The following is a 72089-nucleotide window of genomic DNA, read 5'->3' on the forward strand; positions in this document are numbered from 1 at the left end:
ACTATCAACAGAACAGTGCAGAACCACCTTACATTTACGGAACAAAATATTCTCTTGAATTATATACCCAGCACATGGAAACTTACAAAAGGACAATACGAATGGACTCTCCATGCCCTTACTACAGCAAAAAGACTGATACTGATGAACTGGGAAAATAAAAATGCGGCTCCCTTCGACTGTTGGATTGACGACTTATACAAACTCGCAACATATGAACAACTTGCATATAAATGCAGACTTGCCATGGACAAATTCAATGGTATTTGGAATCCATTCTTACAAATACAATGGTACCTCGGGTTAAGAACTTAATTCGTTCTGGAGGTCCGTTCTTAACCTGAAACTGTTCTTAACCTGAAGCACCACTTTAGCTAATGGGGCCTCCCGCTGCCGCTGCGCCGCCACCATGTGATTTCTGTTCTTATCCTGAAGCAAAGCACTTAACCTGAGGTACTATTTCTGGGTTAGCAGAGTCTGTAACCTGAAGCGTCTGTAACATGAAGCATCTGTAACCCAAGGTACCACTGTACTGTAATAGGTTAAGATCTGGTGAAGTACGATAACAACCTTGTAAAATATACAGTTTTGGGTTTTCCTCCCTCCCTCTTTATTTTCCCTTATATACGGGTGCTGTTCCTTTCCCCCCTTTTTCTCTCTTTTATTTACATCTCACCATGTTTAATGCACATATAACTATGTACTTTTTGAACTTTCAATAAAGATGGGGGGTGGATACAAGATAAGCACAGTGATTATTTCTTTCCAGCAAATGTTGGACTATGGAAGCACTTAAGAACCTTTAACTCTCTAAGGTGTGAGTCCACAATCTTTACATGTTATTGGTGTTCCCCAAAGAGGGTACACTTTATATTTTTTCGTTGCTGGTTTGTGCCATATTAAAAACTGAGAAGATGATAGAATGCTGACTTAGTTCTTCGAATACAGCCTTATTGTGAAAGCGAGAGAATATTATATCAAGAGAAAGAGAGATGCAGTTTTCCAAACCTCTCTCTAATAGGAGGCAGTTTCACCTTCGGACTTCAGACTTTGTGCAATTGCTTCTTTCTGGACTGATGAAAATGGCCGGTGGGTTTTCAACAATGTTGAATGGATCTTGGTAATACTGGCCATAAAGAGATGCTTGACTGAGCGACACACTAGCCCTATTGACACCTTCAAACCACGCTCATCAAACACATCAGGGCAGGGATCCATCATGCTTCTTGGCCCACCTTTGCATATCTAGCAGGAGGAATGAAGGACTTCTCTGTGCATGTAAAAAGTGCACAGCAATACAGAGTTTCCTTGGCGCTTTCTGTGAGCACAGAGAGATTTGAGGTAGATCTAGCAGGCAAAATCCCACTCTGTTATCCATGTGTTCAGTGAATGGTGTTTGCAGGTCCTCATGAACAGAGCTCCCATTTTGTAGGTTACATGCTTTGGTCAGTGAGCACAACTTAAGAATCTGACGGCAATTATATTGATGTAAAATGCATTCCTTAAACACATAGATGTGGCTCTGTCTAAAGCAGTTCAAACTGACCGTTAAAAGGAGCCAAGGAATCACTCCCTCAAAGGGTTTTACTGATATTATTTTGTTTTGCAAGGAAATGTATGCAGTGAGGCTGCAATGATACTGATGTGATGCACCTGCTGCCATTCTGGTGCCGTTTCAGCGAGACAAAAGCAAATGGTTTGTTTCCAGGAAATTATTATTACTTCATGCTGTCATCAGCTTCAGAAAGCAGCCATAGCATCTAGCACAGCTAAATTCATCTTTTGAGCCGTTTCTTTGGAAATAGGAGTCTTGGGTGGGTTGTGGGTTTTTTTAATATGACATCAAGTACAGTAATGACCTTGTGTAAAAATGATGGCAGATGCCAAGCTGTCATACACTGATTTCTGTATGTTGCAGAGAGGAATGTGTTTGGGTTCTGAAAACCTAAATGGGAAACAACAATGGATTTTACTCCAGGGGCTCAAATGAAACCGCAACATGAATAGACCACAATAAAAAGAGATTCTTAAGATGACCAAGAGTTATTACCACAACGTATGTTAAGCACTCAAGTAAAGGAGCAGCTTTTACAGGATGATTTGATAATTACTTTGCTGGCACCGACTACGGAAAGCCTTTTAAAACAAACACAGCAGCCAACGTACTTGGACAATCTCTGGCACAAAGGTATGTAAAAGATAATCCCTGCCTCACTGGATTAGTCAGAAGTGTTTTGATTATATTGCTAATAGTAGCCAGCCAACCTAGACAGTGTCTTAAAAAGTAGAGACATCACCTTGCCAACGAAGGTCCGTATAGTAAAAGCTATGGTTTTCCCAGTAGTGATATATGGAAGTGAGAGCTGGACCATAAAGAAGGCTGATCGCCGAAGAATTGATGCTTTTGAATTATAGTGCTGGAGGAGACTCTTGAGAGTCCCATGGACTGCAAGAAGATCAAACCTATCCATTCTTAAGGAATGGATCTGTCCTGAGTGCTCACTGGAAGGACAGATTGTGAAGCTGAGGCTCCAATACTTTGGCCACCTCATGAGAAGAGAAGACTCCCTGGAAAAGACCCTGATGTTGGGAAATAGAGGGCACAAGGAGAAGGGGACGACAGAGGACGAGATGGTTGGACAGTGTTCTTGAAGCTACCAACATGAGTTTGACCAAATTGCGGGAGGCAGTGGAAGACAGAAGTGCCTGGCGTGCTCTGGTCCATGGGGTCACAAAGAGTCGGACACGACTAAATGACTAAACAACAACAGTAGCCAGCTGTTAGCTTATAATACTTAAGCTAATGGCCACCACATCTCATATTTGCTTAAATTCCATCAGTTATTTCTATGCTGTGCGGAGAAAAATATATATCTCCTTTTGTTGTCTTGAACCTACTGCCAATCCCCTTTATTGCATAATTCCAAATTCTAGTCAATATTATAACCGAAGAAGTATTTAGCTCTCTGTGCCTTTGTTTCCATCTCCAGTGATTGCATTTTTTTTCCACGTTCAAGTCTCTGTCCTTGCAAGTCAGCAGAAATAAAACTTTCAATTTCTACAATTGAAGCAAAAATTAAGCAGTGTGTAGTTTTATTAAGACTGTGGCAAGTCATCGTCCCCCCCCCCCAGCCCCTTAAAGAGCTGGAATTTAGTAACATGATTTGACTCGTCATCTGGACATAACACTTAATTATGTAACCTAACTAACGGCAAGAATTGACATAAATGATCACTTTATAGGTTACAATTGGTTAGTTCTGTACTAGAAAGAGCTTGAGGGCAATCCCCAGATTGCTTCAACAAAGACAGTACAGTTAATCCATCTCAACATTTGGTATTAAGAGCAGGATTTCCCTTTGGGTATTAATGACATCACAGTGCCATTGATGGAAGCAGAGAAAAAGCAACAGCAGTGCAGTTGCTCTGTCAGTCCCAGTTAAGAAATAGCTCTGGGTTCTCAAAGGAATCATTTTTAGATTTCTCTCCCACCAAGCAAATACATTGTGATGTACTTAGACCTGGGAGACCCAGGCATTAAGCCCTGCTCAGCCAAAGAGCCAGTCACTATTGCTTTGTGAGGATAAAATTGTGTAGTACAGGGACAAGGAATCTGCAACCCTTTCAGGGTTGTTAGACTGCCATTCCCATCAGCTGCAGCCTTCCTGGCCAGGGCTGATGGGAGTTGGAGTCTAGCACCATCTAGAAAGCTGCAGGTCCCCTATCTTGAATAAGGGCATGTGGCAAGTGCAAGCCATGGTCCAACTGTCTAGTGATCCAGGAAGAGTGTTGGACAACCAAACGAACACTGAAGGTAAACCACGTTACAGAAATAAGCAACTCCTCTTCAATACATGGTAACCTCAAAATCCCATCTTTCTTCCAAGACAATGTGTTGTCGCTTCAGTTCTCTGTGTTAATGGGGTCCTGCATGGTGCCACAATGATGTGACACTCCCATGATGCTGCTCTGCATTGGAGCGTGCTGGGTTTGCCTTGTTCCTCACAGCCATTCTGTCCTTTAGAAAGCTACTCCCATTCAGAGCAGGAAGTATCAAACTAGATGGACCGACAGCATATGGCAGTTTCATACGCCAAATACCTTAAGATCACTGCTCAACACCAGGTGTTACACGTACAATGAGTAATATTTTATTTCATTAAAATATATTGGAAACATCTCTTGCAAAAGAGGTGGCTTCTCAATAATTTATTACTATTTACATTAGCAAATTTTGTTTTACAATCATTATACAAAAGAATACTGAAAGGTTCACAGGAGAAAGGGGCAATGTACCATATTCTTCGGAGCTTGGGGGGAAACAAATGGAGTAAGGAACTTGGAATGTATTCTATTCTTCATTTCCTACACACAACTTCTGGCAATTCCACTAAACACCTCTATCACTTTTATCTCAGTTTAACCACCATTTCCCCTTCCTCTGGGAACTATAATTTTCAGTGGGTGTTGATAATACTCTGCTAGAGCATGGCTCACAGAAATACAGTTCTTCATATTCCCCCTGAGCAGAAGGAATGGCAATTAAACCAGTTGAGGCCTATAGTTTAGATGTGCCTTTATAAAGCAGCTTCATCACAGTATGTGGTTGAATAAGCTGCGAGAACAGGTGCTTTGCCACCCTATGAGCTGGAGCCAAAACCAAGCTTAACACAGCACCATCCTGTAGTTAAAAGGCTTTGAGGCCTGCTTCTGCTGTTACCTCATATGCTTCATGTTAACAGAGCCCACTACTATCACCACAGAACCAGTTCCCCCTCCTCATCCATGCCATTCAGGCCTACAGAACTTGTCTCTGTGCCATGTCCTCCTTCAGGGAATGCAAGAGTTGTTTACACTTTCCCCCAAGCCAGTGGCAAGCAGAAGGGACAATGTGGCTGTCACTTTCAAGGACCTCCAGAATTGCACTTGTTTTCTTAATAGCTGTGCATGGAAGCTCTTTCAGGGCCAAAACTCTGCCTGCTGTAGAGCTATTTTGGTCAAGCTTCCAACCCCAGAAGGCAAACAGAGGGGGAGGGCTAGAGTCAACGTGGGCTAGTGGATTTTTATAAGGGTGCACCTGTTGCTGTAGCACAGCTTTAAAATGTCCACATGTAGATGGATGAAGCTTATTTCTGAATGCATGAGAAGTAAGAATAATGGGGGCCATAAAGGAACATCTGACTCCCATCAGTCCCAGTTGGCATGGACACTGGTCAGGGATGATGGATAGAAGTTGTAGTCCACAAATATATGGTGGGCCACAAGATCCTCATTCATGCCCTAGAGAGCCAGCTGACAATTCTAGTGGAAACCCTGTAATAGTGAGAACGGCAAAGATTTCCTGGTTCCAAGACGGGAGAAATCCTAACAGCATTTCCAGCAGACCCATCCAAAATTCAGGTACAGTTAAAAATTTTTTTTAAAAAAATTGTGCATTTCTTTCCCTTTCCCCCAACTTGGGATGCAACTTGCTTGTTTCCTTTATAATTATTTTTATTATTAATTATTATTTCAAGTGAAAAAGACAGGCCCTCGGATGATTAAATAAAACCACAGGCTTAGAATAAGTTAAATTAAGCAATCCATTTATGTGCTTATTTCCTGCAGGCACGCATGACATAAGGCATCTTTCAATGAATGAACTACCATGACACTTGTTAGAAGTTGTCACTCTGAGGAATGAAAACTGAACACAGGAGGTCTTTCATTGGAAAAGGTTAAGAATGTACTTCTGGTAAGAGGGAGCTCGAGGGAGGAGAAATGTGGATGGTCTTTGCAAGTTCTACCGTATATCAGTAAGAACTGGCGCCACTGATTTTTGCACATTCACCAATGATTTGTCAACAGCGTGGTTGCTGCTGATTTTGCTGCATGGCATAGTTCCTTGGCCTATGATGCTCCAGGTGTCTTTGCTTCATTCCCTTTGGCAAAACTAATGTCTCTTTGTCCATTAGAATAGAACGGCATCTTCACAAGCTGCCTCCAGGAACCACGCAGAGGTTCCAGCATCAAGGCAGATGTAGCGAGCCCCTTTCTGCCTTGCATCTCAAGACAAATGCAAAACTATGGGACGGTGAACGCCATGCTTAAAGACGCCCCTCTCCTCTGATGTCAGCCACAAAGTTTGTTTGGCACTCTTAGTCCAAAATATCGGTTTCAAACGGAACCAGATGGTAGTACGACAAGTTGGTGACATATGCTGCTGGGTCATCGCTGCCCTCGAGCTCAGAGGTAAATTCGCCAACATTTTCAAACCTAGAATGAGACAAAACAAGGAGTTCACATCATTCCTGCTTGGTCATGCTACTGTATTAAAAAGGGGAAATGTGACTTGGGATGGAATGCACATAAGGAAACAGAAATTAAGCTCCTGAGAAGCAGCAGATGCCCCTGACAGAAAGCACCATGGGCCTCCAACCAGGGATAATATATGGCATGGGTAGGCAAACTAAGGCCCAGGGACCAGATCCAGCCCAATTGCCTTCTAAATCCGGCCCCGTGTTTTTACATGAGTAGAATGTGTCCTTTTATTTAAAATGCATCTCTGGGTTATTTGTGGGGCATAGGAATTCGTTCACCCCCCCCCAATACATATAGTGCGGCCCCCCACAAGGTCTGAGGGACAGTGTACCGGCCCCCTGCTGAAAAAGTTTGCTGACCCTTCATATATGGTTTTGTTTTCCTAATCACAGTGCTCAAAAGCCATCAACTCGTTCACAACAATACCAATGGCGCTAAAAGCCTTTCACAGGGGAGATACTGATTGGGACATGCCGAGTTTTCTTTGTTGTCCCCAGACATTCTTTGTTCGGGCTCCATATTCTTTTGCTCAAGCAAAACAATGGTTTGAATTGACTGGCATGCAGATCTAGTAGCTGAAAAGGCTTGAAGGGCTACCAGAAGTTCTAGCACAACTTGGTATGCAAATTATGCTCAAGTCATACCTCTTGGTTATGGCAAGCCCACTAGGCTTCAGAGTCTACACTCAAAACGTCCACAGGCCACCATTTTCCATGTCATTGAAAGCTTCCTAATATAACCAACAGACCAAAATCCTGCACCCCGATTGAAAACAAGCATTTTTCTCTCTGGGTCACCAAATAGGGTCATGTCAAATAGTCATGATGCTTCATTTTATTATAACTTGGATTGGAGGATGAAGAAAGGAAGTTAACTGGAAAGTGCTATGGCCATGGTTTTTGCAACGAATGCCCACATCTTCACTCTGAGAGCCTTTGACAGCTTCTCCAAAGGCCTTTTTACTTAGCACATACCAAGTAGTGCAGAAAGAAATCCAAACTGATATTCAATGCTAGCCCTACTCAAAGAAGGCCCATTGACATTAATTGGCACAGCAAAATAAGGTTCGTTACTTTCAATGGGTCAACTCTTGACCAGAACTCGGTTGAATACAGTCCCTCCTCTTAGCTACAGCTAAGATGGTAAAAATCTCCTGTTTCTTCCATTTTGATTCCTGTGAGGTCACCCACTGACAGTTAACATGACTAAAAATTAATGGGGATGGAAAATGTTGATAGGATCTGGGCTGAGCTTGGCATCTGACGAAGCATGTGGCTGGCCACCTACTGGGGGCTTGTAACTCACCCACCTTCTACTTTAAACAACTGCATAGCTACCCAAAGTGGCTTGATGGGAGTGTAGTAAGCTGAGTTGGCATATTTGGAAGCAGACACTTCATTCCTGGTGTAGTTCCATTCTGTGCACTATACGAACTGGCCTTCATTTCAGGCTGAGTTCAAGCAACCACAGACATTGTTGACAGTCACGTGGTATCCTGAATTGAAGTTCACTTGTTCCGAATAGATCATGTGAAAACTCCACTAAATGCCCAGGTTAATATTGGCTGCAACGCCACACATTTCTCCTAAGCTGGTGAGAGGACAGAATGTTCAGTTGTGCTTCAGGCCTGTTGTTGGTGGCCTTACATGATCTCTTCCTCGTGAATTTGCAACATTTGTGGGCATTATTTGAGAAAAATAACTGCCACAGAAAACATGACCTTGTATTCAGTCTCTAGGAAACTACCCCTCATTTTAGTCATGAACAAATGAGCTTTAAAAGGTAAAGGTAAAGGGACCCCTGACCTAGGTCCAGTCATGGCCGACTCTGGGGTTGCGGCGATCATCTCGCTTTATTGGCCGAGGGAGCCGGCATACAGCTTCCGGGTCATGTGGCCAGCATGACTAAGCTGCTTCTGGCAAACCAAAGCAGCGCACGGAAACGCTGTTTACCTTCCCACCAGAGCAGTACCTATTTATCTACTTGCACTTTGACGTGCTTTTGAACTGCTAGGTTGGCAGGAGCTGGGACTGAGCAACGGGAGCTCACCCAGTGGCGGGGATTTGAACCTCAGACCTCCTTCTGATTGGCAAGCCCAAAAGGCTCTGTGGTTTAACCCACAGCGCCACCCACGTCCCATGAAATGAGCTTTACATTTTAGCTAAACTAGATAAAAGATGTTTGCATTCTCTGCCTCTCTCTTGCTAAGTCATTTGCCATCGCAGTGTCATGGTCCTTGCAATCTAAGACTTGCTTCTTTGAGGCTAACAAGTTACTCTTAGAACATCTTGCTAGGCATGAGAAGGGGCTGAGCTATAAATACTTTATAGTATGGCTGGGTCACTTCAGCCGTTCTGAACTAATATAACTGCAGCGATTAAAACACCCGGAAGGCTGCAACAATCAAGCCAATCTAATGTTCCACATGCATGAAAACTCGAGAGGAGAGACTGCCACCTACTGAATCAGAAACACCTCCTTCTGAAGGATGTTGGAAATATTTGTCTGCTTCCTGTTTAATTGAAATTTAAACCAATCCCCCCTGCTGCCTCAATCATCTTGCAAGACTATATAGGTAAGGTTAAGGTAAAGGGACCCCTGACCATTAGGTCCAGTCGTGACCGACTCTGGGGTTGCGGCGCTCATCTCGCTTTATTGGCTGAGGGAGCCGGCGTACAGCTTCTGGGTCATGTGGCCAGCATGACTAAGCCGCTTCTGACGAACCAGAGCAGTGCACGAAAACGCCATTTACCTTCCCGCCAGAGTGAAGTATTTATCTACTTGCACTTTGACGTGCTTTCAAACTGCTAGGTTGGCAGGAGCAGGGACCAAGCAACAGGAGCTCACTCCATTGCATGGATTCGAACCGCTGACCTTTTGATTGGCAAGTCCTAGGCTCTGTGGTTTAACCCACAGCGTCACCTGTGTCCCAAAAGGAAAAGGACCCCTGGGCGGTGAAGTCCAGTCAAAGGCGACTATGGGGTTGCAGCGCTCATCTCACTTTCAGGCCGAGGGAGCCGGCGTTTGTCCACAGACAGCTTTCCGGGTCATGTGGCCAGCAGGACTAAACTGCTTCTGGCACAAAAGGACACTGTGATGGAAACCAGAGCTCACGGAAACACCGTGGGGATTTGAACTGCCAAGCTTCTGGCCAGCAAGCCTAAGAGGCTCAGTGGTTTAGACCACAGTGCCACCCGCGTCCCTACTATATATTCTATGTGCATAAGCAAGCCCCCACTGAAGCTCATCCAGTGTGACTTCTGCTTCTGCTCCTGACATTCATTAGTATGAGCAAGAGAACCAGTGGAGGATTTAGCTGTGTGGGGTATGATTGCACAAGTGTTGCAAGATCCCTATGGAATAGCCGGCCACTCAGATTAGGGTATGTACACAACAAGATCCTTGCATGCTGTTAAGACAAAACAGGCCACTGCTGTGTGCAAGGATCTGAAGACTGGAACAACTAGATCTAGTCCAAAAATGCTGCAAACCAACTGTCGATCCATTTTATTGTAATCGTTTTGGTTTTCAATCTTTTCTTTCCTCCTCCTTTCTCTTCTGTCTTGACGTATGAAGAGTTCAGTTTTTACACTGCAAATATTTAAGTTCTTGAAGATACTGTTATCTGAAGCTAATTAACACTACTTGAGGTGACTCATCAGTTACCTGCCAGAACAGAATTTCCCAGGGATCTTCTGCAGTGAAGATTGTCAACATAGCTGCCTATGAAGACAGCATTTAAAAGTTTGGTTTGGTTGCTATCTGTAAACTCTTCTCCTATCATTAAAGCAACATAGAAAACAATATTTGCAGTGGAGGGGAGAAAGAAAAGAAAGAGAGTGTTTTCAGTACTATACTAATGCCAACTGTGATTCAGCATTAGTAATATAATAACCACCTGCCTGACTCAAAGTAGCTGTATTAAGAGTGTGTGTTGTTTGTTTGTTTGTTTGTTTGTGTGTGTGTGTGTGTGTGTACAGCCCATTCACCAGCATGATTGGGCTGGGTTTTTCTTAAGGTTCAATCCACAATCCCAAGCAATTGAAGGGAAGTTCACAACATAAATATATATATATATATATATATTCAAAGAAAAGACAACATAAAATTGATCACACAATTGGAATCTGTTGCTGCAAGGGAGCAGTTGTGCTGATATAAAAGCTAAAGGAGTGTTCTTGTGCTGGACTGGTACATTCAATCCGTAATGACTCTCTGCCACACATTATAATGGAAAACGCTAAGTCAAAGGAGTCCCACTTTGTATGTTAATTTATACAGGAGATTAAGATCTACAAGCAACTCATTGCTTGTAGATCTAAATTTCTTATGAATGCCCAAATAAATTCAAGTCTTCAGATGCTCAGCCTCATCATGTTACCGTGGTAATGGGATAAAGACTGGTGTTTCAGAGCTCTGCCGCTGGGATGGTTGTCCAAATTATATTCAACTAGGTAAAGGTGTATGGAATTTCATGGAATTTCATTCCTTGATTCATGCTGTCTCCTCTCACTACCTGCCCTAGCTCTGCTTCGATTCTCCCCTCCAATGTCTGCCCCCATTCAATTCCTCCCTCACCTTTTACATTCAACCCAATCTTGGTAGAATGGAAAAACATATTGCCTAACAGTGGGCGATACCTGCTTTTCAATATTGCACTATAGCACCAGCTAAACATCGCTATATATAGATATATCACAATGTCTGAAACAAGGATGGAACTATGTAGAGGCAAACAGCAGGGCTGGGTGATGCCTGGTTTTCAACATGGTGCTATATCGCCAGCTAAACATCACGATATACTGATATATCACAATGTCTGAAATAAGGATGGAGCTGGTTTTCAAGATTGTGTTATATCATCAGCTAAACATTGCTATATACTGATGTACAGTGCTTTTTTCCTAGAAAAATAGGTGCCGGAACTCACCATGAAGTTGTTACAGTAAGTCCCACACTTTTTAGCAACAACAAAAAAGAGGTGCCAGTACTGTGTACCCTTGCATACCCCGTGGGGGAAAAAGCACTGCCAATATATCACAATGTCTGAAATAAGAATGGAGTTTTTCCCACCTTGTGATTTTTGCATAGCACACAGACACACACATCATGATTCGCAATATATGGGCAGGTCAAAATTTATGAAACCGCTATCACAATAGGGACTTCAAATGAGTTTTGGACGATATATCGTCTAGCCCTAATATTGTTCCCTCCCTGTCATCTTCCACCTCAATATTAGTTCTCAGACTTGTATCTCCAGTCTACTTTTCTTCCAGATTATGCTGCTCTTGGTAGTATGGGAGGCATTGGTCCACGGTTAACTCTCACCCCAAACTTAGATCCTGTTTGGGGTGGGGCATGGAAAAGAGGCGATATATTTCATCAAACAGCTTCGTCTAACATTTTGGTTCTTGATCAACCCTGGGATGACACAAAATGATGTTGAGAATGGGCATTTATGTTTACGGGTGGAAATATTCATTCAAATACCATGTATACTTACAAATGTTCTGCTGAATCGACATCTAAGTGCTTTTCTTTCCCATTTGGTATACTGTGATCAATGACTATTGTTTCAGTGTTGGCTAAACAAAACCCATTAGATCGCATGATTTCTATGGAAGAAGAAAGAAAAAGGGGAAACATCAATATATGAGGACTAATCCCAGAAAGAAACGTGTGCCTACCTAACAAATGAGATCACAAATCAAACATTATTTGAGGAAAAGGAGACATAAATATTTCCCCCCACAAAGGAACACACCGATACAAATTTACTGTAAGCATCTCTGCTTTATGGATTAAGCCTTAGCGAAAGGAAATTTATGGGCCATCTCTTGGATAAACAGCCTCTTTAGAAATCACTAGCAAATTCCAATTGTTCTCAGACTGAAAGCGTCTTATGGTCTTTCTAGCTGTAAGATGTCAGTGATGTAAACATCCTTGAAGAGTCTGCAAGGGAAAAAATTGAGGGGGTGTATGACCACAGTTAAAATAAGTGAAGCAATTGGTATTTAAATAACCCTACCTCCCAATAAGATCCTTTAAGCCCATGGTCTAAAATTACCAATTGGGCCAAACTGAATCATGGGACATGCCCAATCAGACACCCAAAACTGAACTTGGAGAGCTGAAAGCATATTTTAGGGTACAGTGCCACCCTCCCACCCCACCCCGAGAAATTGAATTGATAAGTGGGATCTATTGAAGCGTTAATGTTGTGAACCTTTCACTTATTTCCACATACAGCTCTGGTGGCAGCGACCCAAAAGTGCTTTATTTGCTAAGCAGAATCAACAAGGGCAAAAGGTTGGATGGGCGACTACATGAGAACACTGACTCCTGCTGGCTATATGTGGCATTTCATTCTTCTTTGGGTCAGCCTGGATAGCTTAGTTGGTTAGAGCATGGTGCTGATAATGCCAAGGTTGCAAGTTTGATCCCCGTAAGGGACAGCTGCATATTCCTGCATTGCTGGGGGTTGGACTAGATGATCTTTGGGTTCCCTTCCAACTCTACCATCCTACGATTCTATATAATGTGTGTAAATAATGCCAGTGACCTTCTTCCAAACAAACTGACTCCTGCATGAGCATAGTAGCCTTGGAATAGCTCCCCACTTGGAAGTGGGACACATATGCATAACAAGAAACATTTGACCTTTGATTCCTCAACTGTGACAGAAACCATTATGATGGGGATTGTAAACTTCTCAGTATCCAATTAGCGTGGGAGGCTGCAATTCTGTTTGTCTTGAACTGAATTTTGCCAAGAAATGACAGCCTTTGGTAACAGATTTTCAATGGGAGGAAAAGAGAGGGGGGAGGAGAGAGAATGAAAGGGCTCTTGTACCTTACACGCCAGTGTTTTGTGCAAAAATAATGGAGAAATTCTCTAATTAGGTACAGGATTTTAAAGCCAGAAACTTTATTCCGGGAACCCCTAAAAGATTTTGCTCACTTTGTCGCACTAACCTGGCTGTGCAAGATGAAACTAAACCGTCTGTTATTTTTGGTTTTAAGCATATTCTCATTATCTTCACTCAGACACAACACTTGAGCAGAAGGATGATTCTTCTGCCTATTCTGAGCTTAGTAAAAGCACATTTATTGTTAAGTTTTCTATCAGTTCCCTGTCTCTGCTGCCCTCCTTCTCCTAACCCATCAGGAAGTGCACTTAAAGTATGACTCATCTTCTGCAACAAAGGATTGTACTGCAGACTGAGACGTAAACTCCAGACTCAAGCCTCTTACCATCTGGTATGCTTTCCTTCCTCTTTAATCTGGAGAGAGACTGTTTTGGGAACAGGCTTTTCTTTATTGAATACAAAATATGTCCTCCCTTTCCCCTTTCCAATCTTCTTTGGATGATAACAAATGGCCAACAAACAAAACCGCAGCAGATCCAATGTGAAATATGACCAGAATATTATTTTGCTTTGCTTTTCTCCCCACACAGAATGATAGAATTGTAGAATTAGAAGTGACCCTGAGCATCATCCATTCTAACACCCTGCAATGCAGGAATCTCAACCAAAGCGCACCATGCTGGCCATCCAAACTCCGCTTAGAAACCTTCAAGGAAGGAGAGTCCACCACCTTATGAGAGAACACATTCCGCTGTCAAACAGCTTGAAATCGCCTTTCTTGCAATTTGAATCCATTGGCTTGGACCCTACCCTCCAGAGCAGGGCAAGCTTGCCCCATCTTCCCCATGACAGCCCTTAGATATCTGAAGATGGCTATCATATCTCCTTGCCAACAAAGGTCTGTATAGTAAAAGCTATGGTTTTCCCAGTAGTGATGTATGGAAGTGAGAGCTGGACCATAAAGAAGGCTGATCGCCAAAGAATTGATGCTTTTGAATTATGGCGCTGGAGAGTCCCATGGACTGCAAGAAGATCAAACCTATCCATTCTGAAGGAAATCAGCCCTGAGTGCTCCCTGGAAGGACAGATCCTGAAGCTGAGGCTCCAGTACTTTGGCCACCTCATGAGAAGAGAAGACTCCCTGGAAAAGACCCTGATGTTGGGAAAGATGGAGGGCACAAGGAGAAGGGGACGACAGAGGACAAGATAGTTGGACAGTGTTCTCGAAGCTACCAGCATGAGTCTGACCAAACTGCGGGAGGCAGTGGAAGACAGGAGTGCCTGGCGTGCTCTGGTCCATGGGGTCACGAAGAGTCGGACACGACTAAATGACTAAACAACAACATCATATCTCCTCTCATTCCCTGTGGATCACCCAGTCAACAGAGCATGAGACACTTAATATCAGGATTGTGGGTTCGAGCTCCACATTGGGCAAAAGATTCCTGCACTGTAGGGGGTTGGATCAGATGAGCATTGTGGCCCCTTTCAACTCTAAAATTCTATGATTCTTATCCAGGCTAAACATACCCAACCGTTCCTCATCAGGCTTGGCTTCCAGACCCTTGATCATCTTGGTTGCCCTCCTCTGCACATATTGCAGCTTGTCAACATCCTTCTTAAACTGTGCCTCCCAGAACAGCACACAGTATTCCAAGGGTGGTCTGACCAAGGCAGAATAGAGTGGGATTATTGCTTTCCTTGATCGTGACACTAGACTTCTGTTGATGCAGCCTAGAATAGCATTAGCTTTTTTTTCTTGCATCCTTGAGACTACAGCTTTTCTCTTCCAAGGTTAAATACTACCTTAGCAGTTAGCAAAAACACTGGATAATTCTACCCTGCAAGATTCTAGGAACATAGGAAGCTGCCTTACACTGAGTCATCCGTGCGTCTAGCTCAGTGTTGTCTACACTGAATGACAGCTGCTCTCAAGGGTCTCTGGTAGGGGTGCCCCCCCATCTGAAGATGCCAGAGATCGAACCACAGTTGCTTCACCAGTGAGTCACAGCCTTTCTGAATGGGACGTCAACTTTCAAAGGAAAGGAGAGGGAATATACAGATCCTATCTCCCTCTCTCCTGCCTGAAGTGGACCTCTGCTCCCTCTGCCTCTTTCCAAGTCCTTCTTTAAATGGTTTTTTGATTCAGTTAGCTGCTCTTCTTCTTCTTCTTCTTCCTCTTCCTCTTCCTCTTCCTCTTCTTCTTCTTCTTGACTGTGGAGGCCAATTCCGGATCGCTCAAACCCCCTGCTTCTAGCATCTCCCAGCTCATCTCTTCTGCAGACTGCTTTTCTGTGTCCCACCATCAGGATCCGGGATCTAAGTTGTTTCTAAGTTGTTGTCTTCTGTGCCCTCTTGGAGAGACAGCTCTCACCACTCTTCCTCATCCAGCCAGCCCCTGACACAATAGGACTCAGCACCTGATGGAGGGCAGTTCTCCTGGACAGGTTGCTGAGCCGAGGGGGTGCAAAACTGAGAAGATACATGATAGAGAATATCCATTTGGGGTGCCAAATTATGGGCTCACAAATGGCGCCATATTATGAAAGATTACCAAAGTCCTCCCACCTGCTTTTTCTTCTTCTTTGGCGATCACTCGTAGCCAAGTAAAATTATCTTCCATAAGCACGGTTTTAATAATGAGTCCATCAGTGACTGTGGAGGCCAATTCTGGACCCACACGTCCTTCCACAGCGGGGACATTGGTTTCCGGGCGGGAGTTGATCATGGTGTGGATTTGCCAAGCGTGCCTTCCTCTTAGCACATTCCTCCTTTTTGTGCTGAGATTGAGCATCTTCAAAGCCCATGACACCTTTGTAAAGGATGTTCTCCAACTGGAGCGCTCGCAGGCCAGTGCTTCCCAGTTGTCGATGTTTATACTACATTTTTTTTTAGATTTGCCTTGAGAGAGGCTTTAAACCTCTTTTGTTGAAAGCATTACGCTTTCCATTTTTAAGCTTGGAATAGAGTAGTTGCTTTAGAAGACGATAATCAGGCATCCGCACAACATGACCAGTCCAACGAAGCTGTTGTTGAAGAATCATTGCTTCTTTATATGATTTTTGCTTCAGTGAGCTAAAACGTATAAGACTGAATCAAACAAAGCTTTACATTGTGCTTTAGAATCAGAGAACTGGAGGGTTTGAAAGGACCACTAGAGTCATCTAATCCACGCCCCCTGTAATGCAGGAATCTTTTGCCCAATGCGGGGCTCAATTCCATGACCCAGTGATGAAGAGTCTCATGCTTTGTCAACTGAGCTGCCCCAGGGAGTCTTTAGTATGATGTCCAAACACAGCCATTATAGAAAGCTGGTGTAGGCAATGTGGTTCCATCCAGATGTTGTTGGACTACAACTCCCACCCTTCCTGCCTCGCTGGCTGGGCCTGTTGCAATCTGGAGTCCAACAAAGTCTGGAGGATGCCACATTGGTTATTTTTGAAAGGGACCTTGGAAGCATCTAACAACATTCGGAAGCATTTTACAGTGGTGGGAGGAACTGCTGTTACTCCAACATGTGTTCAGCTCCCTGTGCGACTGTCCTGAACAGTATTATCCAAGATCAGTACACACAAAAACTAGATTACACCCCCTAACCACTTTAGATAATAGCTCCTGCAGAGGTTACTTAAGAATTATCACAGCAGCCCAGATCATCTTGTCAATTACCATGTCTCCAGTAGCATCCAGTTTCAAAGAAAATTAGAAGGCATGGGGAAACAATGAAGTAATTCTCATTTTTGGAGTAAAATCCTTTGAGAAGCCTTAGGAAAGGGGGGAGGATAGAGTGAAAGTGACTCTCTTTTGAACCATATGGATGAAGATGGGTAAAACAGTAATATTAACTACTGTCGCTAAAGCAAGTTGATAACTCTTACCTGATATTTTAACTGGACTTTGAAAGCTTGGTTGAATTTTATGGACATTGTCGTTTTTTAACACCTGATCTAAAGGAGATCTTTCGAAGAAGGTGAGGACGACTTCTGATCTGGAGTACTGGAGAAAAAGGATAAAAAAGAAAAATATACCGGTAATTACAAGAGCTCAGGAACGGAAGGAAATCTCATCTGAGAGTTCATTTTCATGGTTGCCTTTATTTACTGAAGGAGCACATTCTAAGCAGGGTCAACAAGACACAATAATGACATCCATGTGTGTTTAAACATGGAATTGCCCCAATAATATAGGAAGTGAAAGAGTGGGATCTGGTTTTAACTACAAAGGCAACACACAGATGAAGGGTCCAGGATCCCCTCTGGGCTTGCCACCTACTTCTTTGCTGCCCCTAGAGAGAAGAATAGAAGAAAAACCTGCTGGGTCACATCAATGGTACATCGAGATTAGCATCCTGTTCTCACAGTGCCCAACTAGATGTTTGTGGGACACCGTGGAGCAGAACATGAACACAAAAGCATTCTCCCCCCCCCTTACCCCATAGTTTCCAGCAACTGATATTCAGAAGCATCACTGCCTCTGACAGTGGTTGGTAGGCATCCGTAACTTTATCCTCCATGTCTAACCCACTTTTAATCCAAGTTGGTGGCCTTAACTGCCTCCTATGGGACCAAGTCCCCTGGTCCTAGATCAGGCATAGGCAAACCCGGCCCTCCAGATGTTTTGGGACTACAACTCCCATCATCCCAACAGGACCAGTGGTCAGGGATGATGGGAGTTGTAGTCCCCAAAAAACTGGAGGGCCGAGTTTGCCTATGCCTGTCCTAGATCTTCCAAAATTCAGTCCTATGGGTTGTCCATGGGTTCTGGTGTCATGAGAGAGGGAGAAAAACTTTCTGCTATCCACTTTTCTCCATACCGTGCCCAGCTTTAGAAAGTTTTCAAAATGGATGGAAGCTGATTTGAGAGAAAACACATCCAACAGCAGTTTTCCCCAAGAAGCTCCAGGATAGATGCGGATTGTGGCTACTGTCATGAGTTTGCGTCTTCCAACACTACTGCGGCGAGAGCACTGGAGGCAGGATAAATGGTACCCAGCCTACATCCCCCATGAGCTATGCACCACACTGGATACACCCTGTCACTCCTGTTGGGTCAATCCTTTTACAAAGAGGGAGGGGAAGATCGGCCCCATTCTCACAACAGCCCTGCTTCCATGTCAGCTGTAGATCTACGACGTTTCTCAGCATTTGCTTGGCGGATTTGTTTCTGCATTTCTTAGTGGTGATGAAAAGGTGGAATCAACTCTCCCACACAGTATGCACACATAACAACCACTAGCGTTAAGCAAGCAACGTCCAAGTGTTTCTCTCAAATTGCAATGGTAGTGATTTCAATGGGCAATCATTGCAGTGGCTGTTTGATTCAGTGTTGGACTGAATCAGACCACTGGTCCACCAAGTTCACGGTGGTCTGCATCTGCTGGCAGTGGTTTTCTAGGGTTTCAGCCCTACCTGGAGAGACCGGGGATTGAACTGGGAACCTTCTGCATGCAAAGCAGATGGCGCTACCATTAGGCTACAGCCCTTCCCCAGTGCAGGCTGCCCAACGGATTGAGTTTCACATGGAAAAATGCTATTCGCCTATTACCTTCTACAGATTTCCATAAATTCCAAGAATGGATGCAACTGAATGGAATGAGGGATTTATTTAGCAGAAAGCCCAGAGACCAAAACAAGGGAAATGACCCATGGGGAAGTTGAGAATACAGACCTAGTTTATCACAGCTGTTAAAACCACAACCTATAAGGTGGTAGCCCAGGTTTTCATCAGTAAGTTCGCATCTGCTCCACTTACCTTCCAAGGCATGTTTATAATATTCTTAAGGAGCTTCTCTACTTCATTAAGCCTGGCTTCTATGTCGTGAGACTCCTTAATGGTGATTAGTCCTGGAAACAAAGAAGATCTGTAAGGAATGTGGGGTGTGGAGAGACCAAACACACAGCATCGTATAGAGGAACCATCTTTTCATTTTCTTCAGTTATATGCATTCAGGTATGCATTTAATGCTGAACCTATCCTAGCCTGAGGACTTCAACATGGCTAAAAATTGATTAGACAGCTGGTTTTATTAGAAGGCTATGATGCATATTCCTCAGCCCTTTGCTAGATTATCTAAGCCTGCCCCCCCATACATCATTACCAAAATGGCAGTCTAAAAAGATATATATTAGGCCTTATGGCAATCTAGATTGCATTATGGATGCTCCATCTATCATTAGCAGAACACTCAGAAAGCAGCACAAGGGAGGTTCAAATACCTCAGGTGTAAAGGGTTTCTAAAATTAATCTAAATTTTAGCTTTGTAGAGTGTCCATACAGTTCCACAATGGCAAGGTCACCACTGAGAAGGCCTCCTCTTATTTCCTAGACGTGGCACACACTGATGCTAAGAACATAGGAAGCTGCCTTCTACTGAGGCAGCCATTGGTCCATCTAGCCAGACATTGTCTACCCTGATTGGTGGTGGTTCTGTGGGGTTTCAGATGGAGGACATTCGCAGCTCTACCTCAAGATGTTGGGATTGAGCTAGGGACCTGTTTCACACAAGGCAGATGCCCTACCACTGAGCCACAGCTGCTCCCAACCCTTGGTTGACCTTTACGATTTCCCTGCCCCATGTTTCCATCCTGGGTCACAACTCTGACTCTAGGGAACAGCCGCCTCCATGGAAACTCATAAATGCCAATTGTTCTGGAACTTCTAGAGGCAAATTAAGATTTAAAAGGCTACAGGTAAAGGAACCCCTAACCATTAGGTCCAGTCGTGGCCAACTCTGGGGTTGCGGTGCTCATCTCGCTTTATTGGTACAGCTTCCAGGTCATGTGGCCAGCATGACTAAGCCGCTTCTGGTGGACCAGAGCAGCGCACGGAAACACCGTTTACCTTCCCGCAAGAGTGGTACCTATTTATCTACTTGCACTTTGACGTGCTTTCGAACTGCTAGGTTGGCAGGAGCAGGGACCGAGCAACGGGAGCTCACCCCGTTGCGGGGATTCGAACTACCGACCTTCTGATCGGCAAGTCCTAGGCTCTGTGGTTTAACCCACAGCACCACCTGCATCCCATAAATTAAGACTTAGTGTTAACCAATTTCACTGAGCATATATCAGATTGTTATTGCCTTCTTTTAAATGTGTGTGTTTCCGTGTGTATGTTTTAATTACTGGTTTATGTTACCATGAACTGGCAATACATCTACCATAAGGGAGAGGCATCTGTGTGAAGGTCACAGTACCTCTGAATGTGTTTTATTTTAAGTCATAGGAATGAATGAACACCACTCATTAGTATGAAAATGAGAGAGAGTCCCAGGGATGATACTGGGATAGGTTTAAGCCTGTTCTCTACTCTTGTTGTCCCAGCCATGTAATATCAAATCGTTGAGAGTCAAGCCTGATTCTATCTCCATAGTCTGTCCTGAGTTCTGTCTCTTCATCACTTTAGTGTGTGATGCTGAGAAATGGTCTTTAAAAAAGGTATCTGTTCCTATTATCTAATTATGTATCTTGTCTTATGATCTGGTATGCATTTATTGTATTTAATGAAAAGCAAAGCTGGCTTAAAGGCAGAGGAGAAGCTCAGGAATCAAAACGCAAAATAAATTTTAGGAAGTGCTGTGACAGTCGCATGTGCAATGCATCCAAGCACTGCTATATGGAGAGACAGATTGAAAATGTCAATTCCACAGCAATTTCCAAGACATGCAGCAGAGAGCAGCATAACGCCACATATAACCTAGGATTACCTCATAAAGGAAAAGCAACTATATAATATGCAAGCATCCTGAGATCATTTGGCAAAACCATCTTTTTACTAAAATTTATTTAGCATTTAATGCAAACCAGCATGAGAACTTTTGACTGAAAAGTGATGCAGATGTTTAGGAAGTAAATGAGCAAGAAAGGAGTACAGATCTCTGCCCCAAGGAAATTGCAGTCTAGTTGATGGTGCAGGGAACAAGTAAACAGAGCCTGAAGGAAAAGAAGGGGAGGGTAATATGCCAAGGTTATAACTCACATTTCTTTTTCACTAATAAGCAGCAAAGTTGTCTCTAAGTGAAAGCTGCCTATTTATAATCAGACTGCCACCTGGCACAAGTGCAGTTTCAAGAATTCCCTACATGGTGACCTCAAAACCACCTATAGAAACTTTTTTCCATTAATGAAATAGAGCCAGTAAGTGCTAAAAATTATCTTTTCCACTCCAAAGGCCACAGGTGGGAAATACAGTGCAGTTCACAATATACCACCCTCAATTGCGCTGTATCTAGGGTTGCCATATTTCAAAAAGTAAAAACCGAAAGTTGTTTTTCACTGCCTCTGACCAAATAACCCCAGTCTTGAAAGACCTACATTGGCTCCCAGTACGTTTCCGAGCACAATTCAAAGTGTTGGTCTGACCTTTAAAGCCCTAAACGGCCACAGCCCAGTATACCTGAAGGAGCGTCTCCACCCCCATCGCTCAGCCCAGACACCGAGGTCCAGTGCCAAGGGCCTTCTGGCGGTTCCCTCACTGCAAGAAGTGAGGTTACAGGGAACCAGGCAGAGGGCCTTCTCGGTGGTGGCACCCATCAGATGTCAAGGAAATAAACAACTATCTGACTTTTAGAATACATCTGAAGGTAGGCCTGTTTAGGGAAGTTTTTAATGTTTGAAGTTTTATTCTGTTTTTAATGTTTTGTTGAAAGCTACCCAGAGTGGCGGGGGGTGGGGTAGAAATAATAAGTTGTTGTTGTTGTTGTTGTTGTTGTTGCACTTTCTTTAGACAAACCCCAAAGTTGTTGAGTTTGACTTGCCTAAGATTCCGGCAGTCCTAGCTGTATCTAGACCGCAAGGCACATGTGCTGAATAGGCTATCCCAATGGTCCCTTTTGAATGCAAAAGCCCCTTCCAGTGAGGGCTCCTTAACAGCATCTTCTCCAGCCTTTCTGACCATTGAGGGAGGCTGTTGAGGGAAAGAGAAAAAGCCTTTTCAGTGGTGGCACCCTATTTTTGGAACCTCCTCAGAGTGGCCCACCTAGTACCAACACTGTTCTATTTTCAGCACCAGTCAAAGGCATTTTTTCTTTCCTCATCTTTTTTTTGGGGGGGGCATATTTTTGGTTTTTAATATGTCTGGGTTCGGTTTTGTTGCTTTTTTAAAATGAAATTTCTATTATCTTTGGAAACAGCTCCGGAAGTTCTGCTGAAGGCTTTTAAATAAATAAATAAAATGTGTCCGCTACTCAGAAATTTCCAGGGTTTGTTGAACAGAAGCAACTGCAATTCAACTACAAGCATGTCCTAACAAATGTTAGCAGCATGTTTGGAAAGAATTTTCCCTTAGGTTAGATTAACTGAATGTGGAAGCGTTTTGGAAGGGTGGGGCCGCAGGTTGGCCTCTGCCATAGTTACGTGCTTGCTCAGATATCTGGGTGGGGTCAATGAAGTGTGTCTCATTAGAGCTTTGCCTTGATCTGCCTGCACTGCTATCATGGTATACTCATTCTGACTGCTTCTAGATTGCTATAATCTCCAAGCTGTGAACTATGGGTTGTTGGATTGGAGGAGGACACTCAGTTATACAGACTTTGGCTCAGAGCCACTGCAGCCCCTTAATCCACAATACATTTTAGAAAATGGCTTGCCTGTCCGTCTGTTCTCTATGCATTCAGGTGCCTCTCGAGACATCATCACAAACTCAGCAAGCGGGTTGCCAGAAGTGGGAGAGACTGTGTCTTCATTTAGATACCGCACGGCATTTTGAATCAAGGTGGCAGACCAAAATGTGACTTTGGTATGACTTCTTCCAATTTTGGACATGATGGATCCAAACTCACAAATTATACTATTCATTATTATTTTTCACCACAATGTTTGTTGGTTTCTAAGAAATCTCAGGCAGCATTTGCATGGGCATAGCCAGGATTTTTTTGGGTGGGGGTAGAACCGATGTCATTGGTCAGTTAGTTATGTATTTCTATTGTTTTACTTGATCTGGGGGGGGGCTGCCCCCTGCTCCCCCTTGGCTACTCCCATGGCGCTGGGCACTCCTGCTAGTACTATGAACAAAGGTCTTATATGACCACCTATTTGCACTTTGCCAAATTCTAGATGAAATTCGGGTGAGATGCAAAGAACTGCCTGTTGAGAGTTCCTCTCAACCCCAGAACTACAGCTCCCAAGCACTATAGGAAGAGGGAATAACTGCTCAAATCAAGTTAAGAATGCAGTCCTGAGCTCATCTATCAAGGAGTGAGTTTCACTGAGCTCAAAGGGGCTTACATCTGAGTAAACCTATTTAGGATTACAGTGCACACACATCACCATCAGTGAAGCTGATGGCAGCAGTGAGCAAATCCTCTTGAAAAGAATGTGGCAAGTGTATTTGTTTGCAACACTCCTTCTTGACTGGTGACATCAAATGACATCATACAATTGGCAGGTGGACAGAGTTTGGTAGAAATGGCTGCACAGGTCAAATGAGGCCTGTGGAATGGAGGGTCCTCACCCCCTAGACCAGACCATACAATGATGAACCTCAGGGGGGAAATGATAGCTGTAGCGTTCATACAGTTACAAAATTATACAGTGTCATCTTGGGCATCTTTACAAGCAAATCGCTGAAATTTGTTTCCAAGTTTACTCCCTAGTAGAAACCATCTTCCAAGAGAAACAATCTTCCAAGCCTGTGAGCAAAAAACAAACAAACCCCCGAGCTCTTCTTATATTAAGTACCTAAAATTAGCCACCCTTTGGTCAGATAGCTAGGAAAGAATAAAACTGCTTTGACATATATGAGTATCCGTCTCCAAACTGTCAAACATGAGAAATGTTACCCAACTTCATTGTTATGTGGGTAAAACTTGCTGAAAGAGCAAGAAGAGATTTGTGTTGTTCTCTGTGGGCATTTTGTCTGAAAGAAGATTACAGCATTTACAGCTGTCATTTGAAATTACAGTTAACAGCCGTCTTTGAAACTTCTTCCATACCTCATAGCCGCCTCCTGTTACATATAATTTCAGAAGTGTGAGGAACTATGTTTAACGTCATCGCGCTTAGTCAAATATCCTGAGGTGCCAAGTCATCCCGTAATCATGAGAATCACCACATCAGCTTCACGTCTCTCTTCTGGGCTTTCACAAGATGGTGCCCACATACTTCCAAGCTAATCTCCAGAACCGTAACGCAAAAAAAAACTTGCTCTTTTGAAGGTGAGATTCTGAAAATGCAGAATCCCACCAAATTCCATAGTTCTGCAGCATATTTAGAGAACTGCATGATACAGAGCCCTCTGGATTATATAGGTTCCCATATCATTTTTGCTATGATCATTTATATACTTGCAAGGTTATTGTTGTTTAGTCATTTAGTCGTGTCCGACTCTTCGTGACCCCATGGACCAGAGCACGCCAGGCACTCCTGTCTTTCACTGCCTCCCACAGTTTGGTTAAACTCATGCTGGTAGCTCCGAGAACACTGTCCAACCATCTCATCCTCTGTCGTCCCCTTCTCCTTGTGCCCTCCATCTTTCCCAACATCAGGGTCTTTTCCAGGGAGTCTTCTCTTCTCATGAGGTGGCCAAAGTATTGGAGCCTCAGCTTCAGGATCTGTCCTTCCAGTAAGCACTCAGGGCTGATTTCCTTCAGAATGGAGAGGTTTGATCTTCTTGCAGTCCATGGGAGTCTCCTACTTGCCAAGGTAAAGGGGACCCCTGACCATTAGGTCTAGTTGTGACCAACTCTGGGGTTGCGGCACTCATCTCCCTTTTTTTGGCCGAGGGAGCAGCGTACAGCTTCCAGGTCATGTGGCCAGCATGACTAAGCCGCTTCTGGCGAACCAGAGCAGTGCACGGAAACGGTGTTTACCTTCCCACTATTTATCTACTTGCACTTTGACATGCTTTCAAACTGCTAGGTGGGCAGGAGCTGGGACAGAGCAACGGGAGCTCACCCCGTTGCAGAGATTCGAACCGCCAACCTTCCGAATGGCAAGCCCAAGAGGCTCAGTGGTTTAGACCACAGTGCCACCCATGTCCAACACATGTGTGCACATGTACAGACATATACAGAGTTTCCAATTGCTTTTCACATGCCCTGTTGCCTAGCTTAAATATACAGAGAGCTGGAAACCTGTGAAGTCTGTAGTCTTGAGCTGCGATCAAGCATTCACATGACCAAAATGAAATTAGGAAAAGGGTGCCACAGCTTAGAATGGTCAAGATGGCTTTAAAAGAAGATTAGGTAAATTCATGGAGGATAAGGCTACCAGTAGCCACTAGGCACAATGTCTATGCTCCTCCTCCCCTGTATGCCTCTGAATATAAATTGCTGGCCATCACAAGTGGAGAGCACTGTTGCAAACAGGTCCAGCTTGAAGGTATCCCATAGGTATCTGGTCGGATGACATGAGAATGGACTGCTGAACTAGATGGACCTTATATGTGATCTACCAGGGTTCATCTCACATTCCTTTTAAGACTGCAGTGAGATGGGTCTCTGAAAGGCTTTTGCAAGTCTCCTCCCTCTTCCCCATTGAAGTCCCTGAGACCAAGAACTTCGAAGGAAAGAAGAAAGAAACCTGCAAAAGCCTTTGCAGGTCTCCCCTGCTTTAAGGCCCCAATCTTGTGCCAATCTCACTCTGATCTTTAACTGTCACTCATTAGCTGATGGATGAAGAATAAACCCTAGGCTATGTGATCCTGTTCCCAACAGGATAAAACCCTGCCCAGCTCTCACCCATCAGCTGGTGGGCAGAGTTTGGGGAAATAGTCTGGTAAGTCAGCATTGGTTCATGGACTCGAGATTCTTCAGCCCTGTTATAGTGGGATGTTCTGCAAGCACCAGCAACAGCTAACTGAAAGGGGGGTAGATCTGCTGCTGGGGGAGAGGTAAGGCACGAAGAAAGCTTTGCTGTGGAGAGATAGCTGTGCTTCTCTTCGGCAAGGTTAAAATCAGGTAAGATGTGCCCCCTTTGCCCAGATCCAATGACCATCTTTTGCATGCGCTAGGCATCCTGCATGCATGGAACAGGTACATTGTTCACACAGAACCTTACAGGATCCTGCTATGAACTGGAAAACAAAAGTAGATACTTGTATTCTGTGCATGGGAACACATGAGATCTTGCTGCAGGAGACAGGCAAGGCCTGCAGATTCACTACCATATATACAATGTGAATGCATGTTTATATTTAAGCACTGCACACAGTAGGAGTTCTGTAAAGAGCCATTTCAGGGTGCATTTCTACAAACCAAGTATCTCAGCAATTGCATACTTCGATAGCAGCCACTTCTCATCACTGTCAAAGACACTAGGACATTTTCTGTCAAGGCTGAGACTTAATGGGTAGGGTAATTTGATGGAGGAAGCATTGGTCCAGACAGTAAGATTGTTTTAATGGTCACGTGCCAATTTAACCATGGACTTCATAAACCCAGAATTTCACTGGCTTTCTTCTGTCTCCTTGGTGAGTGCCAAAACTCTTCTAATTGGAAGAGTCATTTCCATAGAGGAAACTGAGTATGTTGACACAGTGTCAGCTCACTGAATTAATTTTGAGTGACGGAATAGCAAAGAAATGAATTCTGAATAAAGCACAGCATTCTACATTGCCTGACTGGAATGCACAAGTGGAAATTTGTAGCAGTTGGTCATTATATAAATGGGATCTGAATATTTGTTTAAGTTCTAATTCGGATCCATCAAGAGATGAGGAATGAATATTCACAAATGGAGTTTGATGCTCAACTGCTGCATTTTATGGGTGTGTGTTTGGACCCAAATTCTAAAAACAGCAGTAGTTTGTTCTAGCAGGAGATTGAGGGCAGAATTCCTCCACTTCTGTATTATCTGCACTCACTGGAAAGTCAGATGACTTCTCACCAAGTTAACAGTCCAGTGTACAGAAAGGGAAGTGCTAAATTTACACGTCCTCCATCAACTGTAATCTCATACTATGTCCCCTTCCAACTCCGCTTTGCTGGGGCAAAGTTATATACTAAGAGAGCAATCCTAACCATGGAAAATCATGGTTGCCCTAAGTGGATGAAGGGATCTCTAATGCAGTGTTTGAAACTAGCCAGGCGCATTTGGTTCTGGAGAGGTCCAATTGCAACTACGTGGAGACTTCTGGGCAGCAGGTTGGCAACCACAGTTTAAAGACCTCTACCTTAGTCCATGGTTAATGCATTTCCATTTCCTCTGTGTGTGTTTCTGCTTCTTGCATATTGGGACAAGTGAACTGCTGTAAGAAGCAAGCTACAGTCAAGCAATGTACTGCAGTTTTCCATGTATAAGACGAGGTTTCTTTTACTGTAAAATAATCTCCCAAAACTGGGGGCGTCTTCTACACTGCTCCTCTTATACACGGGTAGTGGGTAGGGGTGACCGATGATCGGTTGCAGCTGCAAGCTGCAGATTGTCATTGGCGATTTGGTGTGTGATTGTTGGCTGAGTCAAAGGCTGCTTTGTATTGGCTGATGCTGCATTAAATGGATGCGTGATTGGTTGCTGTGACAAGGGCTGTTGTGGATTTGCAGCCACTGCAGCAATGGGGCTTGCGATTTCCTTCCGCTGTTGGCGATCGGGCAGACTCATTTTGCAAATGTGAGTGATTGTTAGCAAACCACGCTAGCAATTGTAACTGTCGGGTTAGTGATGGGTTAGCTCAACAACTCTGGTCAATCCTCTGGTTCATCCCCCCAAAAAGCTCAAACTTTGGGTCATCCTCCCCAAAAAATCTGCACAACTTTGAGCCATCCTCTCCCCAAAAGTGGCGCTGTGGGTTAAACCACAGAGCCTAGGACTTGCCAATCAGAAGGTCGGCGGTTCGGATCCCCGCGACGGGGTGAGCTCCCGTTGCTTGGTCCCTGCTCCTGCCAACCAAGCAGTTCGAAAGCACATCGAAGTGCAAGTAGATAAGGTACGGGAAGGTAAACGCATTTCTGTGCACTGCTCTGGTACGCCAGAAGCGGCTTAGTCATGCTGGCCACATGATCCGGAAGCTGTACGCTGGCTCCCTCGGCCAATAAAGCGAGATGAGCGCTGCAACCCCAGAGTCGGTCACGACTGGACCTAATGGTCAGGGGCCCCTTTACCTTTACTCCCCAAAAAGTTCAACAACTCTGGGCCATTTTCTTAATTTGGAGTCCCCCAAAATAGGGTGCGTCCTATATAAGGGGGGCGTGTTATACATGGGAAAGTACAGTATGTGAGCTCACAGAATCATAGAAGGGACCCTGAGGGTCATTTAGTCCAACCCCCTGGTGAATAAAATTTGTGGTGACCATAACCTAGGTTAAAGGTGGCATTTGGCACCTAGCTGATATACCTGAGGTTCTAACACTGCTCTAAGGTCACCTCTAGACTGTTGGTGTTTTGCAGGATGGATTCAAGTGCATATTGGAAATTTAGGTTTGCAGCATTAAAGTGGATGATAGTGTTCTGTTGCCCTGGTGCAACAAATTCCCTTTAAAAAACAACAACAGACTTTTTACAGTAAGGAAAGTGATGGGGGAACACAGTGAAAGGGACGGACTAAACAATTGCTTAATAGGAAGGTGTATAACCAACCACACAAACAAATCAGAATGGGTTCAGGATGAATGCTCACTATCCTATCACCTCCCTGCGAACAAATCAGAGCAAATGCTCAAAAAAGATTGGACACAGTCCAACCAGTAAGTAAGCTTTGTGCAAACAAATCTGGATTTACTGCCCCATAAACAGGTCATCTAGGGGAGCCCTGGATGCGACAGGGGAGAGGAATATTTCACTCTGGAGACAGATAACTTCCTTCTCTCTCTCTAGGATTGCCAAGTCCTGATGCCGCTGTATCTTTGGGAGTTGAATTTCATCAAAATTTGGAGCAGAATTCAGGAGGTCACAAAAAAAACTGCACATCACAGCAAATATTGTAGATTTTGATAGCTTAGCTCAGACTCGTAATATGAGTAAAGATTGTATCCAGGTTACTCTGCAGTGAAGCTTTCTAAATATTTGTTCTCTCTTTTTTCCATTTCAGCAAACTCAAGCCTAGCATATACAGTGGTACCTCGGGTTAAGAACTTAATTTGTTCCGGAGGTCCGTTCTTAACCTGAAACCGTTCTTAACCTGAGGTGCCACTTTAGCTAATGGGGCCTCCTGCTGCCGCCGCGCTGCCACCATGCAATTTCTGTTCTCATCCTGAAGCGAAGTTCTTAACCTGAGGTACTATTTCTGGGTTAGCAGAGTCTGTAACCTGAACCTGAAGTGTCTGTAACCCGAGGTACCACTGTAGTGGGCACACAGCTAGCTTTTAAAAAAAGGAGGAGGAAGACTAGTAACCTGTGTGACTTTGTTTTGCAAGCCTGGCTTAGTTACAAAGTCAATGTATTCAAGTAACCCTGTGACAGCATATATCAGCTAAAAAACCTATTGTCTTGTTCCCAGTACAGTGGTACCTTGGGTTACAGATGCTTTAGATTACAGACGCTTCAGGTTACAGACTCTGCTAACCCAGAAATAGTACCTCGGGTTAAGAACTTTGCTTCAGGATGAGAACAGAAATTGTGCGGTGGCAGCGGGAGGCCCCATTAGCTAAAGTGATACCTCAGGTTAAGAACGGTTTCAGGTTAGCAACGGACCTCCGGTACGAATTAAGTTCTTAACCCGAGGTACCACTGTAAATTCAAAATGATTGGCAGCACATCATTAAGATCTTTTTACCAGGGCACTTAAAAGCAAGCAATTCATAACAAAAGATACAAACTGGCTCCTTTTTCGGCAAGCTGCACTGCCAGGGTGTACAGCCCATGCCATATTAAAAACAACAGCTCCTTGCAAAGGAGAATGAGGCAGCCAAAAACTTACTTTCAGCTAGATAATTAAAGAGTCAGAGCCTTTGTTTGCCAGACAAAGATTCTGAGCAGGCTCCGTTAATGCACTGTTGACACTGCCGACAATAAAATGTGCCACAACTGATGTGGGGCATCAATTGTGAAGCTATCTTTACTGCCACAGCATAGCAACTGCAGCCGCTGCCTTTGGAAATGCTTGGTTTGCTTCAACAAAGTTACACACTGCCAGGAAACAAGGAGAAACCTGTAGACCAGCGTACATGCCTAATGCATACAGTGGTACCTTGGGTTAAGTACTTAATTCGTTCCAGAGGTCCGTTCTTAACCTGAAACTGTTCTTAACCTGAAGCACCACTTTAGCTCATGGGGCCTCCTGCTGCTGCTGTGCCACCGGAACACAATTTCTGTTCTCATCCTGAAGCAAAGTTCTTAACCTGAGGTAATATTTCTGGGTTAGTGGAGTCTGTAACCTGAAGCGTATGTAACCTCAAGTGTATGTAACCCAAGGTACCACTGTATGTACAAATGTTCTTCACCACTATGGAAGAGCCCAAAATTGTTGAGCGCTTTTTTTTTCTTTTACAAGAACGCCCAAAATACATGATGTTTCAATTGACTTGTCTAAGTTCCAGGACCGCCTTTCAGAAATTCCCCTCGGCCATCAATTCCACCTTTGAAATCCAGGTATTGTCCGGGAAAATCTGGACGTATGGCAGCTCTAACTTCAACTATCCAGGAAAACACTGTAGTACTCTGTAGTGTTGACTCCTTAACTGCTGTGGCAATTCAAATTCCAGGGTAGTGGAGTTGTACTTTTGAGCACCTAGGCTGCGTAGACACTATACCTTTAAAGCACATTCAAAACACACCCTTTCCCTCAAATAATTCTGGACAATACAGTTTACCACTCACAGAGCTAAAACTCCCAACAACCCTTAACAAATTAAGAGTGCCCAGAATTCTTTGAAGAGGAAAATCTGATCCAAATGTGCCTTAGAGTCCAAACACCACAACTTATTTAATACTATCTAAACATCCTGTTTTGAACCAACTAGTTTGGAAACCAGGGTTGAAATCCCTGCTCAGCCCTGGGCCATTCACAATCTCTGGCTGCATCTACACAGCCTTGGTGAAGATTTTATGTTTTCATCCCAAAAAAGTTTTTTATTTGAGTTTCTACTGAAATGAGGCTGCATTTTAATGTTATATTTTAATCTTGTTTTTATGTTGTATTTTAATCAATTGTTTTTATACTTGGTGTTTTATACTTGGCGGGGGAGGGTGGGGTATAAATAAAACAACTTCTTATTATTATTACTACTACTACTATATTAAAAAAATCTCTGAAGAACCCCATTTAAACCTCACAATGGAAAAATTCATAGAGTTCTATAGCACCATCTGGTGTCACAGTGTTCTAACGCACTATATTTTACTAATACAGTGGAACCTCGGTTTTCAAGCATCTCGGAAGTCGAACGTTTTGGCTTTTGAATGCCAAAAACCCAGAAGTAACTGCTTTGGTTTTTGAACGCTTTTCAGAAGCCGAACATGCTACACAGCTTCCGTTTTGAATTTCCCTATTGTATTGAGGCTTCTGTATTGAGTTTTCAGTTTTTGAACATTTCGGAAGTCGAATGGTCTTCCGGAATGGATTACGTTCGAAAACCAAGGTTCCACTGTATGGTTGAAAGTCTCAGCCCAATGTACCTCACAAAGTGGTTGTTGAGGAAGAGAACGATGTACGTCACCTTGCGGTCCTCAGAGGACAGGTGGGATATAAATGTAATACTGAACAAAATAAGGCTGCTATAGAAAACAAAGAACTTCTTTAAAAAGGCCTGCATGATTTGATTCCTACCAAGTTGTACAACCCACCAGCTCTCTTTAAGTGGTCTGCCTAACATTGCTCCATTCCCAGTGTTCGAAATTAGCCAGGAGCATTTTGCACCTGGATATCAACCGCTGGGGACCAAGTGAAGCTGCTTGGGTGCCAGGATGGAGCCTGACATCTCCACCATCTGGGGGTCATTGGATCTGGACTATTTCCACACACTAATACCCCATCCTGTAGATGTCTATCAGTTATAATTTATCTGCACACTCGGAATGAATTTCTGGATTCTTCCACTGAGAATAATGGGCAGCATTTTGCTAGTTCACAATAATAGTGCACCTCCAATAATTCTTTTTATCCAAGGGCCCTTTGTCCAAATGCAAAATCTTTGTAAGTGAACAATTGCTGAGGATCAAGCCAAAGAAAGAAAGAAACATGAAACACCCTGTATATAACAACCATGTTTGAATCACATATATTAAATAGTGATATACATCTGGGTCAGTCTCAGGAGGTAAAAGTCACCCAAGAGGTTTTATGTTCCCAGGCAGAAAAGAAAAGAAAAAGCAGTGTACAATAAATTAGCCCACTAAAAGATATTAACAAGAGATATTGTGTACACAGTATCAGAGTGTTAGTGAAGTTTTGGGTGGTGGCCATGTGGAAAGATATCAAACGTATTCATTTGCTGTAAGTTAACCCATAAGGATTTGAATGTTTGCCTGTTAGCCATACAACTTCTTGCCCTGCAAATTTTCATTAACATTTGAGAGAGGATATAAAACAAGCTATATAAACCCAAGGAATAGATAGCTTTTTGTGCATACTTTATTGAACAAATTGCTACTAGCAAGGGGCTATGCAAATGGATGGTATTCTTTAAAGTTTGCTGTAACTCCTGACACCTTCATTTCGCCTTATCAACAGGAATCCCAAAATAAACGGTCACTTCGTCTGTTCTCTGTGCCTCACGTTAGAAACACAGATCCATACTTACTAGCAGCAGCTGTCTTGGGTATATCAGACAGGAATATTTTCTGAGCTGTACCTGGAGATTGAATCTGGGGCCTTTAAACACAAAATGAATAGACCTACGGCACTATTCGATGGTAGTACATGGTATGAGGTCACATGCAATTCACTGGGAAGCTAGCAAATAAGACTCCCCCCCCCCAAGGAGACCAAATACACACCCACAATCTGATGTGCAAATGGCAGAACAGCAAGAATGCTTGCAAAGTATTTTAGAAAAACAAACCCGATTGGGTTCGTCTCCAGGTTTCAGCAGCAGTGCTCCAGAGCTGTCTGCAGGGGGCGCTTCAGGACAGTGAGTCTCAGCCAAATTCCTCTCTCCCGCTGCCAGCAAAGCACAAACCAATGTGGAAACAACTTCACATTTCCAAGATCACAAAAGGAAACAACAGCCCAAAAACAATGCAGTGAAGATTGAAGTGGCAGAAGCAGAGCAGAATGAAATAGTCCAAATACTTGAGGGGGTGGGAGCAGTAGCGGTGGTTAGGGGAGGATTCCATTAGAGGCAGAGAGTGAAGAAACTTGGCTAGTTTAAAGACCTAGGGGAAGATGGGGAAGTTAGCTGAAGGCAATAGAGCCTGGCGCTGACAGAGCATGCCACAGCTTCTGTGGCCCATGAACTGAAAAGGAACAGAAAGGCTGGCTGAAGAATTTCTCAGCAGGCTGGTCAGCCACCTATGGCTGGGTGACCCGGGCCAGCCACTTCACGCATCCATGTACACCCCTCGATTTCTCTATATTGATTATTCGAGGCACAAGGCTCTTTGCTGCACCCAGTGGCCTAGGCGCAAGGTGACTTCCAGGAACATGGGGAGCTGAGAGCGATCGCGGGCTGCCTGGGATCATATGCTTGCGAGTTATGATGGAATTTAATCAAATGGATTTGCACACAGGTGAACTCCCAATGCTGCTGGACCACAGCTCCCATCAATCCCCAACCAATGGCCATGTTAACTGCGGCTGATGGGAGCTGGAGTCCAGCAACACCTGGAAGGGCACAAGTGCCCCATCTCTGGCCTAGAATGTGAGCGTAAAGCCATCTGAGGGTTGTTTCCAGGTAAGTGTCTAAAAATATGTAGCTTGGCCTCAAATCAGTGCTGCGCAGCAGGCTTTGCTAGAGGCTTATGGGCAGTGTTCAAGGTAAAGGGTAAAGGGACCCCTGAACATTAGGTCCAGTCGTGGCCGACTCTGGGGTTGCGGCGCTCATCTCTCTTTATTTGCCGAGGGAACTGGCGTACAGCTTCTGGGTCATGTGGCCAGCATGACTAAACCACTTCTGGCAAACCAGAGCAGTGCACGGAAATGCCGTTTACCTTCCCGCCAGAGCGGTCCCTATTTATCTACTTGCACTTTGACGTGCTTTCGAACTGCTAGGTTGGCAGGAGCAGGGACCGAGCAATGGGAGCTCGCCCTGTCATGGGGATTCGAACCGCAGACCTTCTGATCGGGAAGCCCTAGGCTCTGTGGTTTAACTCACAGCGCCACCCATGTTAGGAACTCAGATATATAAGCTAGGTGCCAAATGGCTCCTTAAACCAAGGCTGCGGTAACCAAAACAGAATGCCTAGTTGCCCTTTTGGGGCAAGGCGGCTCTAAAATCTTCTTTTTTGAATGCTGGACTGACTGTGATTGAGTCTCAATTGAACTAGTTCAGATGGCAACCTTGAGCTAGGTTCAGAGCTTTGAGAACTTAAAGAAGAAGAGTCCCATGATCCAGGAACAGTCCACATACATTCTGGCCAATTCCAACCTATTAAGGATAACTGCTCCTGCTCAGGATGCTCAGAAAAAGCATGTTGGCTCCAGAAATTCATTCTGACTGTGCATATAAAATATAACGGACAGGATTCTAAGGGTGGGGTATTAGTGTGTGGAAACAGTCCAGATCCAATGATCCCCAGACATGCACCTCCAGATGGTGGAGATGTCAGACGCCACCCTGGCACTGAGGCATCTTCACTTGGTCGCAAGCGGTCGAAAGACAGGTGCAAAATGCGCCCGGCCAATGTCAAACACTGCTTATGGGATATTTATGGCCATCATAAATATCAGTAGAGTAAAGTGATACCTCTCGTTACGTACATAATTCGTTCCGGAGGTCCGTTCTTAACCCGAAACTGTTCTTAACCTGAAGCACCACTTTAGCTCATGGGGCCTCCTGCTGCCGAAGCTAGATTTCTGTTCTCATCCTGAAGCAAAGTTCTTAACCCGAGGTACTATTTCTGGGTTAGCTGAGTCTGTAACCTGAAGCATATGTAACCTGAAGCATCTGTAACCTGAGGTACCACTGTATACCTCAAGGAGCGTCTCCACCCCCATCGTTCCACCCGGACACTGAGGTCCAGTGCCAAGGGCCTTCTGGCAGTTCCCTAACTGCGAGAAGCCAAGTTATAGGGAACCAGGCAGAGGGCCTTCTCAGTAGTGGCACCCGCCCTGTGGAGCGCCCTCCCACCAGATGTTAAAGAGAACAATAACTACCAGACTTTTAGAAGACATCTGAAAGCAGCCCTGTTTAGGGAAGCTTTTAATGTTTGATGGATTACTGTATTTTAATATTCTGTTGGAAGCCGCCCAGAGTGGCTGGGAGAACCCAGCCAGATGGACAGGGTATAAATAATAAATTATCAATATTATTATTATTATTATGACTACAGATATAAAATTCTCTAAAAGTTGGTGACACATAGCACAGGGTGAGACTGCCGGTTTCTTTTCTTTTGCCAGTCTAGTTGCAGCATCCAGTGAAACCTTCAGCAGACTCTGAGTTCCTCTGTCCAAATAGATCAGTCCCTGTTTTGCAGTTTGGTGAAGTAGAGGCAGCCATCCAGACTCTTCTCTGTGCCTCTCTTTCCCTTGCCTGCCTACAATTGTACTCAGAGTCTCCTGCAGCGTCTAGGTGCAGCCTGTGTACATAGAGTTTGATTGCCCAGTTCAGTTTCCCAGCAATCAGAGCCAAGCGATGACAACAGATCCCCTGCTGCCTGCCCAGTGTTTCCACGTGACTTTGTAGCGTTTCTTCTTGACATCCAGCTGGCACATGCATATATAATATATATGGCTTGATGCAGTGTCACACGGGGGACACCCAATCCCATTCACTTTGCGGCATTTTCCCACCCCAGCTGACCCTTGTTGCTTTTCCTGAAAAACGTTTTTATTTATTTCACTTTTACCCCACCTTTTTCTCCAAGGAATTCATGCTTCTCCCCTTCACATCCCTGTGAGGTAGGCTAGAGCAGAGGTCAGCAAAATTTTACAGCAGGGGGCCAGTCCACTGTCCCTCAGACCTTGTGGGGGGGCTGGATATATTTTTGGGGGGATGAACGAATTCCTATACCCCACAATAACCCAGAGATGCATTTTAAATAAAAGGACACATTCTACTCATGTATAAACACACTTATTCCCGGACTGTCTGCGGACCGGATTGAGAAAGCGATTGGGCCAGATCCGGCCCCCGGGCCTTAGTTTGCCTACCCATGGGTTAGACAGAGAGGCGCAAGGTCACCCAGCGAGCTTCATGGTTGAAGGCAGGGGGGATTTGAACCCTGGTCAACCAGGTCCTAGTCCAACACTCTAACCACTACACCACACTACCGTTTTAGAGTAGAACTTCACAGAGCTACAATTCCCAGCACCATGAATAAGCTACAGCTCCCAGGTTCTTGGGAGGTGCATGTGCTTAAAATGTATTTTAAATGTATGGTGTGCACGCACAGCCGTAAACTGAGATGTAAGGCACAGCTATGCTTTTTGACCCCCCTAAAGCAATTGCCAAGAATAGTAATAACATTTTTTTAAAAAAAAACCCTAAAGCAAAACATTCTCCTTGGACTACTGAGTTTGCTGTTATGGGCAAGCAGCTATTTATCACAGGAAGCAATGCTAAAAAGACAACCCACATGCCTGGGAAAGCTTGCAGTGGGAGTGGATTTCAGAAAACACATGGGAGTCCTTTTCTACATCCAAAACTTCCAGTGCACAAAAAGTGAGAATGTCAGCAAAAGGGAATCTGAGCTAGTGTCGTTTTTCATGCATGCCAATTTTTTGCATACTCAGTTGCTGCTGTTTAACGTGGTGAGCGCAAACAAACTATTATTATTATTATTATTAATATTATTATTATTATTATTATTATTATTATTATTACACTCTGCTCCCTTGCATTCTAAAGTGGTAGAATTCCAATAAGTGTTTATTATGTGCTTTTCATTATGTGCATAGATTGGCTATAAGATTGCCGTAAAACCACTTTTCTTCTGTACTGGGGGGCAAAGGTATATTTCGTTATGGATAGTAGTTACATGCATATGCCATCAGTTATATTGGGCAAAAATGGCTAATACCATAATTCACACACTTAAGTCCCAAGCCTGCCTTCTCCTTCGTTTTCTTTTGTCCTTCACTTTAAAGAGTCCTCAACACAATTAATGAAGCTGCTGTAAGCCCCCTTAGTTTACGACGCAACCCTGCTGCACTTGGGATGTCATCAGCAGAGGATCAAGGTGCTGTATCACAACAGTGACACCTCACAGACTTGTTGCAAGGATAAAAGCGGCTTATGTATTGAAAGTGTTGATCAATCAACTTTGCATTTATGAAAAATGCTTTTGTTGTTGTTTGTAAATACTGCAATTTGTTGAAAGCCCCCATTTGGCACCAGATTAAAAGTGCTGTGCTAGACTCTCAGATACGGTGACCCTCCTGACCGGCTTTGTTTTTGTTTTGTTTTGAAGGTGTGTTCTGCAACGTGTCGTGGATATAATAATTATGCATTAGATTTATACTAGCCCATTCACAAACCATTCCACTTTATTAGTTGTCCTGAGATTCATCCCCAACTTTGCTGCATGACTGGCCATCTGAAGGGGCACTCTTGCACACTAGCACAGCAAAAGCGGTGCCAAATTGTCTCCCCCTCCCCAAAATTTCAGCAGGAAACTACAAGACGTGCACCATTCGGAAAAGAAGCAGTATGTCCGCACCAGAACTTTTGCAGGCACAAACAACACTGACTCCATATAACCGTCCTAATACAATCAGGAGCAGAAATTATGAATGTACAATTAAAAAGATGGGTTTTTAGTCCATAGATCATAGAATTATAGAGTTGGAAGTGACCACAAGGATCATCTCATCCAACCCCCTGCAATGAAGGAATTTTCCACCCAAAGTGGGGCTCAAATCCACAGTCCTGAGATTAAGAGTCTCATGCGCTACTAACTGAGCTGTATGATAGTTTTACTCAGAGTAGACCTACTGAGATTCATGGGCCTAAGTTTAATGTTCATTAAATTCAGTGGATCAACTCTGGGTAAGAATAGCATCGGATCCAATCCAAAATTAGGGTGGGTGGGTTTGTTGTCCATTATTTACCACACATTTGCAAGGAAGTAGAACAGAACGCAGGAGAGAGCCATTTCAAAACCAAATGTCAAACTTGCCAACATAGTTATTACTTCTGAATTGCAGTCAGGAAATGCATAACTCTGTATAATTGTCACTTGTCAAAACTGCCTCACAACTTCCTGCGGGGCTGTTCCTTCCTGATTATTTGGAAGAGTCATTCAGCCCTGAACGTGAAGGGCCAATGCTCCATAGTTTTGGAGATCAGTCTATGATACTAACATCTGAACTGATGGACCGCCATCCCTAGGCACAAGCCACCTGCCTATCAAAAACGGAGAGAGATTTTTCCAGGCAATGTACCACATCATTCATACCCCACTCTGAGACTAGGCCACCTGAGTTAACTAAGATGTGCTGAGTGGAAATGCGTTTCTTAGGTTGCTATGCTACCTATACTTTTTAATATCGGTGCCAAGCCAATAACCTGCCTTGAGTCTTTTAAGGTTTAGAAATCTGAAAGACTAGACTAGAATGGACCAATCTGCCTTCCTACACTTCCCAAGATATAGGATGCTCTACAAATTAGCCTCCTCCCTCTGGCACAGATCACTGGGCAAGGTACCTTCATCTCAGGCTATTACTTGACTCACTTATCAGCATGTCCAAAGACTGTTTGCACACGTTTGATGCCATTTGCTGAATCAGCACAACCCAACACTCACAAGCGTACACAGGGCCAGAGATCAGCACTGAGAGTCGAAAAGGCTATCAGCAATCAAGGTGAGTGATTGACATGGCAGGGGGAGGGTTTGCTCACTAAACTCCTGCACAAAATTACCAATCAGTGTCCTCGTCTGCCTCTTATTTGGCACAAGTGTCATCTAAAAGCATGCCAAAGTGCCAGCAGAGCAGACAGGTCCAGATAAATGCAGTTCCTCATACAGCAGCTATCAGAGCTACAGCAGTTTTAGGAGTTAATTCTAGCAATCGCACCCCTAGTGTTATACACACGATGAGAGTCCACAGGATTAAAGGGCCAAAGACAGTACGCAATCTGGGTTCACACCGTCATTATCAGCAGTTACGAAGTGTGCATGCACACGAGAGCTCATACCAGTAACTAACTTAGTTGTTCTCTAAGGTGCTACTGGAAGGAATTTTTTTATTTCATGATCAGCAGTTACTTTTGCACATGCTCAGAGGCACTCTGAACAAAGCATTCCATACATCCCAGGACTTAAGTATTGGAGTCGAAGCAGTCCTTGCAGCCAAGCCCCGAGGACCCTCGCCTCCAATTAAGCCTGGCTATTGGATTCCCACCCAATCCACTCTCTTCCTTATTTCCCTTCCTATGTTCCTGCTGGGAAATCGAACTCGGGCCCTAGGGCGTAGTCCTGGCTGTAATCCTGCCCTGCAGCTAGAAAGGCACTCTGCACATGCTCGTGGTGAAACCCACCAGCAAAGGATTGAAAGGGGAACGAGAGGAAGAGGACCCTCCCCACGTCTCCCCAATTCCGAGGAGGGAAGCTCCCTTCCGAGTTAACGGAGACGCGGCGAGGAGCGTAAAGCGAAACGAGGGCGAGAGATAGAAGGGGGGGGAGAGGGAGAGCGGGGAAACCCGTGCCAACCTTGGAGCAAGGGGGACTGTGACAGCTCGGGGCGATCCTCGGGGAAGGAGTCGAGCAGGCGCTTGAAGAGGCGGCCCAGATCCGAGTAGCTGCGGTGCAAGTAGAGCACGTTCCTGTCCGACCACTCGGTGCGGATCTCGAAGAACTCCTCCTCGTCGCCTCGCCGGTTGATGATGAGCCTCCGGATGCCGTTGACCCAGCAGCCGCGCACGAACATGTTCACCAGAGAGGTGCCCTCAAACACGGCCGAGGCCATCCCGCCGCTGCCCGAGGCGCATAACCCCTCCGCCGGCCGGGGACTGGACGGGAGCGGACCGCCTCCGTCCTCCCAGGCGCGCCGATTCAGTGGAGAGGACGGGAACCCGCCATCGCAGGGCTAGGCGGCGTCGCTTTCGGCCAGGCGCGCTCCCCTCGGAGCTGCGCGTAAAGCGGCCCGGCGCCTCCTCTGCGCTCTTGGCCCGGGAAAGGGGGAGGTCTCCGCCCTCCTCCTCCGGCTCCTCCTCGCTTCCACTTGCCTCCCTGCGTGTCCACCAGCGCGGGATCGCGCCCGGAGACTTGCCCTCGAGCCAACCGGCCCCTTTTCGCTTTGGGGACACTACTTGAGGCAGAGGCGGGGATCCGACGACGGCCCAACCAACGCCACGGAGGAGCGCCTTAGTACGTGCTGTGCGCGCGCGTTAAAAACTCTTCCCTTTTTCTTATTTTTTTGCAATCTGAGCTTCCGAAGAATCCGAAATACTTCGCTGGCGGGGCAAAGAGCTTGTTGCAAAACACGCACGCAAAAGGGCGGTTGGCTGGGCGCGCAAAGGTGGCTTCCGATTGCCCCAATGCTACACGTGGAAAAAGGAAATTGGGAGACGGGCAGCCCACTCCCCGAGAGTTCCTTCCTGCTGCCGCTGCGTGGATCAGCTATTAGTCGGACATCGGTAGAAAACAGTGGCGTATTATTATTATTGACAGGTTAATGAAGGGCGGCTGGGATCGGAAACAGCGACGAGAAGGAGCGGATTCCTTGCTTGCGTTTCCCTCCATCGCGGCCATCCCTAAGTTTCTAGTCCTGGGGGAGAATAGAATGCCATGGAGGAGGGTTCATTTCCCCCCAAGAGGTTTTCCTTGCAAACAAACCGCAGCTGGTTTTGGCGAAGATAAGTTCAGCGATTGTTTTCCCTCTCCGGAGCAGAGCGGGTTTGCCCGTCGAACAAGGGGCGAGTTTGCAGCTTCCACGCGCGCGTTTGTTTCCACGCAGTCTTGAGTATGGGCAGGCGTCGAAAAAGCCGAGCGTGGCGCAGCTTTGCGCGCTCGCCTTACCCTACTGGGGGCTGTTCCGGAAAGAGACTCCAAACTCTTCTCTTTCTCTCTCCGCCTTCGCAACAGCTGGAAAGGGCGGGGCAGATCTGTCCAGAGAGCAAGAAAAAAAGAGAGAAAGATACTCTTCCAGTACTTCCTACGACAATCCTTTCCAGCAGCGGCAGTCTGAAAACAAAACAGCAGCCGCACACAAAAGGCGTCTCCGATGGTTTTAAGAAGCTGCATAATAGAAATCCTATTCCAGAGCCGACTGGAGGTTTGAGGACCTCATTCCAAAGCGCCCGCTGGCGGTGGATCCCGCGTCCACACGTGGATCCCGGTCACGGTGGGCTTATTTGGACAGTTGGGTCCAGTCACCATTCATATTTCCCACAGTACTCCTTGGAAATGGCAGCTAGACCCAGGCAGCCACCTCTTGCTTGCTAGGAAGCAAGCTGTAAAAGGCACTCTGCCAGAATGGTGAGGGCCTAGTGGCTGCCCCAGGGATGCTGATGTGGGGCTTGCCCTATTCGGTCAACTTGTTATTCCATCAGTTTCCACAAGCACGCATTTAAATGCTCTTAACGCTTTTGCACTCTTATGCCAGCGAAATCTTTGTCTTCCTTTGCTGGAGTGGAGCTTCAGCAGAGGAGGAGGTAAAGGTAAAGGGACCCCTGACCATTAGGTCCAGTCGTGACCGACTCTGGGGTTGCGGCGCTCATCTCGCTTTATTGGCCAAGGGAGCCAGCGTATAGTTTCCAGGTCATGTGGCCAGCATGAGTAAGCCACTTCTGGTGAACCAGAGCAGCACACGGAAATGCCGTTTACCTTCCCACCAGAGCGGTACCTATTTACAGTGGTACCTCGCAAGACGAATGCCTCGCAAGACGGAAAACTTGCAAAACGAAAGGGTTTTTGGTTTTTTGAGTTGCTTCGCAAGACGATTTTCCCTATGGGCTTGCTTCGCAAGACGGAAACGTCTTGCAAGTTTGTTTCCTTTTTCTTAAAACCATTAATAAAGTTGCGACTTGACTTCGAGGAGCAACTCATAGCACGCGGTGTAGTAGCCTTTTTTGAGGTTTTTGAAGACTTTGGTGATTTTTGAAGCTTTTCCAAAACTTTTCCGACACCGTGCTTCGCAAGACAAAAAAACTGCAAGACAAAAAAACTCGCAGAACGAATTAATTTTGTCTTGCGAGGCACCACTGTATCTACTTGCACTTTAATGTGCTTTCAAACTGCTAGGTTGGCAGGAACAACGGGAGCTCACCCCGTCGCAGGGATTCGAACCGCCAGCCTTCTGATCAGCAAGTCCTAGCTCTGTGGTTTAACCCACAGCACCACCTGTGTCCCTAGAGGAGGAGGAGAAGCACATAATTCCTAGCTCTGAACCATGTGTCCATGAGGGCCACAGCAGCAGAGGCAGGCCATTATAGGCGGTGGGCCTGAAGTTGCCATTAAGGGCAATGTGGCAGTCGATGGATTTAACCGAGGGGCCAGAATCCAGGATGATGATGATGATTTATTGAATTTATATACTGCCCTATACCCGGGGGTCTCAGGGCAGTTCACAGAATAAAATCAAGATATAAAACCACAAAATACCTAATAAAAATAAAAACAACAACCCAATAGCCCCCCCCCTGAAAAACACATTTTAAAAGGTCATAGGATGTCAATCGGATCAGCCAAAGGCTTGGTTAAAAAGTAACATTTTTGCCTGGTGTCTAAAGGTGTATAATGAAGGTGCCAGGCAAACTTCCCTGGGGAGAGCATTCCACAAACAGGGAGCCACTGCAGAGAAGGCCAGTTATCGTGTTGCCACCCTCCGGACCTCTCAAGGAGGCAGCACACAAAGACGGGCCTGAGAAGATGATCTCAGAATCTGGGTAGGTTAATAATAATAATAATAATAATAATAATAATAATATCTTTATTGTCATTGCCCCCTCTCGGGGACAACGAAATATGGAAAGAAGTGGTCCTTGAGGTGTTGTGGTCCTGAGCCATTTAAGTCTTTATAGATCAAAACCAGCACTACCGTATTTTTCGCTCAATAAGACGCACCAGAGCACAAGATGCACCTAGTTTTTGGAGGGGGGAAACAAGAAAAAAAATATTCTGAATCTCAGAAGCCAGAACAGCAAGAGGGATCGCTGCGCGGTGAAAGGAGCAATCCCTCTTGCTGTTCTGGCTTCTGGGATAGCTGCGCAGCCTGCATTTGCTCCATAAGATGCATACACATTTCCGCTTACTTTTTAGGAGGGAAAAAGTGAGTCTTACAGAGCAAAAAATTTGGTAATTGGTAGCCAGTGCAGTCTGACCAGGATCGGTGCAAAATGCTCAAACCGCCTTCCTCCGGTGAGCAACAAGGCTGCCGAATTCTGCACCAGCTGAAGTTTCCGAATGTAGCTGAGCATGTGGCTTAATGAAATGAACACAAACTGCACCATCTTGGCCCGTATCAGTTAGGTCAATTGAATACTCCTCTAAATATCCTTCTAAATTTTCCTCTAAAATGTCTTGGATATGCCTTGAATTACATTGATGGGTTCACTCATCCTTACCCCTGTTCCTCACTGAGATACAGCTCCTTGCATGATAGCAGGGGAGCCAACTTGAATAACGTAATTGAGACAGCAGGGAAGCCCCGCCCCATATAATTGATCACATGACATGGTGCACACCATTTGAATGACCTTGGCCCCCGGAAGTTGGCTCCTATGCATTACAGAAAACATAGAGAACCCGAGGAGTAACCCACAGGGCTTTCACTAAATATGAAGCTGGCTTGAAGCATCAAAAAATAAAATAAAGACCAGCACCCACCTGCAATTGAAATATGTGAACAGTACAGGTGTGCAGCTCTCAGTACTCAGCAGAGAAGCCTCTACTGCTGTCCGCGGCTGCTGCATGTTCACAGGAGTGCAGCCTTGAGTAGAAATCTGCATGATTTCACAGACAGGCTGAGAAGGGATGATACATTTCCTCCTCCTTGCCTCCCGTTGACCCCCCAAAGACATGATTAATCAAGGGAGTGAAAGCTTCCCCACCTCCGCCTCAGGCAAAGGGGCCTAAGGGAGCTGTCTCATTAAGTGCAGCTGTCTGCCACCCGACCCCACCCCCCTCCGCACATAGTTTCAGATAGAGACAAAGTAGGAATATTTGTGTTGTGGAAAAAGTGATGTGGGAGGCAATGGCTGCAAAGAGTCACCCTCTCGAGGGAAGGCTGGCTGGATGAGGGCACGGTGTGAAAAGCCTGGGGTGAGGACAGTGCTGAAGGAGCAACAGAAAGGTCATATATTGAGAACAGTTATAATACGTCCGAAAAGTGGGAGGAAAAAGAGAAGTGAGACGGTTTCGCCTTGGAAGAGGGTGGGTGGGAAGGAAGTGGTGTGTTTTTGCTGGACGTGAAGCCATACTTAGGCTGTATTCTCACTCCCTGCATTTCCAGAGCTTGTTTTTTAATCTGTGTTCACACTTGGTTATCCAAAATGCATAAGCATCCTGTACAGTGGTACCTCGGGTTAAGTACTTAATTCGTTCTGCAGGTCCGTTCTTAACCTGAAACTGTTCTTAACCTGAAACACCACTTTAGCTAATGGGGCCTCCTGCTGCTGCCATGCCGCCGGAGCACGATTTCTGTTCTCATCCTGAAGCAAAGTTCTTAACCTGAAGCCCTATTTCTGGGTTAGCAGAGTCTGTAACCTGAAGCGTATGTAACCTGAGGTACCACTGTATGTTGTTATAAAATACTTCTGTATTCAACAAACCTTTGTGCTATCAAAGGGGTTTCCACCTTCTCCTCCCCCCTCCCCCCAATGTGTATGTTGTTCCATTGCCAAATCTGCTCTGGGGGTTTGGGGGGAAAACCCAGAACAGATTTAGAGGGTGCAGCAGGAAGAGGAGGGAGAGAAGTCTCTGTCATGCAAGGAAAAATCTTTGTGCTGGTGGAACCTTAGTCTTGCTGTTACATTGAATACAACCCTCTGTGGTGAAACAATATATTTTGTTGGGTTTCTTGCCTCCACCCTTTTGTCTGAAAGAATGAGGAGTTAAAATTCTCCCAACAAACAAAAAAGCCACCCAATTATAGCGACATCATAGCAGCAATTTACACCCCTCACATTCAAAGGAAGTTTTGCATTTTATTTCAATGGGTGGTGAATTGTGCCCCTGGGTTTTAATTCTAGGTTTGTATAAGCAATCCCTCTGCGCAACCAAATTGTTGCATCTGGATACAATTATATCACTTTTAGCCATAAAACATGCTGCACATCACATCGCCACTTGGCTTTTTAATGCACTGTGAAGTTACAAAAGCACTGGTGTTCCTTTGCAAATTACATAACTCTGAGTAATTATGTCACTACGAAGCAGTTTTCAGAAAAACAGAATGAATTTCTGAAGATTGACTGTCGCAAAGCAGATGAGTCAGAAAAAAATCAAATCCCTTTTCACACACTTAAAAAACAAAAACACTGCAGCTGTTTCCGAATTTATTTGAAGTGCCATATAATGTTCCAGAATCTAGCAAAGAAAACCCTGTTGAATGGTGCTTCTAGGACTCTGTGCATTGTAAGGAGAAAGCTGTGGACATGTTTGATTGTGCTTTCTGTGTTATACTACAGTTGCACAAGCAGTTTCTCTGCAAATGTTGGCTACCACTATTTTGTTGGAAATGACATACATCTGGGTATAAATTCCATGGAATTAATTAGGAATTACTTCTGGATAAGCTTGGATCCAGCTGGAACTCATTGGATCAATTCACGTATGCCAAGTTACCTGCACAGATCACATATTTATTAGAGGGAGGGAACCATGTACACAAGACATCATCACATGAAATGAATTATTCATGTCTGTTTCACTCTGTGTATACTTGATTATATGCATTCATTGCCCACAACACTTGCCCATGTGGCGTTGCAGAATGGCTAACTGTCTGAGCTGCACAAAGTCCGGCACAAATTCACTGGGTGGGAAATTAGTCTGAAAGGGAGAAAACACCTTGAGGAGTGGGTGTGGGTGTGAGAGGGAGAAGAACAGTGTTCTCTTGCTGCTGCTTTCCTGTTTTCATTTATTTCTTCGCTTGAAAACAGATCTCTTGCCATTATAAAGTAGCTAACTGTATAAACGGTTCAGCATGTTTGGACCCTCAAATTTAGTTGCTTCGTTGATGTAGAGGTGGCAGCCTCTTTATGAAGACATTGATCCGCCACCATCATGTGTAACTGTGCTCTTAGACAAGCTGCTTTTCCATCCATTCATGCCACCGGAAAAGGAATTTTGGGTTAGATGTCCGGGCCCTATTCAGCAGAATGAACATGAACCCACCCCAAGGAAGCAGAACTGGCCTGCCAAATTTTGAAATAAGTGCAGTAATACATGTTCCATTCAAAGCAGCGGGGACTGGACTGTTAGGGTGAATGGGGTCACCGCCCCATTGACCTTAGTTGGTCCCCAGCTAGCCTTCCTCTATCTCGCTTCTTATAAGTCCAGAAGGTAGCATTGGCTTTCAGCTTGCTCCTCTTCCTCAGTCTCAGTGTTGCTCTTATATAAACTCAGTAGGGTGAAGGATGGGGCAAAACTAGAATTAGTTGGCTCTGCCCGTCATTGGCTCTGACTTTATCTACCTTTGACCTCCTTATCTTCTGCCCCACCAACCCTAACGGGCACCAACCATCCCCAGTCCAAACAGTGCAAGACCATTGCAGCCAAAGTCTAAAGCTACCTAACCACACCACAGATTTCAACAGCCTCATATTCCCCTACTCTCACAATATGAGGGTGATAATGCCAGTCTACCATACAGGAATGTTGTAAGGATTGCAGAGATCATGTATATGATGTTATATTATTTATACCCCACGCATCTAGCTGGGTTTCCCCAGCCACTCTGGGCGGCTTCCAACCGAATATTAAAAACACAATACAGCATCAAACATGTTCTTCAAGAGCCAATGTGTTGTAATGGAGTTTCAGACCTGGGTCCTATAGTGAGATCCACTCTCTATCCAGCCAAGAAACTCACTGAGCAATCCACTATTTCTCAACTTACACTATTTCACAGGATTCTTATCATTACCCCAGACTGGGATGACTGTCACCATGAGTGCCCTGGAAGAATCCATCTGTCATATATAAAATTCATGAAATGTGCTATATAATGTAGTTTTTTTATTGCTGTCAGGGAAATCAGCATTATGGTGCAACCCTAGTTAAAACCAAGCTATGGTCGGTAGATATAGAAGTAAGCCAAAGTCAACAGCAAATCCAGTTGCCCAAGCTGACATTGGCTCTGTTCAGATGTAATGACAGGCCAGAATTATAGAAACATAACCACAGTTAGGTGTTGTGTCCAAATAGGCAAGCCATGAGTTGTGATCAGCTTATCTACAAGCCAAAATAAGCAACCTTGGTTTGAGGCAGGTTTGCAAGCGGTGATTAGTGCTACCTATGGTTTGTGACGACATTCATTCCAACAAGCTGAAGTATGTGGCAGAGGCCCACCCACTTCTCAGAGTGGCTTGTGGCAAAGGCTTTTGCACATCCCTGACAGACGAGACTTCTCTTCTGTATGAGTTATTAGCTTTTGGGAATATTCAGCGTATTTCAAGAAGAGGGATTGATGTGACCCTTTGTGGCGTAAGAACAACATAACATGGTTCTTTTTGTTCCAGGGAAGCTTTTGTAATCTCTCTTGTTCCTATACATGGTGGTCCCTCTCGCGCTCTTCAAGGGAGGAAGCGAAACAAAAAGAAGAAAGAACTTTATTTCCGACAAGTTGCTGTGGTAACCCAAAGTGAATGTGCAGTCATAGGTCTCGGCTAGTGTGAATATGTTGGTCCTGCTTCTATATAGGGAGACAGCAGAGACTGAAACACCTCATAAGAGGTTAAGTAGAACTAGGTGAGGGGGGGGGGATATTTTCTTGAATGAAAGCTATTTGGACAAAACTAAGGAATTTAAGTGAGTGTATCACTCTTAAGCAAATGCCCCGTTAATTTTTGCCCATAATACTGTTGTGTTAAAGTAAGTAGGATGTCATGAGGCATTTTGCCTCAAAGTAAGATGGGTGCCGCTGTGGGTTAAACCACAGATCCTAGGACTTGCCGATCAGAAGGTCGGCGGTTCGAATCCCCACGATGGGGTGAGCTCCTGTTGCTCGGTCCCTGCTCCTGCCAACCTAGCAGTTCGAAAGCATGTCAAAGTGCAAGCAGATAAATAGGTACCACTCCGGCAGGAAGGTAAACGGCATTTCCGTGCGCTGCTCTGGTTCGCCAGAAGCGGCTTAGTCATGCTGGCCATATGACCCGGAAGTTGTATGCCGGCTCCCTCAGCCAATAAAGGAAGATGAGCGCCGCAACCCCAGAGTCGGCCACGACTGGACCTAATGGTCAGGGGTCCCTTTACCTTTACCTTTACCTAACTGTCAGAACATGGCATCCTAGTGACAACTCTACAAGTCTTAGAGCCCCTTACAACTTAGTGTTAGAAAATGTTGAAATAACAGCAAAAACAACAATACCAGAAAAAGCCACACAACTTCTTTTTAAGAGATACTCAAAAGTATCTTTGACGTAACATCTCCTGAGGCAAATAAGGGCCGAGCTACACATTACACCTCATGTACAAGCATATTTATTGTGTCTGGAGGATTCTTGAGTAGCATCCACTGAGGATAGCATCAGGTGGGGAACAACAGTTCCTCACGTACCACAGCCCCAATGAAAAACATTCCACCCAAGCTGCTCTTTGATCTGAATGAGAAGCTGCCATTGACACCATTGACAGCTCCCCTCCTACAGACCAAAGCTTGGTGGGTGATTTCACTGGGACTGAAGTGCAAGGGAAGGATTAGCTGCCCGCCCCACAAAGTCCAGATCACCTCCCACTCCAGGGCTACTTTAAAAAGCCAGACACATTAAATCTGCATATTGAATATAATATGTAAGCCCTGTTCCATCATGGAAAGAGGGCACTCACATCCTCTGAGCCGTCCTGAGACCTGCAGGTATAGGGTGGTATACAAATTTAAACAACAACAACAACAACAACAAGCCACATTCTCACCACTGCATTTTCTGCTGGACCTGCCTCACTCTGTCCACACACTGGGGACTTGTTTGCAGAGAAGAAGCCTTCCAAATGTGTTTGGGCCATCCTCTGTAAGCTATGATTTTCTAAGAACAGTCATACCTTGGATTCCAAAAGCCCAGGAACACAGACGTTTTTGCTCCTGAACACAGCAAACCCAGAAGTGATTGTTCCAGTTTGTGAATGTTCTTTTAGAGCTCGAACATCTGACAGGGCTTCAGTGGCTTCTGATTGGCTGCAAGAGCTTCTTGCAGCCAATCAGAAGCCACGGTTTGGTTTTCGAACATTTTGGAAGTCGAACGGACTTCCTGAATGGATTCCATTTGACTTCCAAGGTACGACTGTATTGTGGCACTAGGGACATGTCTTGGACTGTGACATTGTTACTAACAAGCAACCCCATGCCCCAGATGCTCACACATTTTGTTTAAGTTACCGTATTTTTCTGTGTATAACATGCCCCCTGTGTATAAGACGCCCCATCTTTTTTGGGACTCCAAATTGAGAAAATGGGGGGAGATTGCCTGGAGTTGTTGAGCTTTTTTGGGGGGAGATTGCAGGACACCCACAGCCAATCACACACACATCGACAAGCCACCAATCGTCTTCACGCTCGCCAAAAGCAAGCACCAATCGCCCAACCAATTGCCACAGCAGCCAGTTGCCCAGCAGCCAGCAGACCTTGCCACACCTGCAAAAACACCGCTGACAATCTCCTGCTCATGGCAGCCACCAAGCGCCCGCCCCACCTCTCCACTATCCGTGTACAAGACAACCCCCATTTTTAAAATAAAATAACCTTGTCTTATACCCAGAAAAATACGATATGTTTTCATTTCTTGTAGTCTTCTCATGTGCTACTGCAACACTGAAGTGATCATCTCACTATGGTTCTTTTCATCAGTTTAGAAAGCAACACATACACACAACTCTATCCTATCAGGATATTTTGTTTTCCTCAGATGTTTGTTGCACAGATGAGAAGAGGAAACAGGAAAATGTGCAATTTTCACACTCAAATTAACATAATGCAAAATTTATTTGCGGGTGCCTGCTTTTTATTTCTACTGTGTGAGCCTTCAGGCGTCAAGCTTTTTCACACAGAGACACGTTCAAGTAATAGCAAAGATTTTTTTAAAGTAACAAAGCACCCCCTGCAGTTAATAAGGGTATTTATTCATGCTTGCCTGTAAGCATGGGATATAAAGTTCTTTATGGCATCCTGCATAATTCTAAAACATTATGGCACTTGTACAAGAACTCTGCTGAAAATCCACATATCATTAGAAGTTCTTTTTTGTACTTATTACTAAGGCTTTTTGCTATAATTGGGGGGGCAGCACTCAATCTCAGGTGTGCTTCAGCTTAATTGTTTTAATCACCTCAAGCATGCTGGATTGTAACCTTACTCTTTAAACAGACACACCTTGATAATTTTGGCAAATCTCTATAAAATTTCAACTGTGAAGATTAAGGGAGTAGCCTTCTCTCCCCCTTAATGCATGCTGCCATGCCCATGTGGTGCACGCTTTTTATAAAAGGAAAAAAAGAAAAGAAATCACACATACTCCTTCATACATTTTAATTCTGTTCAAGTGCAAAAGGTATCCTAAGTGTAGACAGTCTGTTTTCCCAGAGTCTGTTATAGTGAGTCATTTCACCATTGCCAAAGTTTGACAGACACTTTTACTCCATTTGTCCCTTTCAGGTAGACTTGTTTTCTTCCAATACTTTGCAATTAAAAGAGGGGCTGAGATGGACAAATGATTCACAAAGTACTGGATTTTCTTTTTCTTTTTGCTTCTTTTTTAAACAGATTGTCCAAATAGACCCAGCAACAAGGTTTCAGGTTTTGGAAGTAGGAACTTGCCTATACAGTGGTACCTCAGGTTAAGAACTTAATTCGTTCCGGAGGTCCGTTCTTAACCTGAAACTGTTCTTAACCTGAAGCACCACTTTAGCTAATGGGGCCTCCCGCTGCCGCTGCACCGCCGGAGCACAATTTCTGTTCTCATCCTGAAGCAAAGTTCTTAACCCGAAGTACTATTTCTGGGTTAGCAGAGTCTGTAACCTGAAGCGTATGTAACCTGAGGTACCACTGTAATTTATTTGCTAGCTCAAACACTCAGTTTTAAAATTGAGAAAGGAAATATTTGTGTGTGTGTGTGTGTGTGTCTGTGTCTGTCTGTCTGTCTGTCTAGGCAGAATCTACCCATCAGGGAATTAGAAACCACTGGTTCTCCAAACTATGGAACAATTGTTTTGTGCCCAAAACATATCTATCCAATTGTACACACACACAATTTCAGCATAAGTTGTAGAACTTTGTTTTCGGTTTGTTTGTTTGTTTGTTTGTTTTTAAAGCAAAGATCCCTGGTGAAAAGTTTTTGCTCATGACTATATAATTTTGGCTGAAACGTAATGGTACAACCCAGGACAATTTGCAGCAAAACAATGGCATGCCTAGAAGAAAGATAGGTTTTAAAAATTATCGGTCCTCCTGGGCTGCAAAATATTGAATTTCCACCAGGGCATGAATCTTGGAGCTGAAAAATGTCCAAATCCAGTTCTCCGCTCAACCTCCCCGGTGCTTGCCTATTTGTTTATTTCTGCTATGCATTTTGTACCTCTTCTGGTAGAGGGATGTCATTTATATATTCTGGGCAGCGTCGAGAGAGGAAGGGGAAATACATCTGTTTCTCCACAGGTAATTGGAAATATTCATCCATGTTCCATGGACAGGTTTCTTATTAAAAACATTTATATTTTTATATCCATTTCCTAGCTGGTGCCTCTTTTATGCATATGGGAATAGCATTGCTAACCACTCTTGTGGAATCCAGAGACATTGCTCTTAAAATACTAGTGCCTGAGAGCATATATTTGCCATTCAAATATGTTTATAGCACCAGCAGCAATTCCTGAAAGTTATGGGTTGCTTCAACTACTGTATTTTTCGCTCTAGAAGAAGAAGAAGAAGAAGAAGAAGAAGAAGAAGAAGAAGAAGAGTTTGGATTTGATATCCCGCTTTATCACTCCCTTTAAGGAGTCTCAAAGCGGCTAACATTCTCCTTTCCCTTCCTCCCCCACAACAAACACTGTGAAGTGAGTGGGACTGAGAGACTTCAGAGAAGTGTGACTGGCCCAAGGTCACCCAGCAGCTGCATGTGGAGAAGCGGAGACGCGAACCCGGTTCACCAGATTACAAGTCTACCGCTCTTAACCACCACACCGCACCAGACCATAAGACGCACCTAGTTTTGGGAGGAGGAAAACAAGAAAAGAAAAATTCTGAATCCCAGAAGCCACAACAGCAAAAGGGATCACTGCGCAGCAATCCCTCTTGCTGTTCTGGCTTCTGGGATAGCTGCACAGCCTGTATTCGCTCCATAAGAGCGAATTTTCCCTTACTTTTTAGGAGGGGAAAAGTGTGTCTTATAGAGTGAAAAATATGGTAAGTGGTACTCGGAATAGACCCATTAACAGAAACGAACTCCAACAATAATAATAATAATAATAATAATAATAATAATAATAATACAGCAATAATAATAATTTATTTATACCACACCCACATGGCTGGGTTTCCCCAGTCACTCTGGGCAGCTTCCAACAAAATATAAAAAATACATTTAAACAGTCATTAAAAACTTCCCTAAACAGGGCTGCCTTCAGATGTCTTCTAAAAGTCAGATAGCTGTTTATTTCCTTGACATCTGATGGGAGGGAGTTCCATATAATAAGTCAGTGTGTCTACTCTGAGTATGACTTGGTTGGATACAACTCACTCTGGGTCCACTGATTCTACATCTCCCTGCTCAATGAATTCTGGGCAGTGTAGTTCGCCCTTCACAGAGTTACAGTTTGCAGCAAGCTTTAACAAATTGCAGTGCCCAGGATTCTTTGAGAGACTCGGATGAAGCAATTGAAGCAATGACCATCATATTTGCCTATGACACCAAACTGGAAATGGTAGATAATGCCACTGAAGGTGACTGTCAGGTGTGTATTTCACTCTGTGTAGAGATACACCTGTCAGGAGGTGAGAATCACTGTGATGTAGCAGTCGCACTAGGACCACGGACAGCCGTGTTCAAATCCCCACCCCGCTGTGAGTCTGGCTGGGTGATTTGGGGCCAGTCACCATCTCAGAGCCTAGCCCACCTTGCAAGGTGGTTGTGAGAGTAAAATGTGGTATGAGAGAGAGAGACCTATGCATACTCCCATGAGTGAAGGACAGGCTAAACATGAATGAAATAAGTGTGTGTAGTTTTAACTGATGGGAGTGACTGGACTAGGACTACGCAGGTTGCAGAAACCTGTTTACCCTGAACATTCGAAACCATAACTTAGCATCCAGCAATTCCTGACACTAGCCCTTTTCAGGCATTCATCGTCCTGATGTATAAACAAACCCCACCCCCTTGAACTCATCAGCTTTGCCAAAGCCCCACCTACTCTGACACATCTTCTCTACCCAGTTTGGAGCCCTTCGTAAGTCTGAGGGTGGTGTGCATTTAGAAGTTAGGGATCTAAATCAATGCGAAGAGGCTTCCTGCTTCAGGTCTTCATTCTTAAATTCACAGAGGACTTACTGTATTTTTCGCTCTAGAAGACACACTTTTCCCCTCCTAAAACGTAGGGGGAAATGTGTGTGCATCTTATGGAGTGAATGCAGGCTGCACAGCTATCGCTGAAGCCAGGAGAGCAAGAGGGATTGGTGCGCACCGATCCCTATTGCTCTTCTGGCTTCAGCGATAGTCACGCAAAGCCTCTTGAGCGCAGCCAGAGCGCTCCTGCCTCTTCGCTCAAGAGGCTTTGCGTTGCTTTCTTGTTTTCCTCCTCTAAAAACTAGGTGTGTCTTATGGTCGGGTGCATCTTATAGAGTGAAAAAAATACGGTAGTTAGTGTGATGGTCATCCAGTGGAGTGCTGCTCATTGTCCCCCATGTTACAGGGGTCTGATTCATATCCACAAAGAGTCAAGCATTTACTGTGGCTGGTCTCATGCTGCCTGTTCTTCTAGCAGAGATTCAACAGCTCTCCTCTCTTTTGACCTACTGGTGTAAGACCTTTCTATGTGAGCAGGCAGAGCCAGGTCACTGATGGGGTGGGATAAAGCACCTGCCTCAGGTGGCAGCAGCATAAGAGGTGGCATTCTGCTCGTGCTACCACTAGAACAGTCCCCCACCTTGCCATTGAGAGGGAGGCATTCTGGCACTCAAGATCCCTGTCCCTGGAGCAGAAAAGATGCACAGCCACACCTTGTGAAATGCCCTGACTCTTACTGAGTTCAGTGAGAAGAGGGTGTTTTTAATGATGTATTTGTTGCATACATATTGTCGTGTATGCGACTACCCTAATATTTTATATGATGGTACATAAATAAAAAAATTGTAAATAAAAGAAAGGTGTCACAGCAAAGGACGTGGGGCTTAGCAGCACACCCTGATTTCCCCCTTGCAAGTTTGTTTACACATGAGGAGGGCAAACAGCCAAATAGGGCTACTCTTTTCATCTTTTCATTTACCCACAATCACAAGTTGGCGCACACAACTAACCTTTGGTGCCACGATTCTGCGCACCATCTGACAACAATACATCTTTGTAGTATTCCTTACCAAAACAGTCACTGATAGTTTTTTTAAAAAAAATCAAGGCTGTGACGTAAATGTCCTATATGTGCTCTCAGTCCGTTCTAACTTGTCTACACAGTGATAGATTTGCTTGGAATGTGCAGTTTTATTGGACAATGAATTCTTTACCCTGCCCTCCACAAAATCCTTTCTTCCACTGCATCCCTCTCATTCTGGAACAAATCTTCCCTGGAATCTGCACTTGCAAAGAAGCTATAGATTCAGTGGCTAGTGGCTGTGAAAGTCCTTTCAGGGAGCTAAAGGTTGATGTGTCTGAATGGGAGCTGAATGCAGAGAAGCAGCTACATTTGCTGTGTTCCTCTACATTCATTCACGTAAAATGGAGAGCCTCAGGCTATCTATTCCTACTATCAGAGCAGGAGAGAAACAGACCCTTGGTGCTTTGCAAGGCAAGACAGTTCACACCATAATTTGTGTGTGTGTGTGTGTGTGTGTGTGTGTGTGTGTGTGTGGTCTCTTTTCAGACCTCAGGTTCTTTTTCTGCATAAAAGTCATTTGAAAGACCTCCACCTCTCTTCTGTTTCATATAATAGAAGAGTATGAGATGCATACAATTTAAAGGTTTATCATAAATGCTCAAGGAAGTGTACATAATGTAAAAAGCCAGGTTCCATCCGAATGAGTGTTGTTCCTCACAGAAATAATGCTGTCCTTCTTTAAACCTCGGGGGAGGGGGAGAATAGCAATATTGTGATGGATTTTACTACCAGATGTTTGTGAATCATTGTGAACTGACTTAAGGCTCTCCCCAAAACCAGCTTCACTCTAAATGGATTCCCTGTGTACTTCTGTTTTATTATATCTGTCCCATGATTCCCTTAATTTCATATATGCAGGTTGTAAGGATTGCTGCTTGTGTGGCCGAAACAGCACTACCCATGGAAAAAGAGAGATATCTGCAAGAAGAAGAAGAAGAAGAAGAAGAAGAAGAAGAAGAGGAGGAGGAGGAGGAGGAGGAGGAGGAGGAGGAGGAGGAGGAGGAGGACAAAAATCTTTACAAAAACTCTATAAATCCTTCCCCCCACCAAAAAAAATTAAAAATCCCAATGAAGACTGAGTGTGTGTTATGTCAACAGAATGGTAATTAGCTGTTGAGGGAAAACTCTGAAAAATGAGTGGGAAGAGAATGAGATTGCTGGTCCCAGATATCTGTATCCAAATACATAGCTCTTTCTCTCAGGCAATCAAGGCAGCACCCACAGATTCCCCCCCACACACTTTATCTTATTTATATTTATATTCCCTTGCAAGGAATCCGGGGTGTCCTATATGTTTGGGGCAGCTCTGCAAATGTTTAGCAGCAGTGACTGAGTGGTCCAAGGTCACTAAGATTCGCAACGGAGTACCGTATTTTTCGCTCTATAAGACGCACCAGACCACAAGATGCACCTAGTTTTTGGAGGAGGAAAACAAGAAAAAAAATATTCTGAATCTCAGAAGCCAGAACAGCAAGAGGGAACACTGCGCAGTGAAAGCAGCAATCCCTCTTGCTGGTCTGGCTTCTAGGATAGCTGCGCAGCCTGCATTCGCTCCATAAGACGCACACACATTCCCCCTTACTTTTTAGGAGGGGAAAAGTGAGTCTAATAGAGCAAAAAATACGGTAGTTTTGCCTTAATTCCTACCTTTTGAGACAGGATTGGAATTTCCTGGATCAAGACCAGTACGTACTCCATCCACTGCCCCACACAGCCTCTGTATGACAAACATTAAAGCCAAGGCTGTGAGGGGGACATACAGAAAACCTAAGGTCAAGGGTTTGCTGTCCTTTTGGTGAAGAAAAATAGCCACAATGAAACCCGTCCATTCCCAGGAATGAATTAGTAATATGTGGACCTCCTCTGTTTACCATTTTGAATGCTTCATGTCAAAACAAGCGTAAATGATTGGATGTGTCTGCATAGCATAATTAGGGATGTAAGCAGACTTCCAATGCAGAAACTGGAGCAATAAACAAAGTAATTACAAGAATTATTTCAGTCTAGTTGCAGTATACATCATTACTATAATTACAAAACTTAAACATGAGCCCAGCGTACCTTTTGTTGTTCAGCTTGTGCAAAACAACCTACTCATTGATTTAAAAAGATTTTTTTTAAAAAAAATGCACCTCTCTTTGCCACTTGGGTGGACAATACTCTCTTACATTTCTTTGGCTATCTAGTTTTGTCAGAACTTTAAGCAAGAGGAGAATTTCAGGCTAGCCTTTGTTCTAAAGGTGTCTAAGAACCTGGAGAGTCTAAATGTTCTATTGCCCATCATTCCAAACCCTTCTGTCCAGACAAACCCCTTTTTAAAATCAAGTCAAAAAAGCTTATTTTCATAAGATTTATAAAAATGTATATGTCACTTGATTGTTAAAAAAAACACCTCAAAGCAGTTTACAAAGAGAAAGTACCTTGCAATTTTTGCTTCTGGCATGCTTTCAGGTTCAAAACTGTTTTTGGTTTGTGAGAGAATATGAGATATGGATGGAGCCTAACTGTTTTCTTCTTCAAGGCAACTCCTTTGTTATTTATCCCTTTCCTGAATCACGAAGAAAGCAATCTTGTTCCTTCCACTTTCAAGCCCCTTGTAGGTTATGACTTTGGGTCATCGGTTGAATTCATTGGGGATTACCACCAGATAAGTGAGTTGATGATTGTAAGCTAAGATGAACTTGGAATAGACCCATGAAAATCAATGGATTAAAGTTAATCTAGTTGTCTTGCCTGACATTGTATCTCTATGCTTGTATCAGCATTATATATCAAGGCATTATAATTTTAAATACATTCATTCCATTCTTATCATGCAATTTCTTGTCTGTCCACAAACCAGCGGTTGAGAGGGAGGATAATGAAATGTCATCAAAGGTCTTGAACTAGGAAGTCTAGCTGTGGGGCTTATTTTCAGGCATGCTTCAGCACCACCACCATGGATGGCCAAAGGCGGTATTGCAGGTGCCAGCTCAGCAGGGGTCAGGTGATACAGTGGAACAATTGGCTTCCTCTTAAACCTATAGATGCTGCATGTTGCTTCAGTCTTGCCACTCCATCTGAGTTCTCAAACTATCTGTCCATACCCCTGTCTCTGCTTGGGCCGGCCCTGATGAAGATTTTCACACATGAGGCTTTAAATTCACTTTAAGCCTCTCAATTAGATGCATACATGTGCTCCTAGCTAATGCTGAAGAGAAAACAGAAGACAGACATTTGTAATTTGGGAGTATGTACCTTCTGGTCTATGGGATGCGGGTGGTGCTGTGCTCTAAACCACTGTGCCTTTGGGCTTGCCGATCAGAAGGTCAGTGGTTCAAATCCCTGGATGGAGTGAGCTCCCGTTGCTCGGTCCCTGCTCCTGCCAACCTAGCAGTTCGAAATCACATCAAAGTACAAGTAGATAAATAGGTACCGCTCTGGCGGGAAGGTAAACGGCGTTTCCGTGCGCTGCTCTGGTTCGCCAGAAGCGGCTTAGTCATGCTGGCCACATGACCCGGAAACTGTACGCTGGTAAAGCGAGATGAGCGCCGCAACCCCAGAGTCGTCTGTGACTGGACCTAACGGTCAGGGGTCCCTTTACCTTTACCTTCTGGTCTATTTATGTTTACATTTGCATTTCAATCTAATTTAGTCAAATATCCTTTTAAAGCTAAGGTAGCTAAGCTGTGAAAATTTCCACATAAACTGAGAGTTCTATATAAACTTAGGTTTGTATCATTCTGCCAGTCTACCTGTCTGCTGATTCGTCCATGCACACTGGCAGATAATATGGTGTATTGATTCATGTATTCTCGTGGTGGAATAGGAGAGTTTTTTTATGGAACACTTATTAGAATCTTCTGTTCAGAGCAGAACAATACATGATGCCAAATGCAGACTGGTTAAAAATAGCAACTCCATAGCTAATCCCGTCTCCTCACTACATTAGATGCCACCCCCATAACATAAAATCACAGCACATGTTTCCTCCACCCTCTCTAGCAGCGAACTGTAATGGAGGTGACACGATGACCTCACAGAGCTGAGAAACAAAGCTGTAGGAAGTCAGAAGAGAAGGAAGTGGGTGGTGGCCATCTGGAGTGGCAAACCTGTATTTCTGACATCTCTGGTGGTCACACCTTCAGCTATAATAACCACTATTAATCCTAATCTGACTGAGACTACAGTCCTATGCCCATTTACTTTGGAATAAGGCCAATTAACTCAGTGGGGTTTATGTCTGAGAACACATGGTTTGTGACAAACCAGGATATCAAACCACAGTTTGAAGCTGGCTTGCAAGCCACACTTTAAGCTAACTGTGGTTTGCCATTACACCTGAATTAACAAACCACTGACAAAGCAGTGTAATTATGGCCACGGGTCCACCTTCAGAGGGAGATGAGAATGAATTTATTGGACTTTTGAAGCTCAATGCTAGACAGATGAAAAAACAAAAGCAGCCAAGCAGCTCTAAACTATGGTTGACTGTGGTATGTTTGAAAGCTCAAAGCCATGGTGCAGGTTTGCAACTATGGTTAGCACAAACCATGGGCTGGCATGATGCCTGACTCATAAAGTCTGGTTAACATACCTAAATCTTTAACCATCCATGAATGGTTCTCATGAACCATCTGGGAGCTCTTGTCAAGTCCTGGGATGTTCATGAGGAACATTAAATAAACTACACTTTGGTTCCACACTACCATAGACACTCTGTTGCCTCTTTGCAATTCAGAATATCTATAGCTATAGCTGGGACGCAAGTGGCGCTGTGGGTTAAACCACAGAGCCTAGGACTTGCCGATCAGAAGGTCAGCGGTTCGAATCCCCATGACGGGGTGAGCTCCCGTTGCTTGGTCCCTGCTCCTGCCAACCTAACAGTTCGAAAGCATGTCAAAGTGCAAGTAGATAAATAGGTACCGCTCCGGCAGGAAGGTAAACGGTGTTTCCATGCGCTGCTCTGGTTCGCCAGAAGCGGCTTAAGTCATGCTGGCCACATGACCCGGAAGCTGTACGCCGGCTCCCTCGGCCAATAAAGTGAGATGAGCGCCGCAACCCTAGAGTCGGTCACGACGGGACCTAATGGTCAGGGGTCCCTTTACCTTTATCTATAGCTATAGCTAGGGAAATTGTTTGGAATGATTTTCAAAGGGGTTTTTTAAATCACTGCGGAAACCAATCTGCTCAAGGAGCAGCAAATAAATGTTGCAAAAGAGCACTGGCACAAATGAGTGGCCAAATTCTTAAGGACAGGATGTGCAAGTAGAAGAGTAATGGACTACTGCTTCTGAAACCAAAGGTATGAAAGCATTCGCTGGAGAACAAACACTAATCACTTACCACAAGATATGCTCTTTACCAGTCTTCTTATTTTAATAGACTGCTATCATATGTTTATTTTTAATTTGGAACTGGGTAATCAAGAACTCTGTGCAACGAGTCTTTCAATAAAGAGATATGCCCCCTCCCAGCTTAGCTTATAGAAATATTGTGTCACTGCTGTGTCAGATCTAGGTAGTATTGTTTATGTTAAATGAATGCAACAGGATAATCTTGATCAGGCATTTTATTACATTCAGTGCACGCCCAACAGCATCCAGGAAGGACATTCTCTCTTCACTAAGTCAGCTGGTTACGTTCTTAGCATTCATTGTTCTGCTTTGAAAGAGTGTTTTGATTCAGCCTGTCACTTGCCATTCTAGTTGGATCAGGTGGATTGCCTTTCAGGTCTTGTGAAAGGGACCTGCCCATGACATGGTAGTATTACTTTCAGATGTGTCATCTAGGGGGTAGATTGATAAAGTGGACATCATCAGGTGTGACTGCTCTCAGCTTGGGTTCCTGACTCACGTTTCCATCCATGAAAGTTAAATTTAAAAGCCTGAACCCTAGATCAAGAGTTACCCACAATGGTGGGTGAAGGTTCCTGCGACGGTGAGGTGAACAGAGTTATATTCAAAAATTGGATCCACCTGCCACCAAGTATAAAAATTAAGATGCTCAACACAAGACCATCCTAGCTCAATGCTGCAAAATTTCATTTTGCCTGGCTAGATCTAATAATTTGGGGAGACCTACTGCAAGTCTTAACTTGCAGGTGTTAGGCAGGAATTCAATGTGTGTGGCTCTCCTTGTTAAAGTTCGGAACTGCAAGGAAATCAGCCTGATCACTAAAAAAAATTTTCAAGTCAAGTTTGACTTCTTGCTTGACCAGTGTTAGGAGATTTGCTCTTTTTTGAAACTGTCTACCTTTGCCTTTCAGATGTTATGCTTTCCAGGTCTCCAGTGATGCCATCATTCATAAGAACATAAGGAGAGCCAATAGCCCAACTAGTCCAGCCTCCTGTTCTCAGACTGGTCAAATGTGGATGAAGACATCCAAGTTGCAGTGGGAGCCCAGTTCAAATGCTGTGGCCTTTGTATGAACTCCTGTCACATGGAAGGCCTGTAACATCACCACCGTCATTTACATCTGTTAGTCACTTTATTTAAATAAAAAATCTCAAAGTGACTAATGAAATACCAACAGATAATTTAAAAGCCAACTGTCAAGGGAATTGGGGTTGCTTGTGTGTAAACCTCCAGCTGTTCCAAACTGCTTAGGGGTGGTTGTGTCTTCCCCTTACTGAGCAGCCCTTGGCGCTGCTGCTCAGTCGCTAGCAGAATCCGTGAGTGGGCGTCTCCTAAATTTCCTCCAGCATAAGAATTCCTTAACGGACAACCTTCGCCTCGCCTCTCTGCGCGGAAGCCTTCTGCGCAGAGTGGGCGTGCCGAGTGGTGGTCCTCCACCCTCCTCACTGACTTCACTGGAAGAGTCTTGGAGCCTCACCTCCGAGATGCTCTCTCCCTCTCCCTTCTTCCTAGTGTCACCTGGAATTCCTTCCCCAGATGACGTTCTCTCTCTTCCCTTACTCGTTCCCTCTCCTGCAGAATCTGGGAGCCTCGCCTCTCCCCTCTGCTCTGATGTCAGTTCCCTGACACCAACGTTTTTGAAAAATGTACAAGGCAAAATTCTTAAAACACTCATCAAACGACCCAATAAGAAGAACATGCCATAGCTCATCCTGCTAAAAGATGACTATCACAGCAGAGTCTTCCAATGGCCCAAGTAAATAATACTTGAACCATACTTTGTTTGGGTTGAAAAATGAATGTTTGGAATTGCAACCTGCCTCAGGCCAGGAGATGTTCTTAAGAGAGACCCTGTTTGTATAGCCTGGTGCCTTATTGTGGAGGCCATTCAGATAGAAATCATTTGTGTCATCACAATGACTCAGAAATAGGGTCGCTACAGCCTTCAAATCAGAGCAACTGCATGGGTTGGGCAGCCACGACATTGCAGGGCTGTTACATATGCCCAGCACCCTTGCCTGACTGCCTTCTGACTATGAGCTCAGCAGTCTCCACATTTCCCCAGCTCCAATCATGCAATGACCACAGACTTACAATCTGGCGTCATCTCTAATTAAGACTGGGATAAGATAACCCCATCATTTCTCATAGTGATGGAGCAGTTGTGTTAAGACGGCTCATACTTCTTGTTTGCACCAGTCCTTCTCCATCCTATAACACAGCCACTCAGAAGAACAGTGAGGAAGTAGCTGCTGGTAAAAACAAAAGCCTCTTATGCTGTGTTTACAGCTATCCCACAGAGTCATAGATGGAGAAATTGTTTAGCATGAATCACAGGCTTATACACAAGGCACATAAATGAGAACCCCGCAGTTCTGTACAAGAAGCAGAGCTATACGAACAACTCATCTGGCCTCTCGAGAGGGACTGGTTCTCGGTAACATGGCAAAAACAATTTCTCGTTATTATAAAGCCATGTAAAAGAACAGTATTGCTGGGCTACTTAGTGCCTGCCTACAGGGGCGACTTTCATCAGGGTTTCTGTGATGAGTTTGTACTGTACTAGGATATGCACATTATTCTGGGAATGGCACAGAGATACTGCTGGCGGTCGTGATCTGGAGGCAAACTGGATGTGCCAGTTCAAGAGAAGCACAAGAACATAGGGATAGGCCTATTGGATTAAGCCAATGGACCACCTAGCCTGCCATCCTGTTCTCAAAGTGTCCAACCAGATGCCCAAGGGAAGGCCAGGACCTGAGCACAACAAGAGCACGCTCTCCTCCCATTTTTTGCCGCAAGTGGTATTCCCTGTAATAGGGAAGTTTTTGATGTTTGGTGTTTTATTATGTTTCCGTTTATGCTGGAAGCTGCCCAGAGTAGCTGAGGCAACCCAGTCAGATGGTCAGGGTACAAATAAGAAAATAATAATATTAGCAACTATTATTATTATCAGGGAGTGGATGGCACAGTGGTCTAAACCACTGAGCCTCTTGGACTTGCTGTTCAGAAGGTCAGCGGTTCAAATCCCTGTGATGGGGTGAGCTCCTGCTGCTCTTTCACATTTCCTGCCAACCTAGCAGTTCGAAAGCACACCAGTGCAAATAGATAAATAGGTACCGCTGTGGCAGGAAGGTAAAAGGTGTTTCCGTGTGCTCTGGCTTCTGTCACAGTTCTCCATGTGCCAGTAGCAGTTTAGTCATGCTGGCCACATGACCTGGAAAGCTGTTTATGGACAAACACCAGCTCCATTATTATTATTATTATTATTATTATTATTATTATTATTCAGAAACACACTGCCTCTGATGGTCCATGGAAGCAGAGCATAATAGTCACCATGACAACCAGTAGCCAAGTTGCTTAGACTGAAGATTCACAAATTAAATTTTTACCCAATGAAATATTATTGCTACGCTCGCTCCAATTCTCGGAGTGGTGAAGTTTTAGGAGACACAGCGTGCACCCTGGGTTGGATTTCATAGAATCATAGAGTTGGAAGAGACCACAAGGGCCATTTGATTTCCTTCAAATTAGGCCACTGAAGACTTCAAGGTGTTTTGTGATATGGCATTTACTTATGGGGTGTACCGAACACTGCTGCTCTGCTCATGCAACAAACTTCCATGCATGTATTGGAGCATCCACTTCCTCTACTATCTCTTCCAGGACACTACATAGCCTCAAAATCAGCTCTCATTTCCATTCACATGGCATGATTAAGTTATTGTGTGAGTGAAAACTACTTTTGCTTGTGCAATGGAACTTCCCCTCCCACTCTGCCAACTGCATTTCCCACCCCCAAAAATGACTCTGGGATTGGGGAACAGTGCAGGGGACATGTGAGGAGAGGAAAGGGAAGAGGAAGAGGAACCCTTTTGCATAAAAGGAAGCTATTGCACTCACACAATGACTTGGTTGAATTCAACCCATGCATTCTCTTAAGGACCCTGCGGCCTTGTTGTATGTTGAATGTTTCGCCACCAAAAGAGGTGGAAATGACAGAGCCTTTTCTGTGTAAACACCTAAGTTAAGAAATCCCCTCCCCGGGGAGGTTAGACATGATTTTGTATGTTATTTACACAAATATGTTAAACTCTATGCATCCTTTCCCCTAATATAGACATTGTGGTAAACATCGTTTAGTTTGAAAACTGAGTCGCAAAATTCGGCTAAGTACAAATTTTGAATGGTGGCTATGTTTTTGCTCCCATCTGGTTTCAAAAAGTCCAAATTTGATAATTCAGCTTTATTTTTTATTTTATTTTTTCCAGTTTGTTGTTTTGTTTTGTTTTTGCTTTATTAACAATTTCTTATACCATATGACACATTTCATATAGCATATCTCGTATAGCATACATATATATTGCACATCTTCTTGAGTAAACATATATATAATCCATGTAAGCAAAAACCATATACAAGTAGTATTCTGTTTACTTACATAATCATAGAATCATAGAATCATAGAGTTGGAATAGACCACAAGGGCCATCGAGTCCAACCCCCTGCCAAGCACGAAACACCATCAGAGCACTCCTGACATATGTTTGTCAAGCCTCTGCTTAAAGACCTCCAAAGTAGGAGACTCCACCACACTCCTTGGCAGCAAATTCCACTGTCGAACAGCTCTTACTGTCAGGAAGTTCTTCCTAATGTTTAGGTGGAATCTTCTTTCTTGTAGTTTGGATCCATTGCTCCGTGTCCGCTTCTCTGGAGCAGCAGAAAACAACCTTTCTCCCTCCTCTATATGACATGCTTTTATATATTTGAACATGGCTATCATATCACCCCTTAACCTCCTCTTCTCCAGGCTAAACATGCCCAGCTCCCTTAGCCGTTCCTCATAAGGCATCGTTTCCAGGCCTTTGACCATTTTGGTTGCCCTCCTCTGGACACGTTCCAGTTTGTCAGTGTCCTTCTTGAACTGTGGTGCCCAGAACTGGACACAGTACTCCAGGTGAGGTCTGACCAGAGCAGAATACAGTGGCACTATTACTTCCCTTGATCTAGACGCTATACTCTTATTGATGCAGCCCAGAATTACAGTGGCTTTTTTAGCTGCCGTGTCACACTGTTGGCTCATGTCAAGTTTGTGGTCAACCAAGACTCCTAGATCCTTTTCACATGTACTGCTCTCAAGCTAGGTGTCACCCATCTTGTATTTGCGCCTCTCATTTTTTTTGCCCAAGTGCAATACTTTACATTTCTCCCTGTTAAAGTTCATCTTGTTTGTTTTGGCCCAGTTCTCTAATCTGTCGAGGTTGTTTTGAAGTGTGATCCTGTCCTCTGGGGTGTTAGCCACCCCTCCCAGTTTGGTGTCATCTGCAAATTTGATCAGGATGCCCTTGAGTCCATCATCCAAGTCGTTGATAAAGATGTTGAATAAGACCGGGCCCAAGACAGAACCCTGTGGCACCCCACTAGTCACCCTTCTCCAGGATGAAGAGGAACCATTGATGAGCACCCTTTGGGTTCGGTCAGTCAGCCAGTTACAAATCCACTGACTGGTAGCATAGTCAAGACCGCATTTTACCAGCTTCTTTACAAGAATATCATGGGGCACCTTGTCGAATGCCTTGCTGAAATCAAGGTAGGCTACATCCACTGCGTTCCCTTCATCTACCAGGCTTGTAATTCTGTCAAAAAACGAGATCAGGTTAGTCTGACATGACTTATTTTTCAGAAATCCATGCTGACTATTGGTGATCACAGCATTCCTTTCTAGGTGCTCACAGACTGTTTGCTTAAAGATCTGCTCCAGAATCTTCCCTGGTATTGATGTCAGACTGACTGGGCGGTAATTATTTGGGTCCTCTCTTTTCCCCTTTTTGAAAATAGTGACAACATTTGCCCTCCTCCAGTCTGCCGGGACTTCGCCTGTTCTCCAGGAATTCTCAAAGATGACTGCCAGTGGTTCTGAGATCACATCTGCCAGTTCTTTTAATACTCTTGGATGCAGTTCATCTGGCCCTGGAGACTTGAATACATCTAAACTAGCCAAGTATTCTTGTACTATCTCCTTAGTTATTCTGGGCTGTGTTTCCTCTGCTGAATCATTTGCTCCAAATTCTTCAGGTCAGGCATTGTTTTCTTTATCGGAGAAGACTGAGACAAAGAAGGCATTGAGGAGTTCAGCCCTTTCTGTGTCCCCTGTTTGCATTTCGCCATCTTCTCCTCTGAGTGACCCCACTGTTTCTTTGTTCTTCCTTTTGCTACGGACATACCCATAAAAGCCTTTTTTTTGTTGCTTTTAACCTCTCTAGCAAGCCTGAGTTCATTCTGTGCTTTAGCTTTTCTGACTTTGTGTCTACATGTGCTGGCTATTTGTTTGAATTCCTCTTTGGTGGTTTCTCCGCTTTTCCATTTTTTGTACACATCCTTTTTTAATCTTAACTCAGTTAAAAGTTCTTTAGATAGCCACCCTGGCTTCTTTAGGCACCTTCCATGTTTCCATCTCATTGGTATTGCCTGAAGTTGTGCTTTTACTATCTCTCTCTTAACAAACTCCCAGCCATCATGAACTCCCTTTCCTTTTAGTATTACTGTCCATGGGATCTCACCCAGCACTTCCCTAAGTTTTATGAAGTCGGCTTTCTTAAAGTCAAGAAACTGAGTCCTAGTATGCTTGGCTGCTCCTTTCCGCTGTATAGTAAACTTCAGAAGAGCATGATCACTCGCGCCTAATGATCCTTCCACTTCTACCCCACTAACCAGGTCATCAACATTGGTTAGGACCAGATCTAAAATGGCTGTTCCTCTTGTTGCTGCTCCCACTTTCTGGACAATGAAGTTGTCTGCAAGGCCAGTGAGGAATCTGTTTGACCTTATGCTCTTGGCTGAGTTTGACATCCAACAAATATCCGGGTAATTGAAGTCCCCCATTACTACTATCTCCCTTCCTTTTGCATGCTTGGCCATCTGTTCCAGGAAGGCATCATCTATGTCCTCCGTTTGGCTTGGGGATCTATAGTAAACTCCCACAATGAGGTCTCTGTTATTCTTCTCTCCCTTAATTTTGACCCAAATGCTCTCACTTTGGCTTTGAGGTTCTAAATCTTGGATCTCTTCTCAGGTATACACATCCCTGACATATAACGCCACTCCTCCTCCTTTCTAGTCTGGCCTGTTTCTCTGAAATAAATTGTATCCCTCCATTATTACATTCCAATTGTGGGACTTATCCCACCAGGTTTCAGTGATGCCTATTATGTCATATTTCGTTTGCTGTACCAAGAGCTCAAGCTCGTCTTGTTTATTTCCCATGCTTTGCGCATTAGTATACAGACATTGAAGTCCATTAATCATTCCCCCGTGTCTCTTATTTAAGGATTTTTTCCTCCCACCACTAGGTCTGCATGCTGTTTGCTCCATTTGGTCTATGACATTTGAATGATCATCTTCATCAATTGATAGACTCCTACCTTCAGGAACACTGTCTCCCTCCCCCACATTAGTCAGTTTAAAGCCCTCCTGATGAGGTTTCTGAGATTTTGGGCAAAAACATTCCTCCCAACCGTTGTGAGGTGCAGCCCATCACTTGCCAGAAGTCCATCTTCAAGAAACTGCAGTCCGTGATCTAAGAATCCAAACCGTCCCTGTTTACACCATTTGCGAAGCCAGCTGTTCACTTCCACTATTTTTCCCTCTCTCCCTGGGCCACGTCTTTCAACTGGGAGGACAGAGGAGATGAAAATTTGTGCATTTAATTGCTTCAATTTCCTGCCCAGAGCCTCGTAGTCTCTTTTGATCTTCTGGAGGCTATTGCTTGCAGTGTCATTGGTTCCCACATGAACAAAGAGGAAGGGGTATTTGTCAGTGGGTTTTATGATTCCTTGCAGTCGTTCAGTTACATCTTGGATCTTAGCCCCGGGGAGACAGCACACCTCCCGAGACATCAGGCCCACAGATCACTGATTCTGTTCTCCTCAGTAGGGAATCCCCTATCACCACTACACGCCTCCTCTTAGGTTTGGTCAGGGTTCTTCCGTGAGCTGTCCGTTCCAAGGTCGCCTGCACATTCCCTGAGGACTGACTTTGCTGCTCGTCTTCATATACCTGATCGACTGTAATGAGGGAGAGACCCTCAAATGGAGTCTGTTCTTCGTCTTCCATGCTAGGGGAGAGGACTTCAAAGAGATTGTGTATTTCTAAACAATCAGAGCAAACCCTGGGCCTCCTACTTCTTTGAGTCACGTTTTTCCATATATCTGGCACCTGTGTTGGTGAACTAGCCTCCTTCTCAGGGGTGTCCCCTGTCTCCTCCTTGGTGGAGACGGTGTTCTCTGTTGCTTCCAAGAAGAGCTCCAGCTCTCTAATTCTTTGGAGCGTAGCTACACGTTCCTCCAGTTGCTGGACTTTGCCTTCTAAGAGGGCAATCAACATACAATTGCTGCAGGTAAAGCTGCCTGCAACCTTTGGCAAGATGGCAAACATTGCACAGGAACCACAGGCGACTGCAGCTGTTCCCTCACCCTCCATCTTGAAAATGTGTCATTGGGGGTGGCTACAGTGGTCCTCCATCTTAAAAAGCATGAAGACAGGACAAATAACCCCCCCAAAAAAAACCTAGGTCTCCCCCAACAAACTAAATCTAAAAGATGGATCAAACTGCGCGCGCCGCTGCCCTGCCCTTAAACTGGTTCGTATTTTTACTATCTTCTGTTGTTTTATCTATTTATTAACATGAGTTAAAGAAAGAAAAAAACCAGAAAAAAAGAAAAAGGTATAGTTGGACTGCCTGTCATTTTCCAGTGTATATAGCCTTATTCTAGTAATACCTATCATTATTGAGTTATTCTTTATATTCCTTCTAATACGTTCTTACAACAGTTAGTACCTTTTGACTTATTTCTCATATGTTTCACTAAGAATGGACTGTGGCTACAAGGAAGTGAGAGAACTTGAATTACAAAACAAAATAAGGAAACAACACAGAGAAAAGTGAACACATTTTGAGTAATGGCTTGCAGAACATAGCAAACAAAAATGCTTCTGGGCCTTTTCCTGTTACTGCTTTAATAGCGTGAAAAGGCGACTACAAGTGCGATGATCTACCTCCTCAGCTCACTCATGTACTGAGCCATTATTCCATTTATGAATACTTCTTAGTCATTCACAACATTAATAATCCATTTATTCAAGGTCCATGTTTTTCTATAGAGCTCTTTGTGTCCACTACACTGTTATTTTTCAGCTTTTGCAAATCTTCTACAAAGCAAAAATTAGCTTGTCTTTTAGAGGCAAAAGATTGCTGCAACTCTGTGCATAATTTACTGGATAAATAAGCCAAAAATAATGTGAATATATATATATATATATATATAGAGAGAGAGAGAGAGAGAGAGAGCTCACAGATGAATCTGCTTCTTATTATTGTGAACCTAATATAACAGGAATGCTATTGCGCTGTTTCAAGTGAAGACAGAACCACCTTTTGGCTTCTGTCTAGTTAAAAGCAAAAGATGCTGTAGTGATGAAATTATGATTGTCTATAACCACCATAGCTTTCAACTTACAGATTTGAAAATAAGGGACCAGAAACCTTGAAAATAAGGAACCAGCAGCCAAAATAAGGGACCTTCAGCCTCACCTGTTCCAGGCACTCCAGTCTTCCTGTCCTCCTGCAGTCTGGTCAAACTCATGCTGGTAGCTTCGAGAACACTGTCCAACCAACTTTGTAACCAGAGGTTCAACTGAATAGAATCGGAATCACATGCACCACAAGGCCTATGCAGCCTCAACTTAAGATGGCTCCCCGGCCTGGCTTTGCACTGCAAAGTTTGCAGCAGCACGTGCAGCAAAATGGCGTCCAGCATTCAAAAAACCCCTCAGCTTGCATTAACTAGCCACACACAAGGCATGCAAGCTCTACCCCCCCAGTCGTTCTTAGACTTCTTATTGGGTGAGCAACACAGCCAAGCAACACAGTTGGAGCCTCCCTCCTCCCTGGCCGGCAGGGAGGGAGGGAGAGGAGCTGCTTCCTTTGAAATTTAAGGGACATCATTTAAGGGACCATTAAGGGGCATCCATCAATAAGGGACAGCAGCGGGACATGGCGCTGGAATAAGGGACTGTCCCTTCAAATAAGGGACACTTGACAGCTATGATAACCACACTGCTATCATCATGAACACAAACTGTCATGAATAAAAAGAATGTCTGGAGGAGCCCCGGCTCTGTCTGTGTGTTTGCAGGTTTTTCCATGCACAACCTGTAAGCTTTTAAATAAACAGACAGAAATAACATGAGCATACACAGAATTTGCCTGTCTCACCAATGAGGAACCTCAGATTGTATTTACTAAGGTGATTCCAGGTATCTTTTGTAGTACATCTTATACTACAAAGAGCCTGCTAGCTCAGGCTAAAGGTTCATCTAGTCCACAGTGCCAACCAAACGTGCACACACAAATTTTCCTCCAACTGTCCTCCCCATCCACAAGACTAAATGCAAATAGTTAATTTAAAAATGAGATATTATAGAAAAAGAATCCCACACCATAGAACTCTCTTAACAAATATTAGTAAAAAGCAAACTACTCAAAGTAACAATCACACCCTTCACCTGACTATGTGCAAAAGAAATATGCTTTGAGCTGTTTGGAGGTGTGGCCTTCAATGAAACATCTCTGAGCATGTTCAAAGCATAGCTTTTGGCTTCCAGGTAGACCTGCTAATGTTAGATTCATTCTAAGATTGCTATCATGACAGCCAGAGGGAGGGAAATTGCCCAACCAGGGCTAAGAGCCCGTAGCTCTATTATCACAAGGTTTTTCTGCCTGGAGACAGTTGGGTGGGACCTTCTAGCCATATAAGAATTTTGGATTGAGATTGACTGAGTGGCACAGAGAGATGATTAGCCAGAGAATGGGAGATGGAGAGAAATGTCTCCAGGAGGAGGAACCTCTCTAACTTTCAGATTATGGAAGGATGTATTGAAAAGGAAAGAATGTGGCTTTGATATTTTGGGAGGGATTTTTAATAATAATAATAATAATAATAATAATAATAATAATAATAATAATAATTGCCTGGCATTTCATCTTATACGGCTAAGCCCTGCTTGCCCTAACAGACCACCCTTGACTTCTCCTAGCTATAATGAAAATGCAAAACAACAACATATGAAAACAAAATAAGGTACCAAAAAAGAAAGAAAAAATAGAGTGTGACAGAAGTTCATTTTTTATTATTTAACAAGTACTTCCTTAGCCTTTTTCAGTGCTAATGCACTAATTATTAAAGAAAACCTGTCTTTTGTGTAAAATCAGAGGTGATACTAAGCATTTGACAAATCTAAGTCAGGCATGCCAAAACTTGGCCCTCCAGCTGTTTTAGCACTACAATTCCCATCATCCCTGACCACTGGTCCTGTTAGCTAGGGATGATGGGAGTTGTAGTCCCAAAACAGCTGGAGGGCCAAGTTTGGCCATGCCTGATCTAAGTTAACAAGAAAAAAAGGAATATGTCTTTTATCAAATCACATCTCTTATTTGTTTAAATTTGCAGCTCTAAGCTGGGTGAATGTGTCCAATGTGCATAAATGTGTATTATGTCCAATATGCAGGAAAATAAACTACTTTTGGAGCTTATTAAATGCCTCAAAATTGGGTTTAAAGTTGAGGCCCCATTTGAACTGAGACCCTATGCCTCCTAGCCCACACCCTGATTGGGTAGAAGGTAGTGTTGTCAATACAATAGCCAACAGGTACTTGCAACACATGAGCAACAAACACAGCTGTGACTGATATAGTAACTAAGGAAATAGTAGCATTTTCCCAAGCAGAAAAACAAGGCATGTTCATTCCTGGGAAACAGTGCAACATTCCTTCAACTGAAGTTGCAGCCTGAGCTCAGCATAATACACGCACAACAAATGGATAACAAATGGATGTAATGCACCAAACACTGAAAGATGTTTAATTGTAGGCTGTG

At 44.2% G+C, this 72089-nt stretch overlaps 1 protein-coding gene across 1 annotated transcript; it reads right to left on the bottom strand.

Moving 5' to 3' along the window:
• Positions 1 to 4128: 4128 nt before the first annotated feature.
• Positions 4129 to 40107, bottom strand: PXDC1 (PX domain containing 1). Its single transcript, XM_082234678.1, has 5 exons — positions 39793 to 40107; positions 18923 to 19014; positions 17050 to 17167; positions 11807 to 11918; positions 4129 to 6255 (listed from the first exon to the last, which is right to left on the bottom strand). The coding sequence occupies exons 1-5, from the start codon at positions 40046 to 40048 to the stop codon at positions 6138 to 6140; spliced, it is 696 nt and encodes a 231-aa protein (XP_082090804.1). The 5' UTR covers positions 40049 to 40107; the 3' UTR covers positions 4129 to 6137.
• Positions 40108 to 72089: the final 31982 nt, after the last annotated feature.

The sequence above is a fragment of the Podarcis vaucheri genome (genome assembly GCF_965113315.1).
Source record: "Podarcis vaucheri genome assembly, chromosome: 8".
NCBI classification, from domain to species: domain Eukaryota; kingdom Metazoa; phylum Chordata; class Lepidosauria; order Squamata; family Lacertidae; genus Podarcis; species Podarcis vaucheri.

What these genes read in the sequence shown, in the direction of transcription:
- PXDC1 (XM_082234678.1), bottom strand. Translation starts at nt 40,048, where the DNA reads ATGGCCTCGGCCGTGTTTGAGGGCACCTCTCTGGTGAACATGTTCGTG. An exon ending in AAGTCCAGTTAAAATATCAG is followed by an intron (nt 11,919 to 17,049) that starts GTAAGAGTTATC and finishes CTTCTTCCATAG; the next exon opens with AAATCATGCGATCTAATGGG. An exon ending in GTCGATTCAGCAGAACATTT is followed by an intron (nt 6,256 to 11,806) that starts GTAAGTATACAT and finishes GTCTCATTCTAG; the next exon opens with GTTTGAAAATGTTGGCGAAT.